At 43.3% G+C, this 72,089-nt stretch overlaps 3 protein-coding genes across 3 annotated transcripts in view; 2 read left to right on the forward strand and 1 right to left on the reverse strand.

The window, feature by feature from the left end:
• Positions 1-9,625: 9,625 nt before the first annotated feature.
• On the reverse strand, positions 9,626-17,120 carry LOC143287946 (mitochondrial fission process protein 1-like). Its single transcript, XM_076596188.1, has 3 exons — positions 16,727-17,120; positions 13,736-13,863; positions 9,626-12,142 (listed from the first exon to the last, which is right to left on the reverse strand). Exons 2-3 carry the CDS (start codon positions 13,775-13,777, stop codon positions 11,822-11,824), a joined length of 363 nt encoding a protein of 120 aa, XP_076452303.1. The 5' UTR covers positions 13,778-13,863; positions 16,727-17,120; the 3' UTR covers positions 9,626-11,821.
• A 68-nt stretch (positions 17,121-17,188) lies between these two features.
• LOC143287947 (uncharacterized) lies at positions 17,189-31,760 on the forward strand. Its single transcript, XM_076596189.1, has 2 exons — positions 17,189-17,401; positions 31,307-31,760. Exons 1-2 carry the CDS (start codon positions 17,195-17,197, stop codon positions 31,529-31,531), a joined length of 432 nt encoding a protein of 143 aa, XP_076452304.1. The 5' UTR covers positions 17,189-17,194; the 3' UTR covers positions 31,532-31,760.
• Positions 31,761-46,393: 14,633 nt separating this feature from the next.
• Positions 46,394-72,089, forward strand: part of LOC143288286 (cilia- and flagella-associated protein 251-like) — a 128,393-nt gene continuing 102,697 nt past the window's right edge. The window contains 4 exon segments of the mRNA XM_076596633.1: positions 46,394-46,582; positions 58,639-58,758; positions 62,919-63,173; positions 69,466-69,686. Of these exon segments, the coding sequence (XP_076452748.1) occupies positions 46,528-46,582; positions 58,639-58,758; positions 62,919-63,173; positions 69,466-69,686 (651 nt within the window). The 5' untranslated portion in view covers positions 46,394-46,527.

The raw sequence follows: 72,089 nt of genomic DNA on the forward strand, positions 1-72,089 counted from the left end.
CTTTGCTGCACGGACTTTTTGCTTCGTGGACTGTCAGCGTGTTATCAGACCTTGTGTCTTCCTTGCTCTTCACTGTATCCGTTCTGTGGTCTGTGAGTTCCCATCATCGCTGTTGACAAAAACCATTGTTTAACTTTAAACAGATTAGTGGAAACTGTCAAAAGAAATAGAAGTCTGGAAAATACAATATATGTGCTTCAAAGCGGTATTGCATTACAATGTTTTGATGGACTCTTGTAACAATGTAATCACACACACACACACACACACACACACACACACACACACACACACACACACACACACACACACACACACACACGTGTGTTGTTTGAATTTTATTTGGAGCTGCACAGTCTTTGGTTTTCTCATTCTGCCTTATACGCTTTTCAAAGTATAGGTTAACGACCATGTTATAAGTCCATCAGGCAAAATACAAAACAGCCATCACTGTTAGCCACGAGAATAAACTTGCATGACATACAATCTTTATTTACAGAAAAGTATCTGGGGAAAAACCCAATATGCGTGGGGAAATGATCAAAGCTGATATTAACTTCGTGTTACAATTTCACAACCATAAATGACTGTCTTTAATTCTGGGTTTTATAATAAATAAATAAATAAATAAAATAAAAATCCATATACACTCGGATACAACACAATTATGCTTACAGGTTAACTCTACAACACATGACCACAGGAACAGGACAGTGTATGGCCACAGGAAAGGATGATGACCACAGAAACAGGACAGTGTATGACCTGACAGGAAAGAATGATGAACACAGGAACAGGACAGTGTATGACCACAGGAAAGAATGATGACCATAGGAACAGGACAGTGTATGGCCACAGGAAAGGATGATGACCACAGGAACAGGACAGTGTATGACCTGACAGGAAAGGATGATGACCACAGGAACAGGACAGTGTATGACCTGACAGGAAAGAATGATGACCACAGGAACAGGACAGTGTATGACCACAGGAAAGGATGATGACCACAGGAACAGGACAGTGTATGACCTGACAGGAAAGAATGATGACCACAGGAACAGGCCAGTGTATGACCTGACAGGAAAGGATGATGACCACAGGAACAGGACAGTGTATGGCCTGACAGGAAAGAATGATGACCACAGGAACAGGACAGTGTATGGCCTGACAGGAAAGAATGATGACCACAGGAACAGGACAGTGTATGACCTGACAGGAAAGAATGATGACCACAGGAACAGGACAGTGTATGACCTGACAGGAAAGGATGATGACCACAGGAACAGGACAGTGTATGACCACAGGAAAGGATGATGACCACAGGAACAGGACAGTGTATGACCTGACAGGAAAGGATGATGACCACAGGAACAGGACAGTGTATGACCTGACAGGAAAGGATGATGACCACAGGAACAGGACAGTGTATGACCACAGGAAAGGATGATGACCACAGGAACAGGACAGTGTATGACCTGATAGGGAAGAATGATGACCACAGGAACAGGACAGTGTATGACCTGACAGGAAAGGATGATGACCACAGGAACAGGACAGTGTATGACCACAGGAAAGGATGATGACCACAGGAACAGGACAGTGTATGACCTGACAGGAAAGAATGATGACCACAGGAACAGGCCAGTGTATGACCTGACAGGAAAGGATGATGACCACAGGAACAGGACAGTGTATGGCCTGACAGGAAAGAATGATGACCACAGGAACAGGACAGTGTATGACCTGACAGGAAAGGATGATGACCACAGGAACAGGACAGTGTATGACCTGACAGGAAAGGATGATGACCACAGGAACAGGACAGTGTATGACCACAGGAAAGAATGATGACCACAGGAACAGGACAGTGTATGACCTGACAGGAAAGGATGATGACCACAGGAACAGGACAGTGTATGACTACAGGAAAGGATGATGACCACAGGAACAGGACAGTGTATGACCACAGGAAAGGATGATGACCACAGGAACAGGACAGTGTATGACCTGACAGGAAAGGATGATGACCACAGGAACAGGCCAGTGTATGACCACAGGAAAGAATGATGACCACAGGAACAGGACAGTGTATGACCACAGGAAGAGGACACCATGGACAGGACACGTTGGGAGAGAGGTCGTGGTGTCTCTGTACTGGTCTGTCCAGGAGGAGTCAGAAACACAAGCAAGCAGGCAGACGCACATGCAGAAAAACACATACACAGACAGACACACAGACGCAAAAAAAAAAAAAAAAGAGTAGAAAACACACACACACACACACACACACACACACAGTCACACAGACAGATCCTGAGATGTCAAGCATGCTGCATGGGATGAGGACAAAGGAAAGCAGAGCCCACAGTGTTCAGGGACATATGGAAGACAATGACCACACTACTGACCATCAGCCACATCACACCACTGACCATCAGCCACATCACACCACTAAACATCACCCACATCACACCACTGACCATCAGCACACCACTGACCATCACCCACACCACACTACTGACCATCACCCACATCACACCACTAAACATCACCTACGTCACACCACTGACCATCATCCACATTACACCACTGATCATACCACTGACCATCACCCACACCACACTACTGACCATCACCCACACCACACACCATCACCCACATCACACCACTGATTACACCACTGACCATCACCCACATCACACCACTGACCATCACCCACATCACACCACTGACCATCACCCATGTCACACCAATGACCACATCACTGACCACACCACTGACCATCACCCATGTCACACCAATGACCACATCACTGACCACACCACTGACCATCACCCATGTCACACCAATGACCACACCACTGACCACACCACTGACCATCACCCATGTCACACCAATGACCACACCACTGACCATCACCCATGTCACACCAATGACCACACCACTGACCATCACTCACGGCATACCAATGACCATATCACTGACCACACCACTGACCATCACCCACGTCACAAAGAGAAAGGAGACCAAGACCACACCACTGACCGTTACCCACAAAATGGTGGTCATTTTGCATGGAAAAGGTCATTTGTAACAGGCCTGTCAACAAAACAAACATTACAACTGGGGTATCAACGCTCTTTAATAGCCCTGTCAGAACGGTCTGAAGCCTTTAGTTCCTCCACACAGTCTGAAGCCATTTGTGTCTCAACACACAGTCTGAAGCCTTTAGTTTAGTGTCTCCACACAGTCTGAAGCCATTTGTGTCTCAACACACAGTCTGAAGCCTTTAGTTTAGTGTCTCCACACAGTCTGAAGCCATTTGTGTCTCAACACAGTCTGAAACCATTTGTGTCTCAACACTCAGTCTGAAACCTTTAGTTTAATGTCTCCACACAGTCTGAAGCCATTTGTGTCTCAACACAGTCTGAAACCATTTGTGTCTCAACACACAGTCTGAATCCTTTAGTTTAGTGTCTCCACACAGTCTGAAGCCATTTGTATCTCAACACACAGTCTGAATCCTTTAATTTAGTGTCTCCATACAGTCTGAAGCCATCAGTATCTCCACACAGTCTGAAGCCATCAGTATCTCCACACAGTCTGAAGCCATCAGTGTATCCACACACAGTCTGAAGCCATCAGTATCTCCATACACAGTCTGAAGCCATTAGTGTCTCCACACACAGTCTGAAGCCATCAGTGTATCCACACACAGTCTGGAGCCATTAGTATCTCCACACAAGGTTTGAAGCTTTTAGTGTCTCAACACAGTATGAAGCCATTAGTTTAGTGTCTCCATACACAGTCTGAAGCCATCAGTGTCTCCACACAGTCTGAAGCCAGCAGTGTCTCCACACACAGTGTGAAGCCAGCAGTGTCTCCACATACAGTCTGAAACCATTAGTGTCTCAGTGTCTCCACCCACACAATCAGAAGCCATTAGTGTCATCACACACAGTCTGAAGCAATTAGTGTCATCACACACAGTCTGAAGCCATTAGTGTCTCCACACAGTCTGAAGCCTTTAGCACCTCAACACAGCCTTAAGCAATTAGTGTCTCCACACACAGTCTTAAGCCTTCTGTGTCTCCACACAATCTGAAGCCATTTGTGTCTCCACACAGTCTAAAGTCATTAGTGTCTCAGCGCACAGTCTGAAGCCTTTAGTTTAGTGCCTTCACACATATATATATTCACCTAACTAAAAATGTATACATCTATCCACCCAATCAAATTAAAAACAACTCAGACAATGGCTGCAATATTAGGAAAGTCATCAAAGTCCGTGCTGACATATGTTTGTATAGCAATCTGACCAGCTTAAAATATCCACAAAAGGTGGCAATATTCCTGAATGTGTATGCTGCACGCACACAAACACAAATTCACCATACTTTTCTTGAGCAATGATCATTGCTTTCAAAGCAACAGCTAAGCTGTGTTCTTTCAGTCAATATAATTGTGTGTGAAACCATCATGTATGTGTAATATTATGTTGCATGATGATCTTGTAAGTGTTCGAACATTTCACTGGGAAGAACTTGAAGACAAATAAAAAATATGAAAAAAAAGAACATGAATAAAAAAGACAAAAAAAGACAACAGACCAATATTTCAACCTCTGTCATGTTAGAATATGAAAGTGATTAAAATTGAAACAAAAAGAAAATAGCTTAAGGGGGAAAAAAAAGAAAGAATAGAAAACAACAACAAAACAGATTATAATAACAGGTCAAAAAAACAAAACACAACAAAAACAAATGCATATCTTAAAACACAAGTATATAAAAGTATCCATCCAACTATAAAAAAAAGAAAAGAAAAAGAAAACTCAGACAATGGTTGCAATATTCTACATATAAGTTATCAATGTCCTTGCTGACATATGTTTGTCAAAACACAGGTGTATAGCTATTCATATAACCAGTTAGAAATATCCACAAAAAGGCTGTGATATTCCTGGAAGCACACACACACACACACACACACACACACACACACACACACACACACACACACGCACCTCTATTGCATATTCTTTTGTCTCAACAATGAACGTTTCTTTCAGACAAAGCACAAAACAAGACCATGCAACATTGTAAAACGCCAACAGGTATAGGGTACCACAAAACCAAGCCTGGTGTCAACCAACACCCAACAGAGTTACGATGCTACAAAACCTTTATCGCTTGGTATCAACCAACACCCAACAGAATTATGATGCTACAAAACCTACAGCTTGGTATCAACCAACACCCAACAGAATTATGATGCTACAAAACCTACAGCTTGTTATCAACCAACACCCAACAGAATTATGATGCTACAAAACCTACAGCTTGTTATCAACCAACACCCAACAGAATTATGATGCTACAAAACCTACAGCTTGGTATCAACCAACACCCAACAGAATTATGATGCTACAAAACCTACAGCTTGGTATCAACCAACACCCAACAGAATTATGATGCTACAAAACCTACAGCTTGGTATCAACCAACACCCAACAGAATTATGATGCTACAAAACCTACAGCTTGTTATCAACCAACACCCAACAGAATTATGATGCTACAAAACCTACAGCTTGGTATCAACCAACACCCAACAGAATTATGATGCTACAAAACCTTTATAGCTTGGTATCAACCAACACCCAACAGAATTATGATGCTACAAAACCTACAGCTTGGTATCAACCAACACCCAACAGAATTATGATGCTACAAAACCTACAGCTTGGTATCAACCAACACCCAACAGAATTATGATGCTACAAAACCTTTATCGCTTGGTATCAACCAACACCCAACAGAATTATGATGCTACAAAACCTACAGCTTGGTATCAACCAACACCCAACAGAATTATGATGCTACAAAATCTTTATAGCTTGGTATCAACCAACACCCAACAGAATTATGATGCTACAAAATCTTTATAGCTTGGTATCAACCAACACCCAACAGAATTATGATGCTACAAAATCTTTATAGCTTGGTATAAACACAACACCCCACAGAAGTATAGTACAAAACCTTTAGCTTGGTTTCAACCAGTACCCCAACAAAACTATGATACCACAAAACCTTTGGCTGGAAATAAAATGTCTCTAATCATTAACACTCCATGGTGTAATAAATCAAATACATGATATGTTAGAAGCAAATGGAAATAAACTGAAACAAATACACAGTTGCCTTCTAAAAAAAAAAAAAAAGTTTTAAAAGTTTGTTTTTTTTACAAAGTGAACAATAACACCTCAAGTCAATTGATAAACAAAAATGAACAATTAAAAAAAACATCCAACACAACTAAAAACAATCCATTCAACTAAAGGCAAATTAGTCAATCTGAGATTTTTTTTAACTGACTAAAAATATAATAATAATAATAATAATAATAATAATAACAATAACAATAATAATATTATTATTATTATTATTACGAAACAGGGGCCTAGCATGGAGCCCTGAGGTACTCCTGACTCTACAGGCGCAAACTTGGACGTAGCACCGTCAACGACAACTGCCTGCATTCTGTTAGATAGGAAGCTTCGGATCCAGTTGTTAATGTGGCCGGTGATTCCATAGTGCTGCAGTTTGTAGGTCAGGAGTGAGTGGGACATCTTGTCGAAGGCTTTTGCAAAATCCATGACTGACATGTCAACCTGCTTGCCTTTTCCCCTGCTGTTTGTGATTTCGTCCATAAGACCTATCTGCTGGCTGACACAGGATCGTTTCTTTGTGAATCCGTGCTGTTCTCTGCAGAAGATGTTGTTTTTCTCCGCAAACATCATGATAGTGTGCATGATGATGTCCTCCAGGAGTTTCCCAGGTATGCTTGATAGCGAAATGGGTCTGAAAGTCTCTGGCCTGTAGTGTTCACTTTTTTTAAAATAGGTGAGATGTGGGCTGTTCTCCAGTCTTGCGGGACTACCCCGGAGTTCAGAGAGGACTGGAAGGGTAGCATGAGGGACAGAGCGAGTTCGTCAGCCAGCTCCTTGAGGATTCTGGGGCTGATGCCGTCAGGGCCTGGAGCCTTCCTGGTTTTCAGGTCCTTTAGGAGCTTCTTGACGCTCTTCTCCGTGATGGTATGTTGGTGCAGGTTTGTCCACCAGGGTTTAGGCTGAGCCCGGTCCGCGTCGGAAATTCTTCCGGCGAGCAGGGCGAACTCTTACTAAATACTGACTGAAACGGGTTGTTCAGAGCTTCTGCCTGACCCTGGGCATCCGTGATGAGCTGACCATCGACCTTCAAGAGACAGATGTTGGTCGATTCCATCCGTTTTGCCTTCACGTAGGCCCAGAAGTTCTTTGACACCTTACCGCCTTCTTCTTTGTTGTCTTCAACGAGGTGCGATGTGAAGGTCCAATAGTTTCTGCGAAGTTGGGGTTGGACTTGGTGCTTCAGTGCTTTGAGTTCCTGGAGGTGTCCTGGGTCGCCAGATTTCTTCCATCTCTTGTAGGCTCTGTCCCTCTTCTTAGTTTCTTGGAGTTGTTGTCCATCCAGGGCTTTCCATATTTGGCTTTTGGGGTGACATGGGGAATGTGGGTGTAGACAATGGAGTGCAGGCCCTCTTTGAACATGGTCCAGATCACTTCAGTATCGCTGTCAATGCTTAAGGAGCTGACAATGGAGTTTGAGAGATCCTGGGCAGCAGAGCGAAGAGCAGGCCAGTCCGCTTGGTTATAGCGGGGGACTAGTCAGTTGGTGTTGTTTCGTCGCTCTGGCGGGATCTGGAACTCCATGTACACTGCGAAGTGGTCTGAGATTCCCGGCACACCTTCAATCCTTGGGACCAGCGCCGGATGGTTTGTTACAAAGAGGTCAAGGGTATTGGACTCTCTGGTGGGGAAGGTGACCATCTGTTGTAACCCATGGTCGTTCAGGAGGTCCAGGAACTTCGTGTGCAGTCTGGGGTAGACATTTGGGGGTTTTAGGCTGCAGGTGGTCCAGTCCAGAGAGGGCAAGTTGAAATCTCCCCCTATTACCAAGTAGGCATTCAGCGGGCTGACATGCTGGATGGCAGAGGCAAAACATTCTAGGCTAACTTCATCACCATCATCTGGTTTATAGTAAGCACCAACGATGAGATCTTTCTTGCCTTTGAGCTTGATCTTAGCGAACACTAGCTCGCAGCCAGGGGCGGATAGCTCTGGGACTTCATGGTGCTTCAGATGGTTTGCTACTGCAACAATGCAGCTTCTGCCAGCACGATTTCTGTCACATCTATACGACTTGTAGTGTGGTGGCAGGATTTCACTGATGTCTGGGTCAAGTCGTGTCTCAGTTGCAATGATAACATCTGGCTTTGTTGTCTCTATCAGGTTTAACATACCTGGAAGATTTTTCAGGCTGGACCGGGTGTTGACATTGAGGAAGTGGAGCGGGCGGTTCTGCTTGTTTTGACGTGCCTGTTGAGTTGGGGTAGATGTGTGGAGGGGTTGAAAGGTCGTTTCTGTGGGAGACGGTAGGGAGGCATAGAAAAACTGTGTTGTCTTACCGACATCATGCAAGTCAAAGGGTGTCAGGCTATAGTTTGCACATTCACAGATCAAGCATCTCCAGATCACACTCGAGTCTCCAAGCTGGCCAATGCTCTGGCAGTGGGTGTGGAACCATTGTCCACAACCTTCACAGTAGTAGCTCAAGGAGGCGTCACTGCGTTCGGACAAATCCATATACGCTACACCACATCTGCCAAGCAGATGCCTGACCAGCAGCGTAACCCAACGCGCTTAGTCAGACCTTCACAGGCGACCCCTCGGTCGAAGCTTGTAACTAGCACGTCGCAAGTGCCGCAGGCAAAGCCTGATGCTTCAGCTGTTTGGGGCTCGTCTTTGGCAGCTGAGACTGTCTGACCTAGACATAACCACAATGACGAGGGCATAGATGGCACAGCAAGTCAACCAGTGACTTCTCCTATGCTGTATGCTGACAGTTCCATTGTAACATCTGTGGATGAGGGAGGAGGGTGGCAACAGAAAGAGCAAGTGGGTTGGAATGTACTCACTTGTGATCACTCGGAAGAAAATACGCTGGGATGGAAAGACAGCGTTGAGAATGATGCGTGGTGAGATTAACACACAGAGGACGCCATCTTGGAAAATCAAAAGCCAAAAGGACGAGGCTAACTTGATGAATTTAAACATACGCACCTCCGTCTCCAGACAGATGCGGCAGTTTGAGGTTAGATTTCAATCTGACCAGGATGAGGGGGAAAAGGAATTTAGAGCGGGGAGGGGTTTTGGAGGAGGGGAGCTATGAAAAAATCGAAAATGGGATAGCGCTGACTACACCACACAGCCGACTCTCATGACCCGGAACCCAAGCCACTGAACCCAATGATGACCTACTAACTGTTACCATGTGGACGAAGCTCAACTGGTATGGAAACAGAACCCAAGCCACTGAACCCAATGATGACCTACTAACTGTTACCATGAGGAGGAAGCTTAACTGGTATGGAAACAGAACCCAAGCCACTGAACCCAATGATGACCTACTAACTGTTACCATGTGGACGAAGCTCAACTGGTATGGAAACAGAACCCAAGCCACTGAACCCAATGATGACCTACTAACTGTTACCATGTGGACGAAGCTCAAATGGTATGGAAACAGAACCCAAGCCACTGAACCCAATGATGACCTACTAACTGTTACCATGAGGACGAAGCTCAACTGGTATGGAAACAGAACCCAAGCCACTGAACCCAATGATGACCTACTAACTGTTACCATGTGGACGAAGCTCAACTGGTATGGAAACAGAACCCAAGCCACTGAACCCAATGATGACCTACTAACTGTTACCATGAGGACGAAGCTCAACTGCTATGGAAACAGAACCCAAGCCACTGAACCCAATGATGACCTACTAACTGTTACCATGAGGAGGAAGCTCAAAATTGTATGGAAACAGAACCCAAGCCACTGAACCCAATGATGACCTACTAACTGTTACCATGAGGACGAAGCTCAACTGGATGGAAACAGAACCCAAGCCACTGAACCCAATGATGACCTACTAACTGTTACCATGAGGAGGAAGCTCAAAATTGTATGGAAACAGAACCCAAGCCACTGAACCCAATGATGACCTACTAACTGTTACAATGTGGATGAAGCTCAACTGCTATGGAAACAGAACCCAAGCCACTGAACCCAATGATGACCTACTAACTTTTACCATGAGGAGGAAGCTCAAAATTGTATGGAAACGGAACCCAAGCCACTGAACCCAATGATGACCTACTAACTGTTACAATGTGGATGAAGCTCAACTGGTATGGAAACAGAACCCAAGCCACTGAACCCAATGATGACCTACTAACTGTTACCATGAGGACGAAGCTCAAAATTGTATGGAAACAGAACCCAAGCCACTGAACCCAATGATGACCTACTAACTGTTACCATGTGGACGAAGCTCAACTGGTATGGAAACAGAACCCAAGCCGCTGAACCCAATGATGACCTACTAACTGTTACCATGAGGACGAAGCTCAACTGGTATGGAAATAGAACCCAAGCCACTGAACCCAATGATGACCTACTAACTGTTACCATGAGGAGGAAGCTCAAAATTGTATGGAAACAGAACCCAAGCCACTGAACCCAATGATGACCTACTAACTGTTACCATGAGGACGAAGCTCAACTGGTATGGAAACGTCACAAGAACCAACAGGCTCTCAAAGACCATTCTGCAGGGCACTGTACCAGGCAGTAGGAAGAGAGGGAGGCAAAAGAAAATGTGGCAGAACAACATCAAAGAATGGACAGACCTGAATTTCACAGGTTCCCAGAGGGCTGTGAGAGACAGGAACCAACAGACAGAACTGATCTGGAAATCATCTGTGGTGATCTGACCACCCTCCACTGAGTTATGGAACAGGTGAAGGTGAAGGACACTGTCAGAGTACGACAGAAAGTCATGCATATTTCAAGTGACAGCAGCCATTCTGGCAAATTATTATCTTCTTCTACATTCAGGCAAACGCTTCAGAGTCCCTGAACTCAAAACAAACAGAATGAAATACAGTTTTATTCCATGGTCTGTTAAACAATAGTGATTAACAATTAAGTATGCCAAAGTATACATGTGTATCATATGACATTTTACTTTGAATATATCACTGAATAGCACTTTTTTTACATAATGTCTATGTTTAATTATGTTTTATGCCTTTGGCTGTGATTGTTCCACGTGTATGGCTGTCATTAGTGTATGTGTGATTTACTCTAAGTTAACTTTAATATTTTGTATGTCCGCTGTGATTACTGCGTGTGTGTGAATGTGATTATTGTATGTGGGATTTACTTTAAGTCAGTATTCATGTTTTTATGTCTTCTGTGTAATCCAGTGAATGACTTTGATTTCCGTATGTTGTTCATGTTTGACACCCACCACAAGTTAATTTCTCTCTGGAGATAATAAAGTATTCTGTATTCTGTGAATCAATATATAGATAGACTTAGAAACAACAGTGATGTCATATATATAAAAAAAAATATATATATATATATATATATATATATATTTTTTTTTTTTAAGCCTTGTCCCCTTAGGATGGTGTTTTGCTAATCTGTGTGTCTGTGTGTGAGGGCGAGGCCCCCTTGGGATGATGTTTAGCTAATCTGTGTGTGAGGGCGAGGCCCCCTTGGGATGATGTTTAGCTAATCTGTGTGTGAGGGCGAGGCCCCCTTGGGATGATGTTTAGCTAATCTGTGTGTGAGGACGAGGCCCCCTTGGGATGATGTTTAGCTAATCTGTGTGTGAGGGTGAGGCCCCCTTGGGATGATGTTTAGCTAATCTGTGTGTGAGGGCGAGGTCCCCTTGGAATGGTGTTTGTACCAGGAGCGCACAGTGTGGTCCATCAGGAAGTTTACGCTGCGGTCTATGGGGTGGACGATGAAGGGGATACAACCCAGACCCACAGCAGTCGTCCCCCATTTGCGCAGGGGTGGAGGGAGGGAAGTGGATCGGGCCAGGACCCAGCCCGTCAGGAAACAGATGCGGTTGATGGTGAATCCTGGGATGGCTATTGAAGCCAGGCCTTGCCAGATCAGTGTGTCTGTGAAGGCCACCACAGGGGACCCTGGCTTGGCCATTGATGGGGACCGTGCTTTCTGAAAACAGAGGACCGTGCTTTCTGAAAACAGAGGACCGTGCTTTCTGAAAACAGAGGACCGTGCTTTCTGAAAACAGAGGACTGTGCTTTCTTAAAACAGAAGATCTTACTATCTGAAAACAGAAGACTGTGCTTTCTGAAAACAGAGGACCGTGCTTTCTGAAAACAACACTGTGCTTTCTGAAAACAGAGGACCGTGCTTTCTGAAAACAGAAGACCTTGCTTTCTGAAAACAGAGGACTGTGCTTTCTGAAAACAGAGGACTGTGCTTTCTGAAAACAGAGGACTGTGCTTTCTGAAAATAGGGGATTGTGCTTTCCAAAAACAGAGGGCCGTACTTTCTGAAAACAGAGGACTGCTTTCTGAAAACAGAGGACTGTGCTTTCCGAAAATAGGGGATTGTTCTTTCTGAAAACAGTGGACTGTGCTTTCTGAAAACAGAGGACTGTGCTTTCTGAAAATAGGGGATTGTGATTTCTGAAAACAGAGGACTGTGCTTTCTGAAAACAGTTCACACTGAAACATTGAAAGTCAGTCTGCTGCCTTCAACTATATCATGGCAAGAAAACTTCCACATCACCTACCTTTAAAATGCTTTACAGTTCATGCACACATGCAGGCACACACAAACACAAGCTCACACTAACAAAACAAAATAATAACACACCCTAAAAAGTCACTGCAGCACTTTTTTCGGTTTTATAAATGCAACATGTGTCATTGTTATCATAAATATGACAAGCTAAGTTTTGCTACTTAAGGGACAAAACCTATTAAAATTGCACAGCTGCAGCCTACCTGAAGTTATCCCCCTTGGACTGTTGCACACTGCATTTTCCGCCAACATTTGAAGGGTGCACAGACAGCGGGTCTCCTCCAGTTATATCATATATATCATGTGTATTCACAGTGGCTTTTACCATCTAATGCCTTTTTTTCAGAACTTCTTCAGAAGCACAACAGTAAATACTCCACATGACTACCATCAACCAGAGCTTGACATCTGATTCCAGTGTTCTGCTGTACCTGTTTTGCTCCACTGACACCTTGCTGTTTGCCTTGACTGCTGTTTTCATCAGACTGGTTACTGACTTGTGCTGCCAACACTATATCTATACTGACACCTTGCTGTTTGCCTTGACTGCTGTTTTCATCAGACTGGTTACTGACTTGTGCTGCCAACACTATATCTATACTGACACCTTGCTGTTTGCCTTGACTGCTGTTTTCATCAGACTGGTTACTGACTTGTGCTGCCAACACTATATCTATACTGACACCTTGCTGTTTGCCTTGACTGCTGTTTTTGTCAGACTGGTTACTGACTTGTGCTGCCAACACTATATCTATACTGACACCTTGCTGTTTGCCTTGACTGCTGTTTTCATCAGACTGGTTACTGACTTGTGCTGCCAACACTATACCTTTACAGTGTTTTTGCACATACACGGCTATTCCGCTGTGTCCGGAATGAGTGGCATCTCTTCTGAATAAGGGTTTGTTTGGAATCACAACCATATAATGGCCTAGAGCCGTGTGGACAGGACACCAGGTGTGCAGGTACAGCAGCAGGGAGGGAGGGTGTGGTTACCTGACACTCTCGCCATCCTTTGTCAGTAGCATCGGCCAACATGTAGCAGCTGGCTACACCATAGCTCAGCCACACCCACCGAACCCTGACCAGCGCTCGGAACGCCTCACCCACTTCGTTGGCATAGCCTGCAGCAACACACAACACACAGACTGAGGATTGCAGCAACACACAACACACACAGACTGAGGATTGCAGCAACACACAACACAGACAGACTGAGGATTGCAGCAACACACAACATCAACACAGACAAACTGAGGATTGCAGCAACACACAACATCAACACACACAGACTCAGGATTGCAGCAACACACAACATCAACACACACAGACTGAGGATTGCAGCAACACACGACACACACAGACTCAGGATTGCAGCAACACACAACACACACAGACTGAGGACTACAGCAATACACAACATCAACACAGGCAGACTGAGGATTGCAGCAACACACAACATCAACACACACAGACTCAGGATTGCAGCAACACACAACATCAACACACACAGACTCAGGATTGCAGCAATACACAACACACACAGACTGAGGATTGCAGCAACACACAACACACACAGACTGAGGATTGCAGCAACACACAACACACACAGACTGAGGATTGCAGCAACACACAACACACACAGACTGAGGATTGCAGCAACACACAACACAGGAGGACAGACTGAGGATTGCAGCAACACACAACACACACAGACTGAGGATTGCAGCAACACACAACACAGGAGGACAGACTGAGGATTGCAATACACAACATCAACACACACACACTGAGGATTGCAGCAACACACAACACAGGCAGACTGAGGATTGCAGCAACACACAACACAGGCAGACTGAGGATTGCAGCAACACACAACACACAACACAGACAGACTGAGGATTGCAATACACAACATCAACACAGACAGACTGAGGATTGCAGCAATACACAATGTCAACACAGGCAAACTGAGGATTGCAGCAACACACAACACACAACACAGACAGACTGAGGATTGCAGCAACACACAACACAGACAGACTCAGGATTGCAGCAACACACAACACACACACAGACTGAGGATTGCAGCAACACACAACACACACAGACTGAGGATTGCAGCAACACAGAACTGAGGATTGCAGCAACACACCACACAGACAGACTCAGGATTGCAGCAACACATAAGTCATAACATCAACACATGATCACGATGATGACTGAGGATTGAAGAAACACTCAACATCAACACAGACTCACTGAGGATTGCAGCAACACTCAGCATTAACAGTGCCTGAGGATTACAGCAAAACACAGTGCATGGTGACTGAGGACTGCCACAACACACAGCACAGACTGACTGAGGACTGCACTTGCAGCAACACTCAACATCAACACATGGTGATTGAGGATTGCAGCAACACTCAACATCAACACATGGTGATTGAGGATTGCAGCAACACTCAACATCAACACATGGTGATTGAGGATTGCAGCAACACTCAACATCAGCAACACAGTAGTAGCAGTAGTAGTACTAGCAGTAAGTAGTAGTAGTAGTAGTAGCAGTAAGTAGTAGTAGTAGTAGTAGAAGTAGTATTTTCATTATTATCATTCTTCTTGTCATTATTATCAATATTATTATCACTAATTATTATTATTAATTATCAATACTATAATTATGATTAATGTTGTTGCTATTATATGTGTGTGCATGTGCATGTGTGTGCATACTAATGCGTGTTTGCATGTGTATGTGTGTGTGTGTGTGTGTGTGTTAAATGGTGTTGTACAAAAAAATGTGTGTGTGTGTGTGTGTCACGTATGTGTGTGTGTGTGTGTGTGTGTGTTAAATGGTGTTGAGCGAGCCGAGGACACCAAGAGAGTTTGAACTATTTGTGTGTGTGTGTGTGTGTGTGTGTGTGTGTGTGTGTGTGTGTGTGTGTGTGTGTGTATTATTTTATTGATTATATATATACAGATCCAATGGATAAACTCATAAAGAGCTCTCTGAAGGGCCGAAGAAAACTCAGTCCTTTGGAGCTAGATGTAAGATTCCAATGGATGAGTGTCCTCAAGAGCAAAACTAAAACCACAATCCTCATTGCCACCACTCAACAAATTTGATGTGTGAGAAGGCAATGAAATTGAAAGAGAAGGTGGGGGTTAGTATAAATAGTAAATTACATACATACATATGTATATAATATATATATATATATATATATATATATATATATATATATATATATATACTGGGTTAATCCATGTTGCTTCATCATTTTTCTTCAGGTTATATCAGACATCTTTTTCTTCTTTCTTTCTTTGTGGGCTGCAACTCCCAGGTTAACTCAGGTGTGTCACATACCATGATACCAGTGGTGCTTTTAGGTGCAAATACTCACAGGTTAACTCAGGTGTGTCACATACCAGTGGTGTTTTTAGGTGTATGACCGTTTCTACCACACCATGTAGGCAGCCATACTCCATTTTGGAGAGGGGTTATATGCTGGGTATGTTCTTGTTTCCCATAACCCACTGAATGCTGATATCAATTACAAGATTTTTAACATTCATATATTTGATCTTCTGCAAGTCTATACACAAGATGGGCTGTTTAGACACAAGCACTGGGTAACTGGTGTGTATATGTTATGTATGTTGACATGAGATAAGAGATCAGAAAAATCTCCACCCTGGCTTATTTCATTAAGTACTCTGAAACCAGGAAACAAATTTATGAAACTCAGGTGATTATCCAATGCTCTAACTGTTCTGTCATTACACCCATCATCAACTGCTACAGTATGTGTTTTGTACACAATCTGTCTTTATATGTTGGCAAATCCTCTAATTATCTACTAATCTAGTGTGCTATCACAAACTACTACTACTGTTACGCTCTTGAGTCACACACACACACACACAGAGAGAGAGAGAGAGAGAGAGAGAGAGAGAGAGAGAGAGAGAGAACATAATGCCTACCACAATATCTGATGAGGGAATCTTTGAATACGTCATAATGATCGTTTGGTGTCGTGTTGGCAATGATGCTGACAACAGCACGTACACACACAAGCTTGAAAACCGGACTTGAGCTTAAAAATAAAGTGCCAACCCCAAATGGCGCTGTCCAAAGATGCAAAAGCAAACACGTGTTTGAGGTTTGTCCTGTCCAAATCAAACTTCAAGGTGAACTCTCCTCCAAATGTTAATCCTTTCACATGACACAGTGGACAGTGAATGACAGAAGCCTTTTTTCAAACATGCACACACAATTCAGCCGACGCAGCAAATCATGCACACGGTTTTTTTGTTTTGTTTTGTTTTACAGGCAGCAAACTAAAAATCGAAATCCTGTGTCTCTCGGAGACAGTTAGGTGACATGTGTACCAGGGGAAATCACTCGATAAAGAGCTTAGAGAATAACGCCGCATGTAACGAATAAACAACATGGCGGATAGCGGAGCAGGAGATTTCAGCGATTTGGAAATTGAGAAAAATAAGCAATCTGGCGTGGCTTTTCATGTCAGCACTGAAGAAGAGGGTGAAAGGAGACCTCGAAGTGCCGTGCCAGAAAGACTGAAAAGTTACAAGAAGAGAACTGTTACGAGAGAGGAACTGGAACAAAAGCAGTTGGAAGCAGAGAGCAGAAGAAAGGTAGTTACTTACTTTGAGTTACTTTCAGTTGCTTTCCGATACAGGTCCCAAGGGTTCCTCATCATCGGAACCCACTACAAGTTCTGGCTGCTTATGTCCGCCACTCCTGATTATCTGTACTTTTGCCTTAAAATCTTAAAACATAATTTCTTGGTCTGACCAGAATTTGTTGAGCCTGTTCTTGAAAGCGTTCACAGTTTTGGCACTAACGACATGTGTTGGTAGGCTGTTCCAAATGTTCATCATCATCATCCGTAGAGTGTCCACAATCATCAAGTTGATTATTCTGACACTTGTAGGGGTGTGTGTGTGGGGGGGGGGGGGGGGGGGGGTTAAAACACACACACACACATTGCCATAATGATTTTCATAAGAGGCAAATCATTTCTCTAATCTGCAGATGGAAAATGAATTGTTTTAGGACAAAATATGTCAGTAATGTTTCTTGCATCTGTGGTGCTCACATAACAACCGATCATATACCAACTTGCGATATGTTAAAGTCTCAAATCCCTGAACTGAAATCATCTTCAGTGTTGACGATCTTCAGCAGTCCATTGCTAATGTATGACTTTTTCAACTCCTTGTTAAATAGTCCTGTTGGTTCGCTGTTATAGTTGTTAGTTTTTCATTAGAAATATGTTATATTGTTATGTGTTGTGTTTTTTTGTTGTTGTTTTTTAAACAAAACTTAAATCAGTAATTTTCACACACACACACACACACACACACACACACACACACACACACACACACACACACATACACACACACACACTTTCACTTACTCGTATGCGTACACAGTAATTCCCCCCCCCCCCTCCTCCCACTCGATTTTTTTCCTTCCCTCGTCTAATATCACTTTTAGTGAAAAGACGTTAAACTAAAGAACGAACGAAACACACACACACACACACACACTACTGGTGGAGTTTAAGAGCTTCCGATGTGAACACGCCAGGAGACGCAGCTCCAACCACAGCCTCAGTCAATGTATCATTCCACTCAGAGATTGTTCACGGGAGGAACGAGTGAATTTGGTAGTCCCGTAGACACTGAAGTCTAGCAAGCTGCCTTGAATGTCGGTGATGCTGGCGGTTCTTTTGAAGTGATTTAAAACGAAACGTGCTGATCTTCGTTGCACGACCTCAATTTTTGTGATCTGTCCTTTGTACGGGTCCCACACAGTACTTGCATATTCCAGAACAGGCCGTACCAGAACCTTGTAGGCTGTATTTTTTAGTCTGATGTTACTGACTCTAAGGTTTTGATGCAAAAACCCTAACGTTTTGTCAGCTTTGTTCATGATGTTATGAACATGGAGATCCCAATCTAGGTCTTGTGCGATCATGACCCCCAAATAGTTTGCTGAGGTGACATTGGCAAGCGTCTGGTTGCACAGCTGGTACAATGGTGTCAGCAGCTTCTTCTTTCTCTTGGGACTGATAACCGGGAGGGTGATACATTTCCCACGGTGGAATGACATGTCCCATCTTTCCTCCCATTTCTCTAGTTGGAGATCTGTTTGTAGTTGGGTCTGGTCTTGGCCTGCTGTTATTGGCCTGTAGGGGGCGGTGTTGTCTGCAAAAAGTCACGTGGGTGAGAAGACAGTTCCAGGCAAGTCGTTAATGTAAACCAAGAACAAGCTTGGCCCAAGAACGGAGCCCTGAGGTACTCCAGATTTCATGGCGACCGAGTCTGACTTCGCACTGTCAACCACCACAGCCTGCCTCCAGTCTAGTAGAAAACCTCCAATCCATCTGTTAACATGGCCTTGAACTCCATTATGGTGCAGTTTATGCAGGAGGAGGGAATGACTGACCTTGTTGAAGGCAGTTCTTAGTGCAAATGAGGACCATTCACCAGTCCTTTTAGTTTGACTATTTCAATGTGGATGAAGTGCATCGTCTGTTCCCAGTAATTCTACCATCCTAATAACAATAATGATAATGATAATAACAATAATAATAATATTATTAGTGATAATAATGATAATAATAATATTATTACTATTGTTATTAAGTTCCCTGATAACCTCCTTTATTCTGACTCCCTTGCCTCTTTCAAATCTGGTCACAAAACTCACCTCTTCCTTCAGCAATAAGTTTAGTTGTGGCAGGTCCACTTCTTTGTGTGTGGTGTCATTGACTATGTGTGTATACATATGTATGTGTACACAAACACATGCATGTGTATGAATGTGTGTGTGTGTGTGTGTATGTGTGTGTGTGTGTGCATGCGCGTGGCTGTATGCGTGTGTGAGCGCGTCTGTGCACGTGTTTGTGTGTGCCTATGTGCTCGCACATGTGGAGAGCAGTTGCTATGTACATATGTATGTTAAGATGTATGTATGCATGTGTTTGTGTGTGTGTGTGTGTGTGTGTGTGTGTGTGTGTGTGCTTCACTTTATTTTTAGCATCTAAATGCATATTTTAAATATCGGAATTTACATTGTACAGTGCAATCAAGCATGCTTTACACAGAAAAGCACTTAATTAAATCATTATCATTATTACTATTATTTTTATTTTTATTGTCATTATTCTAATATAAATAGTATGAAAGAAACAGAAAGTTTGTTGGCAGCAGCAGTGGAAAGGGAAAACAAATTTCAAATGCCATACTTACATAGCTGACAAGAAAGTTGAGTTCTGCTTGCATAAAGCTTACAGTACATAGGTCTCAGCTTCAAATCATGACAGCATCTACAAGATGAGTGTAGGATGGGTGCTGTTTGGATAAAGTTTGTATAATGGGGAATTTTGATTTTCCTTCAGTAAAATGGGATAGAACTTGGACTTGAACAAAAGATAATGATGTTATTGAACTTTTACTTGATGCCTTTTTCACACAGAAGATAAAGAAGCCAACAAGAAGAAGGTAAAGGCAGACATGATCAGATATACAAGACTTGGTCCATAGTATGTGGAGAAAACTTTATTTCCAATATAATCATCTAGTTCCTCTAGGATAAAGAGGATACCTTATACTTTCACCTGTTTGTTCCTAAACTCAGCGCTGGTACTACCTGGCATTATAAGCATAATCTAAAAACAAAAGGCAGCCACAAAGCAATGCGAGAAGAAATAGTGATAATAGATAGGTCAGCTATAAATTGTCAAGACATAGATAAGGCTTGCAGTCATATTTAATCAGTGATTTACAATATAATGGAGAAACATGTACCACTAAAGATGAACAAAGCAAAAACAGAAAAAAAAGATACAGACCAGTCTGGCTGGATAAAAAAAAAAATTGCACAAAGACTAAGTGAAAGCTATAAAGAAAAAGTACGACTCATTTAAAAGATTCTGAAAAAGTAAATCTGGAAGAGACTTCCAGAAATACATTGAAGTGAGAAATAAATGCAAACAAAAAAAAAAATAAAAAGAGCAAAGAAGAATCATGAGGAACAAATAGCAAAGGACTGTAAAACTAAACCAAAATAATTTTGGAAGTATGTACAAGAAAAGAGTAAAGTAAATACGGGTATTGGTCCTCTAAGATAAGAAAATCGAGAAATGGCAACGCGATGGAAGTATGTACAAGAAAAGAGTAAAGTAAATACGGGTATTGGTCCTCTAAGATAAGAAAATCGAGAAATGGCAACGCGATGTGGTACAATGGTACAATATTTCAAGTAATAGACGGCAGTTACGAAAAAGATTTACATACAATACAGAAATGGTCAGAAACTTGGACTCTTTATTGTTAAAAAATGTAAAGTCCTTCATACTGGAAGAAAAAATCCCAGACATAATTATGCAGTGAATTTCAACAATAGCATAAATCATAAAAATACAAAGATCTGGGAGTTGCTTTTGATGAAACCGTATCTTTTGATGTACATACACAGAAGGCAATTGCCAAAGCAAACCAAATTATAGTTGACTTTTTTTTTTTTTTTAAATAGTCTTTGATTATACTGGTAAAGATACTTTTCAAAATTGTACAAACCCCTATTTCAGACACATATACAGCATGGAAATGCAGTATGGTACCCATACTTAAGACAGTCTATTGCATCTAACACAGAACACAGCACAACACCATGTCACACCACACTGTACACCACAACTAAAAACACAGCACAACACCATGTCACACCACACTGTACACCACAACTAAAAACACAGCACAACACCATGTCACACCACACTGTACACCACAACTAAAAACACAGCACAACACCATGTCACACCACACTGTACACCACAACTGAAAACACAGCACAACACCATGTCACACCACACTGTACACCACAACTGAAAACACAGCACAACACCATGTCACACCACAACTAACGCACAGCAAAGCACAACATCATATCACACCACAACTAATGCACAGCACAGCACAACACCATGTCACACCACCACTAACACACAGCACAGCACAACACCATGTCACACCACCACTAACACACAGCACAGCACAACACCATGTCACACCACCACTAACACACAGCACAGCACAACACCATGTCACACCACAACTAACATACAGCACAGCACAACACCATGTCACACCACAGCTAACATACAGCACAGCACAATGCCATGTCACACCACAACTAAACCATGTCACACCACAACTAACATGGTGGTGTGTGTCCATCGAGATCGATGATGACCATCGTTGTCATCCAGCTGGGGGATGGGGGGAGGGTGGTGGTGGGGTGGGGGGGAGGATGCTCATGAATCTATCTGTGAATGCGCAGATGGCTGAATAGTCCAATCTGCGCACGAAATGTTCGCTGACAGTTGGGGCAGACAAAGACAGGCATACCATTGTCAGGGAGCTTGTTTGCCCGTGACTTTCTGGCCTGCCTCTTCTGAACAGCTGCAGCAGTCCTGTTGGCCTCGCACAACTTGGCGCCTTTGTGCACAGCAGCACGCCATTTGTCACGGTCCACTGCAGATTCCTCCCAGGAGTCAGGGTTGATATCAAACGCTTTCAGAGAGACTTTCAGAGTATATCTGAAGCGCTTCTTCTGACCTCCGTGTGATCTCTTCCCTTGTTGCAGCTCGCCATAGAAGAGCCTTTTGGGCAGCCGATGGTCTGGCATGCGCGCCACGTGTCCAGCCCAGCGAAGCTGGGACTGCATCAGGATGGTGAAGATGCTGGGAAGGGTGGCTTTTGCGAGCACCTCTGTGTCTGGGGTCTTGTCTTGCCACTTGATGTTCAGTAGCTTCCTGAGGCATGTTGTGTGGAAGTGGTTCAGCTTCTTGGCATGTCGTTGGTACACTGTCCAAGTTTCGCAGGCGTACAATAGTGTGGGGAGAACTACTGCTCTGTAGACCTTTAGCTTGGTCTCAAGACTAATGCCTCTTCTGTTCCAGACATTTGCACTGAGTCTACCAAAAGTTGCGCTTGCTCTTGCAATCCTGACGTTCACTTCATCGTCGATGGTCGCATTTCGTGACAGTGTGCTGCCAAGGTATGTGAACCGCTCCACCGCACTGAGTCTCTGACCGTTGACTGTGATGTTGGGCTCAACGTAGGGTTTCCCTGGGGCTGGCTGATGGAGAACTTCAGTTTTCCTCGTGCTGATGGTAAGGCCAAAGTTCCTGCTGGCAGTGGCAAACTTGTCAACGCTGAGTTGCATGTCAGCTTCAGATCCAGCGTTGAGGGCACAATCATCAGCAAACAAAAAGTCTCTGATGATGTCTGTCATGACCTTCGTTTTTGCTTGAAGCCTTCTGAGGTTAAACAACTTACCATCTGTTCGGTACTTTAGGCCGATTCCAACACCGCCATCTCTGAAGGCATCAGTATCAATCAATCAATCAATCAAAAACACTTTATTAATCCACATGGAAATTAAGTTGTGCAATCACAGGCTCATTGTAAACACTGGCATAAAATCATGCGCAACATAAGAAGAGATTAAAACTAGTCAAATAAGAATTCCCAATAGCTGACGATATACTAACCCCCCCACCCCCCACACCCCCACTCACATACTCATGTTAAGACAATAGGGTATTGCACAACAATATTAACAAATGAAAACATCCAACAAAAAAAGGGTATAAGATTACTAAAAATGACATGCGCGCACGCACGCACACACACCCACCCACACACACACGTTAAGACCATAAGGTATTGTACAACAATACATAAATAAAAACATCAAGGGAATAAATCGTATATATAAGTAAAATGCACACACACACACACACACACACACACACACACACACACACACACACACACACACACACACACACTCACTCACACACACACAAACAACGTATGCATGCACATAACATATGTCACGCCAATAAGATTAGAACATTAACATTAAGATACATGAAATCCAAGTAAAATAAGAAAATATTTTAAAATCACTTCCGATCACACACACACACACAAATGCTTGCTTGCCCGTGCTCACCCGCTCAGTCCCACATGCACGCATAATGTCTGCTCCCATACACTCGTCTGCTGGTGAAGTTCAGGTGTTGCTGTGGCGAGGGGGCTTGGGGGGTGGGAGGGTTCACTTAGTGTATTGGATGTTTTGATTGTGTCCGCGAATGGCTGTAGGAATAAATGAATTAATGTATCGAGATGTTCTTGCGCGTGGAGCTCTAAACCTACCACTTATGTCTGACCTTCTGCTATTAATGTCATCATGTAGTGGGTGTCTTACGTCGGTCAAAATTGTTATTAGTCTGTCAGTCAATTTTCTATTGTGCATGTCGCTAAAGGTGTCTTGTCTTATACCCACCACCCCACCCGCTTTCCTAATGACTTTTTCCAACCTGTCTTTGTCATGTTTGGTCAGGTTTCCCCCCCAGCACACGGCTCCGTATGTTAAAACACTACAGACAACAGATGTGTAAAACATTTGGAGCATCTGCTTGCATACATTAAAAGATTTCATTTTTCTAAGACAGTACATGCGACTGTTGCTCTTTTTAATGAGTGCAGTTGAGTTTTCATTCCAAGACAGCTTATTGTCGATTATCACACCGAGATATTTGTATGAGTCTACTTGTTCGACCACTTCATTTTTTGTGATGATTTTACTTAAAGTTGATTTCTTTTTTCTGAAGTCGATTACAAGCTCTTTGGTTTTGCCAACATTCAGCTCAAGGAAATTTTCTTCACACCAGTTCACAAACCTGTCAATTTCTCTTCGGTAGTCAGTGTCATCGTCGTCAGTAATAAGTCCTGTCAGTGCGGAGTCATCTGCAAACTTAACGAGGGGACACGAATTGGTCAGGCTTCTGCATTCAGCCGTATACAAGGTAAAAAGAAAAGGCGAGAGGACTGTACCTTGTGGTGCACCTGTGTTTGTGAAAGAGACAGTAGACATAAAATCATTTAATTTTACAAACTGAGGCCTTTTAGTAAGATAGTCTAAAACCCATAAAATCGTCGGAAAAGCGAGTCCCATGTGCATCAGCTTTTTTGCTAAGAGGTGAGGTTGAATTGTATTAAAAGCACTAGAAAAATCAAAGAACATCAAGCGGACACAGGTATTTGATTTGTCTAGGTGTTCATAGATTTTGTTCAAGACAAACAGTATTGCATCATCCGTACATCTGTTTCTCCTGTATGCAAATTGCAAGGGATCTAAAAATGGTTTGACAGACTCCTGCAAATAGACAAGTATCACTCTCTCAAAAACTTTCATCACAGCAGATGTCAGTGCTACAGGACGGAGGTCATTCATACATGAAACATGTGTTTTCTTAGGTACAGGTATAATGCAGGAAGTTTTCCAGATAGATGGTATTTTGCATTCACTAAGAGACTGATTAAAAATAATTGTTAAAATCTGGTAGAGCTGAGCTGCACAGTATTTCAGTGTATTTGATCGGATCATATCAGGTCCAGGTGCTTTGTTTGGTTTCACTCGTTTTAATTGTGAAAGCACTTCCTCTTCATACACAACAATGCATTCGTCTATCTTAACATTTAAAATATCACTTAAATCTTGTCTTTCTGCGCTAAAATCGTGACAATCAAAACGAGCAAAAAAGTCATTCAGTTTGTTTGCTTCTTCTTCTGATGATGATAAAACCGTTTCTTTCCCCCCCTTTCTACCTTTGTATCCACTCATTAGTTTCATCCCTTCCCACACCCCTTTCATGTTGTTGCTGAGTAATTTGTTTTCTATTTTCCGCTTATAATTTTCTCTGCCCTCTTGCAAGTCTTTCTTAACCTGTCTTTGTGCTTCCCTAATCTCTTCTTTTACCCCTCCCTTAAAAGCATTTTTCTTAGCATTAAGAGTACCTTTGATCCGTTTCGAAATCCAGGGTTTGTTATTGGCAAAAATTTTAACATCTCTAGCTGGAACAACACAATCTTCACAAAACTTAATGTAATCTGTAACTGTATCTGCTAATTCACATACATTGTCCGTGGCCTCAACAAACACATTCCAGTCTGTGCACTCAAAACAGCCTCTTAAGGTGTCAATGGAGTCAGCTGACCAGTCACGCACTGACACTTTCACAGGCGGCTGACGTTTCACTAAAGGTCTGTAACGACTAAAGGTCTGTAACGACTAAAGGTCTGTAACGAACTAAAGGTCTGTAACGACTAAAGGTCTGTAACGACTAAAGGTCTGTAACGATTGCAGAGAACATGAGGCTGAACAGCGTTGGAGCCAGGACGCAGCCTTGCTTGACACCATTTGTGACAGCAAAAGGAGCAGATGTTTCGCCTTTGTCCTGGACTCGAGCCTGCATGCCTTCATGGAATTGGCTGACCAAGGAAATAAATTTCCGAGGGCATCCGTACTTGGCCATGATCTTCCACAGTCCCTCTCTACTCACGGTGTCGAAGGCCTTAGTGAGGTCGACATAGGTGGAGAACAGATCAGCATTTTGCTCCTGACATTTCTCTTGCAGCTGCCTTGCAGCAAACACCATGTCGGTGGTTCCACGCTCTTTCCGGAATCCACATTGGCTCTCAGGCAAATGACCTTGGTCAAGGTGTGCTGTGAGGCGGTTTAGTAGGATCCTGGCAACTATCTTGCCTGCGATGGAGAGCAAGGAAATGCCCCGATGGTTATCACAGGCTTGCCGGTTCCCCTTTCGCTTGTACAAGTGAATGATAGATGCATCTTTGAAATCCTGGGGGATCGTCTCTTCTTTCCACGTGAGTGAGTACAGCTGATGGAGCTTCTCAGTCAGCACAGTGCCTCCATCCTTGTAGACCTCTGCTGGTATGGAGTCTGAGCCAGGTGCTTTGCCACTGGATAGCAGACGAATTGCTTTCTGGGTCTCAAGAGGTGTTGGCGGATCGTCCAGTGCTTCGTTGATGGGGACTTGTGGGAGACGGTCTATGGCTTCATCATTTATGGAGGAAGGGCGATTTAAGACACTGTTGAAGTGCTCAGCCCAGCGTTCGAGAATTTTCTCCTTCTCGGTGATCAAGGTATTCCCATCTGCACTGAGGAGGGGGGATGATCCTGAGGATGTGGGGCCGTAGACTTCTTTTAAGGCATCATAGAACCTCTTCATATCGTGCCTGTCAGCATATCCCTGGATCTCATCAGCTTTGTCACTCAGCCACTTATCCTGCATCTGGCGTAACTTTTGCTGAACAGTCCTGCGGATGGCATCGTACACATCCTTTTTTGATGTGGACTTTGGGTTGCTCAGGTAGGCTTGATGCAGACGGCGTTTCTCATCCAGAAGCTGCTTGATTTCATCACAGTTTTCATCAAACCAGTCTTTGTGCTTTCTGGACATGGGTCCCAGGGTCTCTGAAGCTGTACTATAGATCAGCTCACGCAGGGTCCTCCAGTCAGACTCCACATTCTGGTTGTCCAGAGAGGCGGATTCCAGACGATCTTCCAGCAGCTCCACAAAGGACTGTTTGATGGTGATGTTTTTCAGCTTAGCGATGTTGAGCCGTTTTGGAGCCTTCTGGCCTTGAGGGCGTCTCTTGGGCTGGATTCGAATATTCAGCTTCGAGACTACAAGGCGATGGTCTGTCCAACACTCGGCGCCGCACATGGTCTTTGTTACACGTACATCTTGCCTATCCCTTTTCCTGACGATGACATAATCGATGAGATGCCAATGCTTTGAGCGAGGGTGCATCCATGACGTCCTGTTACGGCTAGGGAGGCAGAAAACTGTGTTGGTTATCAACAGTTCGTGCTCTGCACAGGTCTGAAGCAAAAGCAGTCCATTTGGGTTGCAGTGGCCCACACCGTGCTTTCCAATCACTCCATCCCAGGAGATGTAGTCAGAGCCAACTCTAGCATTGAAGTCCCCAAGAATGATGAGCTTGTCTGCTTTTGGGATAGCAGCAATGACAGAGTGAAGGTCCTCGTAGAACTTCGCCTTCACTTCATCCGGGTTGGTCATGGTTGGGGCGTAGGCACTGACAATGGTGAGGTGCTTCTGGCCAGATGCCAGTGGGAGTTTCATGGTCATAAACCTATCGTTGACTCCCTTTGGGATTCCAGCTAGCTCGCTGACAAGTGCTGTTTTTACTGCAAAACCAACGCCAGCCTCACGTCGCTCTTCGCTTCCTCGTCCACTCCAGAAGAAGCACAGCACAACACCATGTAACACCACAGCTAACACACAGCACAGCACAATGCCATGTCATACCACAACTAAACCATGTCACACCACAACTAACATACAGCACAGCACAACACCATGTAACACCACAGCTAACACACAGCACAGCACAACGCCATGTCACACCACAACTAAACCATGTCACACCACAACTAACATACAGCACAGCACAACACCATGTAACACCACAGCTAACACACAGCACAGCACAATGCCATGTCACACCACAACTAAACCATGTCACACCACAACTAACACACAGCACAGCACAACACCATGTCACACCACAACTAACACACAACACAGCACAACACCATGTCACACCACAGCTAACACACAGCACAGCACAACACCATGTCACACCACAACTAACACACAGCACACCACAACACCATGTCACACCACAGCTAACATACAGCACAACACAACACCATGTCACACCACAACTAACACACAACACAGCACAGCACCATGTCACACCACAACTAACACACAACACAGCACAGCACCATGTCACACCACAACTAACACACAACACAGCACAACACCATGTCACACCACAACTAACACACAACACAGCACAGCACCATGTCACACCACAACTAACACACAACACAGCACAGCACCATGTCACACCACAGCTAACATACAGCACAGCACAACACCATGTCACACCACAGCTAACACACAGCACAGCAAAACAGCATGTAACACCACAACTAGCACACAGCACACCACAACACCATGTCACACCACACCTAACACACAACACCATGTCACACCACAACCAACACACAACACAGCAAAACAGCATGTCACACCACAACTAACACACAGCACACCACAACACCATGTCACACCACAACTTACACACAGCACAACACAACACCATGTCACACCACAACTAACACACAGCACAGCACAACACCATGTCACACCACAACTTACACACAGCACAACACAACACCATGTCACACCACAACTAACACACAACACAACACAACACCATGTCACACCACAACTAACACACAGCACACCACAACACCATGTCACACCACAACAAACACACAACAGCATGTCACACCACAACTAACACACAACACAACACAACACCATGTCACACCACAACTAACACACAGCACAGCAAAACAGCATGTCACACCACAACTAACACACAGCACACCACAACACCATGTCACACCACAACTTACACACAGCACAACACAACACCATGTCACACCACAACTAACACACAGCACAGCACAACACCATGTCACACCACAACTTACACACAGCACAACACAACACCATGTCACACCACAACTTACACACAGCACAACACAACACCATGTCACACCACAACTAACACACAACACAGCACAGCACCATGTCACACCACAACTTACACACAGCACAACACAACACCATGTCACACCACAACTAACACACAACACAACACAACACCATGTCACACCACAACTAACACACAGCACAACACAACACCATGTCACACCACAACTAACACACAGCACAGCAAAACAGCATGTCACACCACAACTAGCACACAACACACCACAACACCATGTCACACCACAATGAACATCACAACTAACACACAGCACAACAGACAGACATACAGCCAGCACAACAACACAGCCAGCCAGCACAACAACACACAACACAGCCAGCCAGCACTACAACACAGCCAGCACAATGACACAACCAGCACAATAACACAGCCAACACAGCAACACAGCCAGCCAACACAACAACACAGCCTGCCTGCACAACAACACAGCCTGCCTGCACAACAACACAACCAGCACAATGACACAACCAGTACAACAACACAGCCTGCCAGCACGACAACACAGCCAGCACGACAACACAGCCAGTACAACAACACTGCCAGCACAACAACACAACCAGCCAGCACAACAACACAGCCAGCCAGCACAACAACACAGCCAGCACAACAACACAACCAGTACAACAACACAGCCAGCACAACAACACAGCCTGCCAGTACAACAACACAGCCAGCACAACAACACAGCCTGCCAGTACGACAACACAGCCAGCACAACAACACAGCCAGCACAACAACACAGCCTGCCAGCACGACAACACAGCCAGCACGGCAACACAGCCAGCACGGCAACACAGCCTGCACAACAACACAGCCTGCCAACACAACAACACAGCCAGCACAACAACACAGACAGCACAACAATACAGCCTGCCAGCACAACAACACAGCCTGCACAACAACACAGCCTGCCAGCACAACAACACAGCCAACACAACAACACAGCCAGCACAACAACACAGCCAGCACAACAACACAGCTAGCACAACAACACTGCCAGCACAACAACACAGCCTGCACAACAACACAGCCTGCCAGCACAACAACACAGCCAGCACAACAACACAGCCAGCACAACAACACAACCTGCCAACACAACAACACAACCTGCCAACACAACAACACAGCCTGCCAGCACAACAACACAGCCAGCACAACAACACAGCCTGCCAACACAACAACAAATCCAGCACAACAACACAGCCTGCACAACAACACAGCCAGCCAACACAACAACACAGCCAGCACAACAACACAGCCAGCACAACAACACAGCCAGCCAGCACGACAACACAGCCAGCACAACAACACAGCCTGCACAACAACACAGCCAGCCAACACAACAACACAGCCAGCACGACAACACAGCCAGCACAACAACACAGCCAACACAACAACACAGCCTGCCAGCAAAACAACACAGCCTGCCAGCACGACAACACAGCCAGCACAACAACACAGCCAGCACAACAACACAGCCAGCCAGCACAACACAGCCAGCCAGCACAACACAGCCAGCCAGCACAACACAGCCAGCCAGCACAACAACACAGCCAGCACAACAACACAGCCAGCACGACAACACAGCCAGCACAACAACACAGCCTGCACCACAACACAGCCAGCCAGCACAACAACACAGCCAGCCAGCACAACACAGCCAGCCAGCACAACAACACAGCCAGCCAGCACACACAGCCAGCACAACAACACAGCCAGCCAGCACACACAGCCAGCACTACCCACGGCCAGCACAACACAGAGCCAGCACAACAACACAGCCAGCACAACAACACAGCCAACACAACAACACAGCCAGCCAGCACAACACGGCCTGCACAACAACACAGCCAGCACAACAACACAGCCAGCACTACCCACGGCCAGCACAACACAGAACCAGCCAGCACAACACAGAGCCAGCCAGCACAAGAGCAGTGGCAGGTGACAGTGTGGTGCCTTGTTCCTCCCCAGGAGAAGGAGCAGGAGATGGTGCGGCGGATCCTGCAGGCCAGAGACGACGTGAGCAAGCTGAACCACAACTTCACAGTCCTGTTGGAGGCGGAGGCAGCCCAACGGGGGGAGGGGGCTTGTGGCACAGTGTCACGCCAACAGCTGAAGGACACCTTCCATGCTGTCAACGCTGACTACAACAAGATGGTGAAATCCATCGGCGCCAAGACCCACTGCTCCAACTAGTCTGATGGCGATGTGATCTGTGTGTGTCAGTGTGTGTGTGTGTGTGTGTGTGTGTGTGTGTGTGGTGTGTGTGTGTGTGTGTGTGTGGTGTGTGTGGTGTGTGTGTGTGTGTGTGTGTGTGTGTGTGTTCATTGTAAGTTTTAACTGTCTGATGATTACCATGGAGAAGGATCGATGTTGTCATGAAATATACAATCACTGAAGCTGCTGTGTCAAAAAAAAACTGGATCATTTCTCTGAAATGTTCACTCCTCGCTGTCTCTGTCTGCCGAGTTCCACTGTTGTGAGTGTCTCTTCTTTGTCTCTCTTTCACTCTATCCCCTACTATCCCCCCTCCCTCCCTCTCTCTCTATCACTGTCCCCCACTACACCCTCTCTCTCTATCACTGTTCCCCACTACACCCTCTCTCTCTCTATCACTGTCCCCAACTACACCCTCTCTCTCTATCACTGTCCCCCACTACACCCTCTCTCTCTCTATCACTGTCCCCCACTACACCCTCTCTCTCTCTATCACTGTTCCCCACTACACCCTCTCTCTCTCTATCACTGTTCCCCACTACACCCTCTCTCTCTCTATCACTGTTCCCCACTACACCCTCTCTCTCTCTATCACTGTTCCCCACTACACCCTCTCTCTCTCTATCAATGTTCCCCACTACACCCTCTCTCTCTCTATCACTGTTCCCCACTACACCCTCTCTCTCTCTATCACTGTTCCCCACTACACCCTCTCTCTCTCTATCACTGTTCCCCACTACACCCTCTCTCTCTCTATCAATGTTCCCCACTACACCCTCTCTCTCTATCACTGTCCCCCACTACACCCTCTCTCTCTCTATCAATGTTCCCCACTACACCCTCTCTCTCTATCACTGTTCCCCACTACACCCTCTCTCTCTCTATCACTGTTCCCCACTACACCCTCTCTCTCTCTATCAATGTTCCCCACTACACCCTCTCTCTCTATCACTGTCCCCCACTACACCCTCTCTCTCTATCACTGTCCCCCACTACACCCTCTCTCTCTCTATCACTGTTCCCCACTACACCCTCTCTCTCTATCACTGTCCCCCACTACACCCTCTCTCTCTCTATCACTGTTCCCCACTACACCCTCTCTCCCTCTCTATCACTGTTCCCCACTACACCCTATCTCTCTATCACTGTCCCCCACTACACCCTCTCTCTCTCTCTCTATCACTGTTCCCCACTACACCCTCTCTATCACTGTTCCCCTACTACACCCTCTCTCTCTATCACTGTCCCCCACTACACCCTCTCTCTCTCTATCACTGTCCCCCACTACACCCTCTCTCTCTCTATCACTGTCCCCCACTACACCCTCTCTCTCTATCACTGTTCCCCACTACACCCTCTCTCTCTATCACTGTTCCCCACTACACCCTCTCTCTCTATCACTGTCCCCCACTACACCCTCTCTCTCTATCACTGTCCCCCACTACACCCTCTCTCTCTATCACTGTTCCCCACTACACCCTCTCTCTCATTCACTGTTCCCCACTACACCCTCTCTTTCTATCACTGTCCCCCACTACACCCTCTCTCTCTCTCTATCACTGTCCCCCACTACACCCTCTCTCCCTCTCTATCACTGTCCCCCACTACACCCTCTCTCTCATTCACTGTCCCCCACTACACCCTCTCTCTCTCTATCACTGTCCCCCACTACACCCTCTCTCTCTCTCTATCACTGTCCCCCACTACACCCTCTCTCTCTCTCTATCACTGTCCCCCACTACACCCTCTCTCTCATTCACTGTCCCCCACTACACCCTCTCTCTCTATCAGTGTTCCCCACTACACCCTCTCTTTCTATCACTGTCCCCCTCTACACCCTCTCTCTCTATCAGTGTTCCCCACTACACCCTCTCTCTATCATTGTCCCCCATTACACCCTCTCTCTCTATCACTGTTCCCCACTACATCCTCTCTATCTATCACTGTTCCCCACTACACCCTCTCTCTCTATCACTGTTCCCCACTACCACCCTCTCTCTATCACTGTCCCCCACTATCTCTCCTCTCTCTCTATCACTGTCCCCCACTAACCCCCTCCCCCCTCACTCTCGCTGTCTCTGTCCCCCACTACCCTCTCTCTCTCTGTGCACTTTTAAGGGATAACTTTCTTGATCTTGATGTGTTGAAAACCAAAGAGCTTGTTCTAGGCAGTGAGGGTGACCCCCACAGGCACAAGCCAGTTATAACAGATACAAAACATGTGGAAATAGTGGACAATTTCAAATATCTACCGTCCATAGCTGATCATACTCTTTTTTTCAGTGAACATGTTGATGCTGTTACCAAGAAAATGCTCCAGACATTCATTTCTGTAAAGATGAAGAAGTTTTAATGTTAGTCCACACATCCTTCAGCTTGTATATAGACGTCCTAAAAAGTGCCATTGCTCTCAGCATTGTGGCTTGGTTTGGAAACCTGTCAAGTTAAAGACAAAATCAGGAGTCCTAACACAGCCCCAGCAACAACTGAACACCCTGTTCCAATCTGCTACACAGCCCCAGCAACAGCTGAACACCCTGTTCCAATCTGCTACACAGCCCCAGCTACAACTGAACACCCTGTTCCAATCTGCTACACAGCCCCAGCAACAACTGAACACCCTGTTCCAATCTGCTACACAGCCTCAGCTACAACTGAACACCCTGTTCCAATCTGCTACACAGCCTCAGCTACAACTGAACACCCTGTTCCAATCTGCTACACAGCCTCAGCTACAACTGAACACCCTGTTCCAATCTGCTACACAGCCCCAGCTACAACTGAACACCCTGTTCCAATCTGCTACACAGCCTCAGCTACAACTGAACACCCTGTTCCAATCTGCTACACAGCCCCAGCAACAGCTGAACACCCTGTTCCAATCTGCTACACAGCCCCAGCTACAACTGAACACCCTGTTCCAATCTGCTACACAGCCCCAGCAACAACTGAACACCCTGTTCCAATCTGCTACACAGCCCCAGCTACAACTGAACACCCTGTTCCAATCTGCTACACAGCCCCAGCTACAACTGAACACCCTGTTCCAATCTGCTACACAGCCCCAGCTACAACTGAACACCCTGTTCCAATCTGCTACACAGCCTCAGCTACAACTGAACACCCTGTTCCAATCTGCTACACAGCCCCAGCTACAACTGAACACCCTGTTCCAATCTGCTACACAGCCTCAGCTACAACTGAACACCCTGTTCCAATCTGCTCTCAGCAAGTATCAGTATCAGTATCAGTAGCTCAAGGAGGCGTCACTGCGTTCGGACAAAACCATATACGCTACACCACATCTGCCAAGCAGATGCCTGACCAGCAGCGTAACCCAACGCGCTTAGTCAGGCCTTGAGGAAAAAAAAAAACACACACAAAAAACACAAAAAAACAAACAAACAAAAACCAAAAAAACGGGGGAATAAATAATAGATAAGCTTGCATAAATAAATAAATAATAATTATAATATAGAAAAAGGTAGTAGTAATAATATTAGTAATACTAATAAAATGATAATAATAAAACATAAATAAATAAATAAGACAATGGTGATAAATAAGCGGATAAATGTAAAACATGAAGACACACATTCACACATACACCCACACATGCATAACAGAAATGCACCAAACATGCAGTTTCACAGATATGAAAACACAGTCAAATACATATAAACGTACATGAGCTCCAACACACACACACACACACACACACACACACATTACCTTGCACCTCCTCTACCCCCCTCCTCCACACACTCATTTCTAGTCTACGTATCGCGGCTTCCACGGCACACACACACACACACACACAAACACACACTCACAGAGATGAACACTTACTTGTACAAGCACATATGAAAGCACAGTCAAATACATATAAACGTACATGACACTCAGTTATGACACAACATTGACAGAGTTCTGGCAATTTTATCTTCGCATGGAAGGGAAAACGTGCACAACAACAACCCCAGACATGTTAGACACTGACGGAACCAAGCTTAAGACAAATGAAGAAAAAGGATCTGCCTTGCTCAAACGTTTCATACAACAGAGTGATCAAAGAAACTTAGATGAGAAAAAGAAATATGTTGAGGAGTTAAACCAAACCCTTATGCAGACTGGACCTGATGATGACTTGACAATGGATGATCTAAACGAGGCAATAGCTAAATGCAAGAAAGAATCGGCTCCTGGCCCAGACAAAGTTCGTTACTCAGACATCAAGGAGCTATCGGAAGAAGACAGAAGCAAACTTTTCAATCTATATCAAAACAGTTTCCACAATGGACAGGTGCCGGAGGACTGGACACACAGCTTCTTAAAACCCATACCAAAACCAGGAAAGGACCATCGTCAGGTAAGCGGCTACCGGATCCTAACCATGCAAAACATTGCTGGAAAACTCATGGAACGCATGATAGCCAGGAAACTTGCAAGGGATCTTGAACACAGGCACATTCTCCCTTCAAATCAAGGTGGTTACAGAACAGGCAAGTCCACATGGGAAAATGCAGCTGCTTTTGCATATGAGGTGTACGAAGGATTTCAAAGAAAAGAAGAAAAACTAGCAGTAGCAATTGACCTTGAAGATGCCTACAATAAAGTCCAGTTTGCGCACCTCATGGAGCTGCTACTAAGGTATGGAGTAAGTTTGACACTGACAAGATGGATAGCAGCAGCGCTTCAGGAAAGAACCGTCGTCCTACGCCTCGGAGATTGGATGTCTGCACCTTCTAAACTATCCATGGGACTGCCACAAGGGTCTCCGCTCTCTCCTGTCCTCTACAATGTCTACACGAAGGGCCTTGCAGACTTAAACAACAATGGAATTGCTCGGGTGCTTACCCTTGCGGATGATGGCCTGGTCTTCAAAACTTCGAAAAATGCTCAGGAAAGAACTAAAGCCGTCCAGAAACAACTAAACAATATTGCTCAATGGTGCAAAGACACAGGATCTTCCATCAATCCAGCGAAAGCCCAAACGTTGCTGTGCACCCTCAACAACAAAACCGCAAGCAAATCACCACCTTCTGTGTCATTCGATGGGATTCAAATTGAGAAAACTGAATGCCTACGCTACCTAGGAATACACTTCGACAGGATGCTGACCTTCAGAAAACATACGGAAAATACTGTTCTCAAATGCAAAAAGGGCCTTTCAGTCTTAAAAGCAATGGCAACCAAAGGAATTGAACAACGCCACCTCTTCCTGCTATACCAATCACTCGTCCTCAGTGTGATCGACTACGGACTTGGGCTAACAACACCGTCTCAAAGCAACCTCCTAAAATTAGAAAGAGTACAAAATGAAGCTATGAGGCTGATCCTTGGAACAACAAAAGACACGCCCACAGAAACCATGCGATACCTGCTTGACCTTCCTTCAGTGCAGGCCAGAAACAAGTTAGAACAGGTCAAGACCTACTTCAAAGCATTAGAAAACCCTCAAAACCCACTGCATGACGCAGTCAAAGAACCAAAAGGCAGCCGTCTAGGACGAGGAAGATCATGGATGGGGCAAGCAGAAGACACAATCCAGCTAGTATGCCGACTACAAGACCTGAAAGAAACAAAAGAATGGGAGAAAAACCCCGAAAACTTCAACCATCTATTCAACACAGTCATTTCACCCACTCTAGGAAGACATTGTCGGGAATGGCCAGAGGGCAAAACTGATGCGGAAGTGAAGCTACTTATAGAAGAAAACAGTAAAGAAGAGGACATCATCATATACACAGATGGCTCAGTCACCAAAGACCAGTCTGGTTGGGGATTCACTGCGAAACAAAATGGAAAAACAATTTGGGAAGAGAATGCTGCCTACAAAGTCACAACCTCCAGCCTAACGATGGAAGTTGAAGCTGTGACACATGCACTCCAGTGGCTATCGTCCATCCATACGCCCGGAAACCAACATGCCATGATTCTAACCGATTCAATGAACCTCATACAGAAAATTGAAAACGGAATGGGAAGCCCAGAGTGGCATAAGGCAATGCGCAACTTTCAGACAAAAAAAAAACTCACATGGTCATACTGCCCGGGACATGCAGGTGTTAAGGGAAATGAGCGAGCTGACAGACTTGCTGGTAACGCAACACCAACGAGCGGCCTACATCTAGGAAAATCGGAAATCCTCAGAAAAGTCAAAGAATACCAAAAAGAACAGGTACAAGGCCATCACACCATCGATCGCCTCAAAGAAATAGAAGCAGAGAGAGGGAGCGGCCGCAAGTCTAACATGAAAGGTAGAGCACGATGCTTTGCAAATCAAACAAATATCGGCATCATTTCCAAACCAACATTGCGCAAATTTCTTCAAAACGGAACAGAGTCTCTGTGGGCCTTTCCAAATACAATAGACTGAGCAACACACTAGACGCCACGTTCTTGGCATCAGAGATCTTTTCCCATCCCTCTTGCGGCCAGTCAGTGGCAGCCTCTGTGCGTGTGTATGTGTGTGTATGTGTGGGTCTGTGTGAGTCTGTGCTTTTGAGTGCGTTTGTGAATGCGCGAGAGTGAAAGTGTACACAAGTGTCAGGAGAGATATGTGTACGTGTGTGTGTGTGTGTGTGTGTGTGTGTGTGTGTGTGTGTGAGGGGAGGTGGGAGTGCGGGGGGAGGTGGGGTAGAGGATGAGGTATGTGAGTGTATGCATGCCTACACTGTGGGAGCAACAGGATATTGGAACGTATATATATATATATATATATATATATATATATATATATATATATATATATATATATATATATATCTTTGTATGTACGTGTGTGGGGTTGGGGGTGGGAGATATGGGCGTATGTGTGTGTGCTTGTACAAGTAAGTGTTCATCTCTGTGAGTGGGTGTTTGTGTGTGTGTGTGTGTGTATGTGCCGTGGAAGCTGCGATACGTAGACTAGAAATGAGTGTGTGGAGGAGGGGGTAGAGGAGGTGCAAGGTAATATGTGTGTGTGTGTGTGTGTGTGTGTGTGTGTGTTGGAGCTCTCAGCAAAAAAGCACACCAATGTTTTGATGATTCCATTCATCTGCTTCACTATGTCTTCCAGAAACTTCCTTCTAGTAGATGATGTAAAATTCAACTTGCAAAGAAGAATGTGTATAAAATGAAATAACGAGAGGCAAGGCCTTCAAGACTCACTTGTGATACACTTAAAAAAAAAAAATCTAAAATTAAAAATTAAAAGTGAAAATGTGTTCTGTATTAGTTATTATAAAGCTTTGAGTTAAAAGAAAAAAGAAAAAAAAAAAAGTCCTAACGGCAGATTCGAACCCCACATGTTCGGGTGAGAAGAAACTGTCTTACCCATTACACTATCGTGGCTCCTTAACTGACGTTCAAAAATATAACATTTAAACATGCTTTTTTAAAGGGCGATAAATCGATTGCGATATTTGCAGTGAGAACGCTGTTTAAATCATATTATTCTGGTGTATATTGGGCATTCAAAAAATCTTTAAGGGCAATTCATAATTCTTTTTTTAAGTCCGCGGTAAAGAAGACGTGGCTATCATACTGCAACATTTTGCCGTTTTCTCTGGATCTAGATAGATGTACAAGTTTAGTTACACCCAATTGACAGGTTGATTCAATTTCTCTTTTATGTTCATTCTAGTTTTATAGTTTTAAAGTTGATATGAAAATTGAGTATTTTGTTAAACTAATAACATGTAGAGCCAAGTACAAATTCTTCTAAACGTCGTATGAAGTGAAAAGGACTTCATTTTGAGAAAAGTCAAGACTGGAAATTTTTACGTACGTTTCATCAATTCAAGGGTATTAACTCTCATGGTTTATTATTTTAAACTGTGAATTCCAACTGATTCTGTGGATATTTTTTATGGCAGTTTGGGGCATAATCCAGTAAGTGATGAGGCGTTCACAAATCTTTCTCTGAATGAATATTTAACGGTCTCCTTCTCCAACTTTCCATCACATGTTATCGTGTATTGTCAATTGAATATAGGATTGAACGGGCAGGTCAACAACTTGAAACAAAATGGCGTCGTTCGCGTTCGCGAAGAATATGAGCACGCGCTTTGAATATGTATAAATATGTGTACGCAATTGATTTTTGCCCATGACCTTCAGGGCTCAGCCAATAGATCTATAAAGTCCACTCGTCATATTGATTTTAATATTTTCCGAAAAAGACCACTTGGGCGAATGAACATAGTGAAAGCCCTGTACACTGAGAGTAAAACACACAAGCTTTTTATGTATTGAGTATAATTTCAAAATGTAATGTTTAAGATGAGAAAGATCAGTTTAAAGCAAATTAAGCCCCCAAGCATTGATTACAGATTAATTTCCCATTTTTACTCTCTGCACCAAAGACATGCAAAATAAATATGACTTCCATGCTTGGCAAAAGAAGTTCCTGTTTGAACAAAAAAAATGATAAAAATGACTGCTCTTGTTGTTGTGTCAGAATATCAGATCAAAGTGCCAAGTTTAGAGAAAAAAAAAGAATATAACAGTAAATTCAGTTTGCATATAATTTGGCTTCTTTTTTTTCTTCTTTTTTTTGTGCCCATCCCAGAGGTGCAGTATTGTTTTAAACAAGATAACTGGAAAGAACTGAATTTTTCCTAATTTTATGCCAAATTTGGTGTCAACCGACAAAGTATTTGCAGAGAAAATGGCAATGTTAAAGTTTACCACGGACACACACACACACACACACACACACACACGCAAATGTGGATGGGTGTCAATCAAAAAAAAAAGTCAACCCCATAAAGAGCACAGATTTACATTCGTCGTTTGTATCAATCTGATCTTGATAGCCTTGGTAACTATAATTATGTTTGTATCAGTCTGATCTTGATAACCTTGGTAACTATAATTACGTTTGTATCAGTCTGATCTTGATAACCTTGGTAACTATAATTATGTTTGTATCAATCTGGTCTTGATAACCATGGTAACTATAATTATGTTTGAAAATGGTCTAGTTTTGTCAACTGAAAAAAACATGTATGATGTTGTTTAATTCAGGTGGTAACCCATCAAGCCTACCCAGTTTTAAATTACTTGGTGTCGTCATTGATTATAAACAGGTGGTGAAAATTTTTGGTGTTTATCTTACTTCAGAACTAACATGGAACATTCACTTTGATTACACCGTAAAAAAGGCAAGGAAAAGTATCAGTTTTATGAAATTTAAAAGCTGCTTGCCCTGGGGAAGAGATACAAAAACATTGATTCATCTTTCCATGGCCCATGTAAGATCTAAGATAGCCTATGCACAAGATTTTTTTTTCAGTGCACCTAAATATCTACTACAAAAGATTCAAAGTATAGACTGTAAGGCTATCAAAATTGCCCTCTGAGTGCCCTCTCATGCATCCACTGAACCAGGAAACATACAAAACAGCCGGAATTATTCCATTAAATGAACATCGTGAGTTAGCAACAGCAAAATTTGCTGTGAGATACACTTAAACGACAAAAAAATTCATTGCTGATGAGCTGACAGTAAGATCTGACAATGATTTTCTTAAAAGAGCTAAAGAAACAGTTGCAACTTACGTTTCAAATTTGTTAAAAGAATCTGATGTTAACATGAAAGAGTTGGCTGCAAAACCACATCATACTCCTTTTCCTTTTTGGGAAATGTTGAAAGCAGATTTTTATATCAGTTATTTGAAACAAAAAAGGAAGAAAACATCGATGATGGAGTCTACCGTCAGACCGACGGATGAGTAGGCAGGCAGGCGTATCTGTCTGTGTGTGTCCTCATATGGGAGAAGAGGCCGATTCTAAATGCACAGCACTTCCCACAGGTGTTTCAAGGGAAAACGTCTCCAGAAGTTGAGCCTTGCTTCCTTCGCCCACACTTCTCCTAATGGCCAACGTAGCCTGGTTGCCTGATCAGCACAGGTGACTTTTTTTTAGTAAAAAGGAGTTGTGCAGTCCCTTTCCCACTCCCTCGCCTACTGACATGATAATTATTGCTTATCAGCCGTGCTTAATCATACCGATTCAAATCTTTAATTGTTGATTAGCCAAGTTCACTTACTCAGTGTTATCATTAGTGTTTCATTCGTTCTAAGGATGTTATATTGTAATCTCATTTTTTACACAAAATTTCACCAGTTATAAGTTATCTAACACACACACACACACACACACACACACACACACACACACACACACACGCACACACACACGGGGAAGTATCGACACACACACTGACACACACAGTCGGACACACGCACACAGACACGAACATACATCAGTTTCATATGGTTATGCACTTACACAATAAACATATGAAACAAATCATGATGACGATATGAAAAATATCAAGACTGATGTGAAACAACACAACAAAGATTTAAACAAAAGACAAAGTAAAAGGCCAGTGACACAGATGAGTGGAGGGGAAGATATGTTGATTTTGCCAACAATTCCCATGGTTATTTGATTTTGCCAACAATTCCCATGGTTATTTGATTTTGCCAACAATTCGCATGGTTATTTGATTCTGCCAACAATTCCCATGGTTATTTCGCCAGCAGAGGAGGGAAGGGGAAGATATGTTGATTTTGCCAACAATTCCCATGGTTATTTCACCAGCAGAGGAGGGAAGGAGAAGATATGTTGATTTTGCCAACGATTCCCATGGTTATTTCGCCAGCATAGGAGGGAAGGGGAAGATATGTTGATTTTGCCAACAGTTCCCATGGTTATTTGATTTTGCCAACAATTCCCATGGTTATTTGATTTTGCCAACAATTCCCATGGTTATTTCGCCAGCAGAGGAGGGAAGGGGAAGATATGTTGATTTTGCCAACAATTCCCATGGTTATTTGATTTGGCCAACAATTTCCATGGTTATTTCGCCAGCAGAGGAGGGAAGGGGAAGATATGTTGATTTTGCCAACAATTCCCATGGTTATTTCGCCAGCATAGGAGGGAAGGGGTAGATATGTTGATTTTGCCAACGATTCCCATGGTTATTTCGCCAGCAGAGGAGGGAAGGGGAAGATATGTTGATTTTGCCAACGATTCCCATGGTTATTTCGCCAGCAGAGGAGGGAAGGGGAAGATATGTTGATTTTGCCAACGATTCCCATGGTTCTTTCGCCAGCAGAGGAGGGAAAAGAAGATATGTTGATTTTGCCAACGATTCCCATGGTTATTTGATTTTGCCAACAATTCCCATGGTTATTTCGCCAGCATAGGAGGGAAGGGGAAGATATGTTGATTTTGCCAACGATTCCCATGGTTATTTCGCCAGCAGAGGAGGGAAGGGGAAGATATGTTGATTTTGCCAACGATTCCCATGGTTATTTCGCCAGCATAGGAGGGAAGGGGAAGATATGTTGATTTTGCCAACAATTCCCATGGTTATTTCGCCAGCAGAGGAGGGAAGGGGAAGATATGTTGATTTTGCCAACGATTCCCATGGTTATTTGATTTTGCCAACAATTCCCATGGTTATTTCGCCAGCATAGGAGGGAAGGGGAAGATATGTTGATTTTGCCAACGATTCCCATGGTTATTTCGCCAGCAGAGGAGGGAAGGGGAAGATATGTTGATTTTGCCAACGATTCCCATGGTTATTTCGCCAGCATAGGAGGGAAGGGGAAGATATGTTGATTTTGCCAACAATTCCCATGGTTATTTCGCCAGCAGAGGAGGGAAGGGGAAGATATGTTGATTTTGCCAACAATTCCCATGGTTATTTGGTTTTGCCAACAATTCCCATGGTTATTTCGCCAGCAGAGGAGGGAAGGGGAAGATATGTTGATTTTGCCAACGATTCCCATGGTTATTTCGCCAGCAGAGGAGGGAAGGGGAAGATATGTTGATTTTGCCAACGATTCCCATGGTTATTTCGCCAGCATAGGAGGGAAGGGGAAGATATGTTGATTTTGCCAACGATTCCCATGGTTATTTCGCCAGCAGAGGAGGGAAGGGGAAGATATGTTGATTTTGCCAACTATTTCCATGGTTATTTGATTTTGCCAACGATTTCCATGGTTATTTCGCCAGCATAGGAGGGAAGGGGAAGATATGTTGATTTTGCCAACAATTCCCATGGTTATTTCGCCAGCAGAGGAGGGAAGGGGAAGATGTCGCGAGATGGATTACATTTTTTGACCTTTTGATCTTTTTCCTATTTCGTGTGCCTGTGTGTGGATGGATTTGTATAATGTATAAACTTCGAACGCCTGTTGTTTTTGTGCTCGAGTTTCATATTGTGTCATTTCATGGGTTTTCACGTGCTGGGTTTTTATTTTTCCATTAATCTGTAATCAGGGCAGCATCAGCTGAATTTTTAAAACTGGTTTTTGGAAGGGAGATGCACGGTAGAGCTCTCAAGAGTAACATCCAAGTGGATGTTCTCTGTGAGGCAGTATGTCTTGCCCAGTTGTGAATAACACCTGTGTGTGTTGAGATCGGGTTTTCCTGACTAGCCAAGTCCACCAGGGGAACAAGTTGTTCCATGCCTGTTCCTGTTCCTGTTCTTGGTATCTCCCTTTCCCGCCGAGTCCGCTGGGACGACAAACTGGCAGCGTCCCTTCGCCAGACTCCAATAGCGTCCTGGGTTGAGCGTGGACGCTACCGCTCAGCTATTCCCTTTCGTCCCTTTTCCCTTGTTTCCCTTTTCCCAGCCCAGTTGCGTCCTTTGACCCTTCCCGAACATCACCCGTTCGTCCATCTTCTCATCGTCGTCCCTCGTCGCAGCATCGTCGTGTATCATCTTGTGTGGAACTTCATCACTCCAGCTCAGTTTTCCGCCAGCCCCCTCAACAGTGCCGCTCACCGTTTGCGGTAGGGGTAGGCGGGAGAGGTCAAGATTTGTGTTTGTCCCCTCCCCTTCTTTCCCTCACGTTCCCAGAAGGGACATCGACTTCTTCAATCTTCAGTCTTCAAATGGGAAGGTCAGCCGTCATTACTGACTATTAATGACCTGTGTGCGCAGAGGCGTAAATACCTAGCTAAAACCTAAGTAGACCTATCTTTTCCTCTGGAGGGGGTGACAATGAGAAAGAGCATGTATCCATACTCCCTCCCACCGTCACTCGCAGCGTCCCTCCGGGGGGAAGGGGGGGGGGGACTAAACTGTGATCTTGTTCAGCTCCCTCTTGAAAGCTGCCAAGGAGAGAGCCTCTGCTGCTGTTGCAGGCAGGGAGTTCCAGACGGGGATGGTTGATGGGAAAAAACTGTATTTATAAGGGTCAGAGGAGGAGCTAAGATGGACAAATTTGTGTCGATGATTTGATCTTGTTCTGCCGGATCCTTTCTTGAGAAATTTATCTGGAGGGATGTCTAAAATGCCGTTGACCATTTTATACATCAGGGTCAGCCTTTGTCTGTTCCGCCGTGATTCGAGGGATTCCCATCCTAGTTCTTGCAGCATGTGTGTTACGCTGCTGGTCCGCCCGTAGTCATTGTGTACATAACGTGCTGCTCTTCTTTGCACCATTTCAATCTTGTTCTTTTGACCTTTGTACGGGCTCCAGACTGATGAACAATACTCCAGGTGCGGGCGTACAAGAGTTTGGTAGGCATTGGCTTTGGTGGTTTTATTGGATGTTTTTAGATTCCTTTTTAGGAAGCCTACCATGCTATTGGCTTTGTTAGTGACTCTTGTAACATGTTCTTTCCAGTTTAGATCATTTCTTATGTCGACGCCGAGATATTTTGCGCTGTCAACATGCTCGAGGGTGTGTCCTTTTAATTTGTAGTTGTAGCTGATGGGGTTCCTTGATGTTGTACAGGTAAGGACATTACATTTTTCTGGGTGGAATTCCATTCCCCAACGCTGTTCCCAGTCAGACAGTGTGTTGAGGTCTCGTTGGAGCATTTTACAGTCTTGGATTGTCTTGATGGTAGAGTAGACTATACAGTCATCAGCAAACAATCTAATATTGGCCTTGATGTTCTGAGGCAGATCGTTGATGTAAATCAGAAATAGGATAGGGCCTAGAACTGTCCCCTGTGGGACTCCGCTGATGACAGGTGCTGGCTCAGATTTTTCGCCGTCAACTACGACGATTTGGGTGCGGTCAGAAAGGAAGGCCTTGATCCAGTCCAACGTCGATCCTCGTATACCATAATGGTCCAGCTTACGGAGGAGGCGTTTGTGGGGGACCTTGTCAAAGGCTTTGGAGAAGTCCAGGATTACCATGTCGGTCTGCTGTCTGACTTTCATCATTAGTCATCACTCGGGATCCAAGTTTGTGTGTGTGTGTGTGTGTGTGTGTGTGTGTGTGTGTGTGTGTGATCATGAGTGTGTGTGTGTGTGTGTGTGTGCGCGCGCGCGCGCGCGCGTGCATGTCAGTGTGTGCTTTGATTGCATGAGGGCTGTATGCCATAGTTTGTGACAGTATACTTTTTGTTTGGGGGTTTTCTTTGTCATTTGTTTGTATTTGCAATTGTTTGTCGTGTAATAAAACTTTATTTAACCTTTCAAGTTCCTGATTCCTTCTGTGTGAGAAGGTAGGTCCCGTCCCAGGAGGGTCGGGGCGCGACAGAAGATATGTTGATTTTGCCAACAATTGCCATGGTTATTTCGCCAGCAGAGGAGGGGAGGGCGGGAAGCCGGATAAGAAAAAAAGAAGAAAAAAAAAGGGAAGAAAAGTGTTTCGTTTACAGTTGTGTTCAGTTAAAAGTGGTAGTCGCAAAATCGTGTCGAAAAGTAAGTCCCAGCAAAAATGTACTTTTAACTATTTTATGTGTACCGATACAAACAAACTCTGTTGATTGTCAAGACAAAAGTTACACACAAAAATATTGATTCCAGTGCTGAAAGCGGAAAGACACAATCTAATGTCGCAAAATATAGTTGACGGCAGTTGCTTGGTGACGGCGTCCATTTTGCCGCTGGTTGAGAAAGAGTTGTTGGTTTGTTTGGCCCAATTTACCGACACGGAGCGGCTGAAACAGTGTTTGAAGTAGCAGAACAGTACAGCAATTACAAGAAATTTCCATACGATACAGGCATGGCGGACCAAGAAGAAGCAGCAGCAGAAGTTCATGGTTCTGCGGGAGGAGAAGGTAGGATTCAACATTTTCGTCTGACCGTGTAGTGATCGGGTACAGCTGCCCGAACAACAAACGTCTAACCGGGTACTGCTGCACAGTTAACGACATTAATCGCAATATTCATACACACATTTTCCCCTTCAGATGGAATGAGTAGTATTCACAGCCAGGGGTTAACGTTAACTCTGCCAGTCATGCAGAGTCATTCTGGAATAATCTGCCCAGTAACATTGTCACTGCAGGAACACTGAACAGTTTTAAGAATTTATTAGATAAACACTGGAAGGATTATGGATTCCAAGTCAATTTCTCCATAGGAAGCTAGCCATAACATTAGTAATTGCACACTCTTATATAAAGTATGATTTTTTTTTTTTAAAGCCCTAATTGATCAGGCAAGAGGCTGATAAAGCCTAAAAGCCATGACACTTGATATAATTGATTGAAGAGGATGAAGGGGAAGAAATGTTGATTTTGCCAACAATTTGTTATTTTGCCTGCAGAGGAGAGGGGAGGGGTAGAGGGTAAAAAAAAAAAAAAAAAAAAAAAAAAAAAAAATATATATATATATATATATAAACAAAAGAAGGAAAAGTGTTTAGTTTCTCTGAAAATATTTATTTCAGTTTTCTTCTTATTTATAATCATCTGTCATTTGTGTAATGTATATTTCATTTATCATAACCACATTGCTGATACTTCTCATTGATTCACTGCCTATTTCATTCACTACAAGGTAATTTTTGACATGAATGCATTCATTTGTTTAATTTATATTTCATGTATCATAACCATTGTTGATACTTCTCATTGATTGTCTATTCTATTCATTACAAGGTAATTTAAACATCTATGCATTCGTACACACACACACACACACACACACACACACACACACACACACACACACACACACACACTGAGTGAGAATTGGTTAAGGATTGGATGAAGGGAGGGTTGGGGTATTGAGAAAACAATGACAACAAAAGAAAAAAAGTAATAATAGTAATAATAATGGACATTTATATAGCGCATTTCTCCAGAAATATTGCTCAAAGCACTTTACATTTCATCCCCCACTCCCCGCCTCCCCATCAATATTCCCCTCCATCCCGTACCCCCACCCACTCACACACACAGAAGCATGTGAAAAACTCATGCAACTGAACGTTGGAAACCACCCAGCCATCTATCCCTGCAACATGCACCCAGGTGCCCCAAACCAGATCACACCAAGATTAAAGCATCCCTGCAACACGCACCCAGGTGCCCCAAACCAGATCACACCAAGATTAAAACATCCCTGCAACATGCACCCAGGTGCCCCAAACCAGATCACACCAAGATTAAAACATCCCTGCAACACGCACCCAGGTGCCCCAAACCAGATCACACCAAGATTAAAACATCCCTGCAACACGCACCCAGGTGCCCCAAACCAGATCACACCAAGATTAAAACATCCCTGGAACACGCACCCAGGTGCCCCAAACCAGATCACACCAAGATTAAAACATCCCTGCAACATGCACCCAGGTGCCCCAAACCAGATCACACCAAGATTAAAGCATCCCTGGAACACGCACCCAGGTGCCCCAAACCAGATCACACCAAGATTAAAACATCCCTGCAACATGCACCCAGGTGCCCCAAACCAGATCACACCAAGATTAAAGCATCCCTGGAACACACACCCAGGTGCCCCAAACCAGATCACACCAAGATTAAAAAAATAACAATGAACAACAACAACAAAAAATGAATAAATAAAAAATAAAACTGTTGTTACTGCTGTTGGAATAGATGTCTTTTCAGAGCAGACTTAAGAGATTTCAGTGAGACAGAATGACACAGTAGCAGTAGACTAGAGTGGTGGGGCATTAGGTGGAGGACCATACTACCAGTAAAAGAAGTGACAGCAAGCTATCAACCATGGAGGGGCATACCTCAGTGAATATATTACAAATTGCTTGGAATCATACAAAATGGCTTGAATACTGCCATATCTTTTACCCAGATCTATCCCACTGTTCTTTTTATTGGGTAGTGAGAGTTGGACAGTCAGTTAAATGAAGTACTGAAACATTGCTGGAAAAAGAACAGGTAACATTTTATGAATATTATAGTATTCTAAATGTTTTATCATAACTTATAGATAAGTAGTTTCTTTATTTCATGGACTTTAGAATGTTTCAGTGACTTTTAAAGAATTTGGATTGTGCTGTACTGAGTCATTTTTGATGAGTTCTTTTTCTTGTCCAAGCTTAGTAGCCCTTTTTGTAAACAAAATTTAGTGTGAATACACTGGTGTGCAGGTGTGTGTGTGTGTGTGTGTGTGTGTGTGTGTGTGTGTGTGTGTGTGTGTGTGTGTGTGTGTGTGTGTTATGATACATTGTATTACTTTTTTTGTCCTGGCTCAACACTTGGCTTAGAGATGGACATAAGTTTACAATTAGGCCAGCAGCAAAGAGAGAGCTGTATGATAAAGAATTTCTCCACTGTTATTGGAAGTCATTTACAGTTTAGTCTTTTGTTAACCTGGGACTATGACTCTCAAGCTGGGATTGCACTGGCGCTTAGTGCTGCAGCCTTTATAATAATAATAATAATAATGGATACTTATACAGCACACTATCCAGAAATCTGCTCTAGGTGCTTTACAAAAACGCTTTTGATAACATAAAACATTATATCTATGTTGCATACACACACCAAAATGTGACCACACACACACACATACGCGCGCGCGCACGCACGCACGCACGCACGCACACACACACACACACTGCATACATACATTTTAACATACATATGTATCTAACAGCTACCCTAACACATAGGCAGGCACAAACTTACATAGACACACGCACACACAATACACATTCATATACATGCATGTAGTTGTGGACCTGCCACAATTGAACTTATTGCTGAGGGAAAAGGTGAGTTTTGAGACGAGATTTAAAAGATGCGAGGGAATCAGAATGACGGAGGTTATCAGGGAGCTTGTTCCACGTCTTTGGCGATTGAAAAGAAAACGATCTGTGTCCATAGGTCTTACTTCTGACGTGAGGTATCCTGAGAAGTCGAGTATCAGAGGAAGAACGGAGCTGGCGAGACGGGGTATAGATATGGATGAGTTCAGAAAGATATTTGGGGCCAGATCCGTTGACTGCAGAAAAGGTCAGAGTGGATAGCTTATAGTCTATTCGATCAGAAACAGGCAACCAGTGGAGAGACTGAAGGAGAGGAGAAACATGGTCAAATTTAGAAGCTCTGCAAATGAGTCTGGCAGCGTTATTCTGAATTCTTTGGAGTCTGTCTAACAGGTATTTGGGAAGGCCGGCCAAAAGAGAGTTGCAGTAATCCAATCTTGAGAGAACCAGAGAGCATACAAGTGTCTTGGTTGCATCGGTTGAGAGATAGTGGCGGATAGAGCTGATTCTACGCAGTTCCAAATAGGCAATTTTACAGATATTTGAAATGTGCTGTTGGAAGGAAAGAGACTGGTCCAGGATTACACCAAGACTGCGAACAGAGGGAGAAAGTGAAACAGGTGTGCTATTGATCAGAACAGAGTCAGGAAAGGAAGGATGCTGACGAAACTTCTTTGGACAGGTTATCATAAATTCAGTCTTATCATCATTTAATTGCAGCTTGTTGAGAGTCATCCAGTCCTTTAGGCCAGCAATGCACTCCTGTGTTTGAGTCACCAGTGCATCAAATTCAGCTATGGAAGCCGACTGATAAAGTTGTGTGTCATCAGCAAAACTCTCATGCGACATCGCATGATGACTGATGACATCCGACACAGGAGCCGCATACAGCACGAAAAGAACAGGACCTAGGACGGACCCTTGTGGGACACCATATTTCAAGGCAGATACTCTAGAGTATGTACCATTTACACACACTTTCTGTGTACGATCTGACAGGTAAGACGTGATCCATGCTAGTGCAGTGTCACGAATACCAAAGGAAGTTTTAAGTCTGTTCAAGAGGATAGAGTGGTCGATAGTGTCAAAAGCTGCTGACAAATCTAAGAGAGCGAGAACAGATATCTTATCCTCATCAAATCCCGAAAGCAAATCATTCACTATTCTAAGAAGGGCTGTTTCGCAACTATGACCACGTCTATAAGCTGACTGGTGGGAATTAAGTAAACCATTCTGCTCCAGATGAGCTAAGAGCTGAGACAATATGATCTTTTCTAGCAGTTTTGATAAAAATGACAGATTAGAGACAGGTCGATAATTTTTCAAACAATTATGATCCAAAGATGGTTTCTTGATGAGTGGACGTACAACAGCAGATTTGAAGCTTTCAGGGAAACAACCAGACAGTAGGGAAGAATTGATGACATGAGTAATATGTGGCAGTAGAACATCAATACATTCAACCAACAAAGAAGACGGGACAGGGTCAAGTTCACAGGATTTCGGACTTTGGGGCTAGTTGGCCTTTAGTTTCAGTTTCAGTTTCAGTAGCTCAAGGAGGCGTCACTGCGTTCAGACAAATCCATATATGCTACACCACATCTGCCAAGCAGATGCCTGACCAGCAGCGTAACCCAACGCGCTTAGTCAGGCCTTTAGAGACGATCCAGTGCTGACTGTCCTAAAAGTAAAACCCTCTTGGGATGTGATTTGGGCAAGACACTCTCCATTATAATCAAATGCAAGCCTGGATAGTTAGGACAGCAGTTGCCTCCTCTGCTGTTATGAGGTGATAAACTGAGTTCAAGTGTGCAGCATGCATTTGGTGACTGGACAAGGAAAAGAACCCATGGCAACAAGACATCCTCTGGTAGAATTCTGTAGAAGAAATCCACTCTGATTGGTACACAGATATATATATATATAAGTGGAGTGATGGCCTAGAGGTAACGCGTCTGCCTAGGAAGTGAGAGAATCTGAGCGTGCTGGTTCGAATCACGGCTCAGCCGCTGATATTTTCTCCCTCTCCACTAGACCTTGAGTGGTGGCCCGTCTGGACGCTAGTCATTCGGATGAGACGATAAACTGAGGTCCCGTGTGCAGCATGCACTTAGGGCATGTAAAAGAACCCACAGCAACAAAAGGGTTGTCCCTGGCAAAATTCTGTAGAAAAATCCACTTCAATAGGAGAAAAAAAGAAAAAAAAGGGTGGCGCTGTAGTGTAGCGACACACTCTCCCTGGGGAGAGCAGCCTGAATTTCACACAGAGAAATCTGTTGTGATAAAAAGAAATACAAATACAAACACAAATACAAAATATATATGTATACACTCAAGGTCTGACTTGTGTTGGGTTATAGTGCTGTTGGCTATCTGTCTAGTAGATGTGGTTTAGCATCTGTGACTTGCATGTTGGGTTGTAGTGCTGTTGGCTATCTGCCTAGTAGATGTGGTTTAGCATCTGTGACTTGCATGTTGGGTTATAGTGCTGTTGGGTATCTGTCTAGTAGATGTGGTTTAGCATCTGTGACTTGCATGTTGGGTTATAGTGCTGTTGGCTATCTGCCTAGTAGATGTGGTTTAGCATCTGTGACTTGCATGTTGGGTTATAGTGCTGTTGGCTATCTGCCTAGTAGATGTGGTTTAGCATCTGTGACTTGCATGTTGGGTTATAGTGCTGTTGGCTATCTGCCTAGTAGATGTGGTTTAGCATCTGTGACTTGCATGTTGGGTTGTAGTGCTGTTGGCTATCTGCCTAGTAGATGTGGTTTAGCATCTGTGACTTGCATGTTGGGTTATAGTGCTGTTGGCTATCTACCTAGTAGATGTGGTTTAGCATCTGTGACTTGCATGTTGGGTTGTAGTGCTGTTGGCTATCTGCCTAGTAGATGTGGTTTAGCATCTGTGACTTGCATGTTGGGTTGTAGTGCTGTTGGCTATCTGCCTAGTAGATGTGCTTTAGCAGCTGTGACTTGCATGTTGGGTTATAGTGCTGTTGGCTATCTGCCTAGTAGATGTGCTTTAGCAGCTGTGACTTGCATGTTGGGTTATAGTGCTGTTGGCTATCTGCCTAGTAGATGTGGTTTAGCAGCTGTGACTTGCATGTTGGGTTATAGTGCTGTTGGCTATCTACCTAGTAGATGTGCTTTAGCAGCTGTGACTTGCATGTTGGGTTATAGTGCTGTTGGCTATCTGCCTAGTAGATGTGGTTTAGCAGCTGTGACTTGCATGTTGGGTTATAGTGCTGTTGGCTATCTACCTAGTAGATGTGCTTTAGCAGCTGTGACTTGCATGTTGGGTTGTAGTGCTGTTGGGTATCTCTCTAGTAGATGTGCTTTAGCATCTGACTTTGTTTGAACACAGTGACATCTCCTTGAGAAACTGAAACTGAAACAGTCACAACAGATTTCTGCATCTGAAATTTAGCCTGCTCTCCTCATGGAGTGTGTTGCCACACTGCAGTGCCACCAATGTTGTTTTTAGTTCTGTGTGTGTGTGTGTGTGTGTGTGTGTGTGTGTGTGAGCATGTGTGTTTGTGTGTGCGTGGGAGAGAGAGAGAGAGAGAGAGAGAGAGAGAGAGAGAATGTGTGTCTGACATTATGACTTGAGGCACCAGATGTGGTAGAGTACACTGGCAGTGACATCTTCTTGAAACAGAAAGTGAAACTACTTTGATTCTTGTTCCTTCTTCTTTAACAATCAGAATCTCAGATTTAAAAAAAAATCATATGATAAATTACATGAATGAAGCTGAAATGTTTGACACTTTATTTAGCGCAGAATTTATTTGATGTTAGATATGTAGTCATTCAGCGTTTTCTTGGCCATTTATTAATTTCAGTAAAATATCTGATAGATTCTGAATCTGTATACACACACACATACAGACACACACAGACACACACAGACACACACACACACACACACACACACACACACACACACACACACACACACACACACACAGAGTACCTCCACCCACACTTCTTCTTCTTTCCGTTACATGACCAACATCGACTTGCTGATGACTCTGTCGTGGTTCATGCATGCTGGGTATTTTCATGTCTCCATAACCCACCGAACACTGACGTGGGTTACAGGATCATTAACATACATATTTGATCTTCTGTGTGCGTATGCACATGAAGGGGGTTCAGGCACTGGCAGGTCTGCACATATGTTGACCTGGGAGATAGGAAAAATCTCCACCCTTTACCCACCAGGCGCCTTTACCGTGATTCGACCCCAGGACCCTCAGATTGAAAGTCCAACGCTTTAACCACTTGGCTGTTGCGTCCACAACACTGGAAAAAGTAGTACATCCCTTAAAAACAGTAAATTAGACGAAACTGTTAATCAAATGCAAGACAAAAAAGATACGTTATCAGGGAAGGGGCCTTTCGCAGGTCAGCAGGCAGTAAGTTTCAGACAGTTGGGACTGAGAAACTAAATGATTAGTGACTGAAGGTTTTCAGATTAGTGTTCAGCACACAAAGTAACCTTTCATCTGAAGATTGAAGTGACCGGGAAGATTGATGAGTTGTAGAGAGATACTGTGGGAGTGTACCATAAAAATGTGGTACATGAGTGTGGCAATTTTGAACTGAATGCAGAATTTAATTGAAAGCCAATGCAGCTCTTTGAGCAAAGGTGTCACATGCTTATGCTTCAATCTCCATGCTACAAGTGTAGCTGCACTGTAATGAACTTTCTGCAAATAACTGATCTGATCAACCCCACAACCCACAAGTACCAAATCACAGTAATCCAGACATGAAGTGACAGTGCAAGAGACACGCCTATCTAGCTGTGGCAGTCTTTGAGAGATTTGAACAGATACCAGCAATTTTCCGAATTTCCAGAAAAGCTGCACAGCAGATGGAGCTTATATGTTGCTGATTGATTGATTGATTGATTGGTTGGTTGATTGATGTGGATACTTATTTAATGCCTATCCTTGGTTGGAGACCAAGCTCTATGCACTTTACAAACATGGGTTCATTTGCACAACAGGCTACCTATGGGTTGAGCCGACTGACAGCTGCCATTGGGCACTCATCATTCGTTTCCTGTGTCATTCAGATTTCAAGCACACACACATACACACTCAGACAGACATATAACATTTTACTTATATGGCCGTTTTGTTTATCTTCCCTGCCATGTAGGCAGCCATTCTCTGTTTTTCGGGGGGTGTGCATGCTGGGTATGTTCTTGTTTCTATAACCCACAGAACGCTGACATGGATTACAGGATCTTTAATGTGCCTATTTCAGTATTTGATCTTGTGCCTGCATATACACATGAAGGGGGTTCAGGCACTAGCAGGTCTGCACATATGTTGACCTGGGAGATTGGAAAAATCTCTACCCTTAACCCACAGGTGCTGTCACAGAGGTTGGAACCTGGGACCCTCAAAATGAAAGTCCAAATTATGTCCTGATTTATCTGTTTTACTCTGTGTCTGACTGTAATTCTTAGTCTCAATATCTAACCACAGAAACCACAAAAACTTTGGTTTGTTCTTTTGTTCTGTCTAGATTAGATTATGGAAATGCTCTTCTTGCTGGCTGCCCCAAACTGTGTTGACAAACTTCAAAAAGTTCAAAACTGCAGCACGACTCACACTCGCGGCAAGGAAACGTCAGCACATCACTCCCCTACTTGCATCCCTTCACTGGCTCCCCATTCAAGCACAGATACAGGACAAACTCTCAGTCCTTTGTCACAATTTTTTCACTGATTCTTGTCCTATCTTTCAGATCTACTTTCTGTCTATTCACCATCCAGACAACTCCATTCTTGAGATGAAAAGCACACACTGTCTATTCCAAAGATTCATGCAAAAACTTAAGGTGAATGTTCCTTTTCTACCTAAACAGTGGAATTCATTACCTTCACACCTCCGTTACACCCCATCACCTGCATTCAAAAGAGCACTCAAAATATATCTTTTTAAACTACTTTTCTCACTGAAACTTTTTCCATCTGCATTTGCTTGCTGTGATCTTACTGCTGTGTGTGCTCTTTGTGTTGATTTGTATATATTTGGTGATTTTAATGCATGTGATGCCTGGTTCCTTGGTGTTTATTTTTGACTATGGTAAATATGTATGTGATGTTCTTTGTTTTGCTGTGATTTAGGCCTGTGTGATTTGAGACTGTGATGGTGCCTGTGTTGATTTACATATTTTTATATCACTTAGTCTTAAATTTACATGTATATTTTAGCCAATGTCATGTGAGACTGTATTGACTTTGCAATATTTTACATCATTGAATCTTAAATTAGTATATTTTACTGTAGAGCGCGGTGAACCCCATCTGAGATGGGTGTACTGCATTACATAAGCCTGCATATTATTATTATTATTATTATTATTATTGTTGTTATTGTTGTTGTTGTTGTTAAGAATCAATCACATCAGAGAGAGGCTGAACGTACAAAGTAAAAAGTACTGGCACCAACACCGAACCCTGAGGTACTCTATAGACAAGTGGGTGGGGAGAAGACGTAAAACCATTAACAATGACAGACTGTCCATGGTCAGTCCAGGCGCTTATCATTCTTACAAGGTGGGATCATCCTTTTTAGATATTCTTAAGGGGTTTTCACCCTCCGTTCACAAACTTCAAAATGTGGATGTTGGTGGATTTAGAACAGATTGAATATTCATGAAATAAAAACAAATGTATATTGCACAGTTAATTTGCTAATGAATAAGTAACAGATTGGATATTGCATTGTTTGTGTCAATGTGGATGAATGAAGGACAAACTGAAGGTTAAATTGTTTGGTAATTAGTACAATGAACCTTTCATAGAGCTGATACAAACCTTCATCTGGGTGTGTCTGTTCCAGAAATTATGAACAGTAAAATCAGTGTTCTTCTGATCACCACAGTCAAAAAGCAGAATCCTATATTCTGATATGGTCAGTGTTTATGTACTTCAATCATCACAGTCAAAAAGCAGAATCCTGTATTCTGATATGGACAGTGTTTATGTACTTCAATCATCACAGTCAAAAAGCAGAATCCTATATTCTGATATGGACAGTGTTTATGTACTTCAATCATCACAGTCAAAAAGCAGAATCCTATATTCTGATATGGACAGTGTTTATGTACTTCAACCATCACAGTCAAAAAGCAGAATCCTTTCTTCCTATATAGACAGTGTTTATGTAGTTCAATCATCACACTCAAAAAAGCAGAATCCTTTCTCCTGATATGGACAGTGTTTATGTACTTCAATCACCACAGTCAAAAAGCAGACTCCTTTCTTCCTATATGGACAGTGTTTATGTACTTCAATCATTACAGTCAAAAAACAGAATCCTTTCTCCTGATATGGACAGTGTTCATGTACTTCAATCATCACACTCAAAAAGCAGAATCGTTTTTTCAGATATGGACAGTGTTTATGTACTTCAATCACCACAGTCATTTAAAAAAAAGTTATTATGGACAGTTTCTGCTCATGAAGGACAATGTTTATGTTCTTTTGATCCTCACAGTAAATGGACAATGTTTATGTTCTTGTGATCCTCACGGTAAAAAACAGCAGAACCCTTTCTACTCATGATGGACAATGTTTATGTTCTTTTGATCCTCACAGTAAAAAACAGCAGAACCCTTTCTACTCATGATGGACAATGTTTATATTCTTTTGATCTTTACAGTAAAAAACAGCAGAACCCTTTCTACTCATGATGGACAATGTTTATATTCTTTTGATCTTTACAGTAAAAAACAGCAGAACCCTTTCTACTCATGATGGACAATGTTTATATTCTTTTGATCTTTACAGTAAAAAACAGCAGAACCCGTTCTACTCATGATGGACAATGTTTATGTTCTTTTGATCTTTACAGTAAAAAAAACAGCAGAACCCTTTCTACTCATGATGGACAATATTTATATTCTTTTGATCTTTACAGTAAAAAACAGCAGAACCCGTTCTACTCATGATGGACAATGTTTATGTTCTTTTGATCTTTACAGTAAAAAAAAAAAAGCAGAACCCTTTCTACTCATGATGGACAATGTTTATGTTGATGTTCTTTTGATCCTTACAGTAAAAAACAGCAGAACCCTTTCTACTCATGATGGACAATGTTTATGTTCTTTTGATCCTTACAGTAAAAAACAGCAGAGCCCTTTCTACTCATGATGGACAATGTTTATGTTTTTTTGATCTTTACAGTAAAAAAAACAGCAGAACCCTTTCTACTCATGATGGACAATGTTTATATTCTTTTGATCTTTACAGTAAAAAAACAGCAGAACCCTTTCTACTCATGATGGACAATGTTTATGTTCTTTTGATCTTTACAGTAAAAAAACAGCAGAACCCTTTCTACTCATGATGGACAATGTTTATGTTCTTTTGATCTTTACAGTAAAAAAACAGCAGAACCCTTTCTACTCATGATGGACAATGTTTATGTTCTTTTGATCTTTACAGTAAAAAAACAGCAGAACCCTTTCTACTCATGATGGACAATGTTTATGTTCTTTTGATCTTTACAGTAAAAAACAGCAGAACCCTTTCTACTCATGATGGACAATGTTTATGTTCTTTTGATCTTTACAGTAAAAAACACAGCAGAACCCTTTCTACTCATGATGGACAATGTTTATGTTCTTTTGATCTTTACAGTAAAAAAAACAGCAGAACCCTTTCTACTCATGATGGACAATGTTTATATTCTTTTGATCCTTACAGTAAAAAACAGCAGAACCCTTTCTACTCATGATGGACAATGTTTATGTTGATGTTCTTTTGATCCTTACAGTAAAAAACAACAGAACCCTTTCTACTCATGATGGACAATGTTTATGTTCTTTTGATCCTTACAGTAAAAAAACAGCAGAACCCTTTGTACTCATGATGGACAATGTTTATGTTGATGTTCTTTTGATCCTTACAGTAAAAAACAACAGAACCCTTTCTACTCATGATGGACAATGTTTATGTTCTTTTGACCCATACAGTAGAAAAACAATCCTACCTTGTATTATTGGCAGTGCTTATGTTCTTGTGATCCTTACAATACAGAAAAGTATACCTATAAAATAATCTTTTTTTCTGATGATGGTCAGTCAGTGTCACTGATTTGTTGTGAAGCAGTAGAGGGGCAGGAGCAGACAACTGCTGCAGGTGAAGAGACAACTGGAGCCACAGCAGACAATGACCAGGAGGCCACCACACAAGAGGAGACAACTCCTGCAACAGAAGAAGCTACAGGTTGGTATTTTTCTCTCCAGGAACATCAGTGTGTTTGTTGGTGTTGTTGCTGAATGAGCTGCTCCTCCTCTTCTTCCTCTTTGTCCTCCTATCATGATTGTATGTCCTCCTCCTATCATGATTGTACCTCCTCCTCCTCCTATCATGATTGTACCTCCTCCTCCTATCATGATTGTACCTCCTCCTCCTCCTATCATGATTGTACCTCCTCCTCCTATCATGATTGTACCTCCTCCTCCTCCTGTCATGATTGTACCTCCTCCTCCTCCTATCATGATTGTATGTCCTCCTCCTATCATGATTGTACCTCCTCCTCCTCCTATCATGATTGTACCTCCTCCTCCTATCATGATTGTATGTCCTCCTCCTATCATGATTGTACCTCCTCCTCCTCCTATCATGATTGTACCTCCTCCTCCTCCTATCATGATTGTACCTCCTCCTCCTATCATGATTGTACCTCCTCCTCCTCCTGTCATGATTGTACCTCCTCCTCCTCCTATCATGATTGTATGTCCTCCTCCTCCTGTCATGATTGTACCTCCTCCTCCTCCTATCATGATTGTACCTCCTCCTCCTCCTCCTGTCATGATTGTACCTCCTCCTCCTCCTATCATGATTGTACCTCCTCCTCCTCCTGTCATGATTGTACCTCCTCCTCCTCCTATCATGATTGTACCTCCTCCTCCTCCTGTCATGATTGTACCTCCGCCTCCTGTCATGATTGTACCTCCTCCTCCTCCTATCATGATTGTACCTCCTCCTCCTCCTCCTCCAATCATGATTGTACCTCCTCCTCCTCCTGTCATGATTGTACCTCCGCCTCCTGTCATGATTGTACCTCCTCCTCCTCCTATCATGATTGTACCTCCTCCTCCTCCTGTCATGATTGTACCTCCTCCTCCTCCTATCATGATTGTATGTCCTCCTCCTCCTGTCATGATTGTGCCTCCTCCTCCTCCTGTCATGATTGTACCTCCGCCTCCTGTCATGATTGTACCTCCTCCTCCTCCTATCATGATTGTACCTCCTCCTCCTCCTCCTCCTATCATGACTGTACCTCCTCCTATCATGATTGTACCTTGTCCTCCTATTGACAAGCCTTTCTTCTAGTCAGCTAAACACTGTGTGTGACTGACAAGCCTTTCTTCTAGTCAGCTAAGCACAGTGTGTGTGACGGACAAGCCTTTCATCTAGTCAGCTAAGCACAGTGTGTGTGACTGACAAGCCTTTCTTCTAGTCAGCTAAACACAGTGTGTGTGACGGACAAGCCTTTCATACAGTCAGCTAAACACAGTGTGTGTGTGATGGACAAGCCTTTCTTCTAGTCAGCTGAACACAGTGTGTGTGACTGACAAGCCTTTCTTCTAGTCAGCGAAGCACAGTGTGTGTGACGGACAAGCCTTTCATACAGTCAGCAAAACACAGTGTGTATGACGGACAAGCCTTTCTTCTAGTCAGCTATGCACTGTGTGTGACGGACAAGCCTTTCACACAGTCAGCTAAGCACAGTGTGTGTGATGGACAAGCCTTTCTTCTAGTCAGCTAAACACAGTGTGTGTGACGGACAAGCCTTTCACACAGTCAGCTAAGCACAGTGTGTGTGATGGACAAGCCTTTCTTCTAGTCAGCTAAACACAGTGTGTGTGACGGACAAGTCTTTCTTATAGTCAGCTAAACACAGTGTGACTGACACACTGTTTTCCAATGCTATGTGCTACAGAAAACACCCTTACTGACACACTGTTTTCCAATGCTATGTGCTACAGAAAACACCCTTACTGACACACTGTTTTCCAATGCTATGTGCTACAGGAAATACCCCTACTGACACACTGTTTTCCAATGCTGTGTGCTACAGAAAACACCCATACTGACACACTGTTTTCCAATGCTATGTGCTACAGAAAACACCCCTGCTGACACACTGTTTCCCAATGCTATGTGCTACTCAAAACACCCCTGCTGACACACTGTTTTCCAATGCTATGTGCTACAGAAAACACCCTTACTGACACACTGTTTTCCAATGCTATGTGCTACAGAAAACACCCTTACTGACACACTGTTTTCCAATGCTGTGTGCTACAGAAAACACCCTTACTGACACACTGTTTTCCAATGCTATGTGCTACAGAAAACACCCTTACTGACACACTGTTTTCCAATGCTATGTGCTACAGAAAACACCCCTACTGACACACTGTTTTCCAATGCTATGTGCTACAGAAAACACCCCTGCTGACACACTGTTTTCCAATGCTATGTGCTACAGAAAACACCCTTACTGACACACTGTTTTCCAATGCTATGTGCTACAGGAAACACCCCTACTGACACACTGTTTCCCAATGCTATGTGCTACAGAAAACACCCTTACTGACACACTGTTTCCCAATGCTGTGTGCTACAGAAAACACCCTTACTGACACACTGTTTCCCAATGCTGTGTGCTACAGAAACACCCTTACTGACACACTGTTTCCCAATGCTATGTGCTACAGAAAACACCCCTACTGACACACTGTTTCCCAATGCTATGTGCTACAGAAAACACCCCTACTGCCACACTGTTTCCCAATGCTATGTGCTACAGAAAACACCCTTACTGACACACTGTTTTCCAATGCTATGTGCTACAGGAAACACCCTTACTGACACACTGTTTTCCAATGCTATGTGCTACAGAAAACACCACTACTGACACACTGTTTTCCAATGCTATGTGCTACAGAAAACACCCTTACTGACACACTGTTTTCCAATGCTATGTGCTACAGAAAACACCCTTACTGACACACTGTTTCCCAATGCTATGTGCTACAGAAAACACCCCTGCTGACACACTGTTTTCCAATGCTATGTGCTACAGAAAACACCCTTACTGACACACTGTTTTCCAATGCTATGTGCTACAGAAAACACCCCTACTGACACACTGTTTCCCAATGCTATGTGCTACAGAAAACACCCCTACTGACACACTGTTTCCCAATGCTGTGTGCTACAGAAAACACCCCTACTGACACACTGTTTTCCAATGCTATGTGCTACAGAAAACACCCCTACTGACACACTGTTTCCCAATGCTATGTGCTACAGAAAACACCCCTACTGACACACTGTTTTCCAATGCTATGTGCTACAGAAAACACCCCTACTGACACACTGTTTCCCAATGCTGTGTGCTACAGAAAACACCCTTACTGACACACTGTTTCCCAATGCTATGTGCTACAGAAAACACCCTTACTGACACACTGTTTTCCAATGCTATGTGCTACAGGAAACACCCTTACTGACACACTGTTTTCCAATGCTATGTGCTACAGGAAATACCCCTACTGACACACTGTTTTCCAATGCTATGTGCTACAGAAAACACCCTTACTGACACACTGTTTTCCAATGCTATGTGCTACAGGAAACACCCTTACTGACACACTGTTTTCCAATGCTATGTGCTACAGAAAACACCCTTACTGACACACTGTTTTCCAATGCTATGTGCTACAGGAAACACCCTTACTGACACACTGTTTCCCAATGCTATGTGCTACAGAAAACACCCCTACTGACACACTGTTTCCCAATGCTATGTGCTACAGAAAACACCCCTACTGCCACACTGTTTCCCAATGCTGTGTGCTACAGAAAACACCCTTACTGACACACTGTTTCCCAATGCTATGTGCTACAGGAAACACCCTTACTGACACACTGTTTTCCAATGCTATGTGCTACAGAAAACACCCTTACTGACACACTGTTTCCCAATGCTGTGTGCTACAGAAAACACCCTTACTGACACACTGTTTCCCAATGCTATGTGCTACAGAAAACACCCTTACTGACACACTGTTTCCCAATGCTATGTGCTACAGGAAACACCCTTACTGACACACTGTTTTCCAATGCTATGTGCTACAGGAAATACCCCTACTGACACACTGTTTTCCAATGCTATGTGCTACAGAAAACACCCTTACTGACACACTGTTTTCCAATGCTATGTGCTACAGGAAACACCTCTGCTGACACACTGTTTTCCAATGCTATGTGCTACAGGAAACACCCTTACTGACACACTGTTTTCCAATGCTATGTGCTACAGGAAACACCCTTACTGACACACTGTTTTCCAATGCTATGTGCAACAGAGGACACCCCCACTGGTGAAGGGCAGACAACCAATGCTGAAGAAACTGCAACAGGGGAGGAAACCACTGCAGGGGAGACCACGGCTACTGAGGACCCCACCACAGCAGGGGAGACCACCACTGCTGAGGACACCACTACAGCAGGGGAGACGACTGCTGGGGAGACTCCAGCTGGAGAGACAGCCCGGGAAGGTGTTGAAGAGGAGGCAGAGCTGAAAGAGACCCAGGAAATAGAGAAGGAAGCTAAGCCTGGTGGTGTGTGTGTGTGTGGAGGGGGGGGATGTGTGTTGTGCTGTGTTGTACTGTGCTGTGTTGTGTTGTGCTGTGCTATGTTGTGCTGTGTTGTGTGTGCTGTTCTGTTCTGTGCTGTGCTGTGCTGTCATGTGATGTGTTGTGCTGTGTTGTCATGTTTTCTATTGTGTTGTGCTGTATTGTGTTGTGCTGTACTGTGCTATATTGGGTTATGATATGTTGTCTTGAATTGTGCTGTATTGTGTTGCGTTGTATTGTGTTGTGTTGTATTGTGTTGTGCTGTATTGTGTTGTGTTGTACTGTATTGTGTTGTGTTGTATTGTGTTGTGCTGTATTGTGTTGTGCTGTACTGTGCTATATTGGGTTATGATATGCTGTCTTGAAATGTGCTGTATTGTGTTGCGTTGTATTGTGTTGTGTTGTATTGTGTTGTGCTGTATTGTGTTGTGTTGTACTGTGTTGTGTTGTGTTGTATTGTGTTGTGTTGTATTGTGTTGTGCTGTATTGTGTTGTGCTGTACTGTGCTGTATTGGGTTATGATATGTTGTCTTGAATTGTGCTGTATTTTGTTGTGTTGTATTGTGTTATACTGTATTGTGTTGTGCTGTATTGTGTTGTGTTGTACTGTATTGTGTTGTGTTGTATTGTGTTGTGCTGTGTTGTGTTGTGTTGTGCTGTGTTGTGTTGTGCTGTATTGTGGTGTCTTGTATTGTGTTGTGCTGTATTGTGTTGTGTTGTATTGTGTTATGCTGTGTTGTGTTGTGCTGTATTGGGTTGTGTTGTACTGTATTGTGTTGTGTTGTATTGTGTTGTGTTGTATTGTGTTATGCTGTGTTCTGTTGTGCTGTATTGGGTTGTGTTGTATTGTGTTGTGCTGTATTGTGTTGTGCTGTATTGGGTTGTGTTGTATTGTGCCATGTTTGGTTGTGATATATTGTCTTGAATTGTGCTGTATTGTGTTGTGTTGTATTGTGTTATGCTGTGTTGTGTTGTGCTGTATTGTGTTGTGTTGTATTGTGTTATGCTGTATTGTGTTGTGCTGTATTTGGTTGTGTTGTATTGTGTTGTGCTGTATTGTGTTATGCTGTATTGGGTTGTGTTGTATTGTGCTATGTTTGGTTGTGATATATTGTCTTGAATTGTGCTGTGTTGTGTTGTTTTGTGTTGTGTTATATTATGTTGTTTTGTAAGGTATTGAATTTTGTTGCATTGTGTTGTGTTGTGTTGTGTTGAATTGTTCCATATTGTATTGTGTTGTGTGTATTGCATTATGTTGTGTTGTGTTGAATTGTTCCATATTGTATTGTGTTGTGTGTATCGCATTATGTTGTGTTGTGTTGTGTTGTTCCATATTGTATTGTGTTGTGTGTATTGCATTATGTTGTGTTGTGTTGAATTGTTCCATATTGTATTGTGTTGTGTGTATTGCATCATGTTGTGTTGTGTTGAATTGTTCCATATTGTATTGTGTTGTGTGTATTGCATCATGTTGTGTTGTGTTGAATTGTTCCATATTGTATTGTGTTGTGTTGAATTGTTCCATATTGTATTGTGTTGTGTGTATTGCATCATGTTGTGTTGTGTTGAATTGTTCCGTATTGTGTTGTGTTGCGTGTATTGCATTATGTTGTGTTGTGTTGAATTGTTCCATATTGTATTGTGTTGTGTTGAATTGTTCCATATTGTATTGTGTTGTGTGTATTGCATCATGTTGTGTTGAATTGTTCCATATTGTATTGTGTTGTGTGTATTGCATTATGTTGTGTTGTGTTGAATTGTTCCATATTGTATTGCGTTGTGTTGAATTGTTCCATATTGCATTCTGTTGTGTGTATTGCATCATGTTGTGTTGAATTGTTCCATATTGTATTGTGTTGTGTGTATTGCATTATGTTGTGTTGTGTTGAATTGTTCCATATTGTATTGTGTTGTGTGTATTGCATTATGTTGTGTTGTGTTGAATTGTTCCATATTGTATTGTGTTGTGTGTATTGCATTATGTTGTGTTGTGTTGAATTGTTCCATATTGTGTTGTGTGTATTGCATTACATTGTGTTGTATCATATTGTACTTTTTATCGCCCTCTTTTGTCACAGCAGATTTCTTGGTATGAAATTTGGGCTGCTCTCACAATGAGGGTATGTCACTGCAGTGCAGCGCCTGCTGGTGTACTTGTTTTCCTGTCAAAATGGATTTTTCTACACGTTTGCCAGGAATAACCCTTTTGTTGCTGTGGGTTCTTTTATGTGCACTAAATGGATGCTATGCATGGGACCTCGGTTATTGTCTCTTCTGTATGACCAGCATTCATCCCACCACTCAAGGTCCAGTGGAGGGGGAGAAAATAATTCCCAGTGTGAGATTCAATCTCCTGTGTTCAGATTCTCTGGCTTCCTAGGTGGACGCTTTGTCTCTGGGCCAGCCCTCCACAAGGTTGACTTCATTTCTTGATTCAGTGCCTCAATGTTGGGGTCACCATTGTTCACTTCATTCCTTCATTCAGTGCCTCAATGTTGGGGTCACCATTGTTCACTTCATTCCTTCATTCAGTGCCTCAATGTTGGGGTCACCATTGTTCACTTCATTCCTTGATTAAGTGCCTCAATGTTAAGATAAGATAAGATAAGATAAGATAAGAATAACTTTATTATCTCCAACTGGAGAAATTTGGTCAGGTGCATTATCACAACATAGATAAGTAAACAACATGGGGACCATAACTGTAAAAGCCAACAACATCCCCTACAAATATTACGAAGATACAAATGTAAAAGAAAAAAAAAATCACATACATCGTTTCATACATATATCCACACACTGCAGGTAATAACTAGTATTCTTAATGTAAAAACAGAAAGAATTAAGAAACATTATTTGAATATAATTATAAACATAGCCTACTATACTGCACATTGATTATAATAGACAGATAAGATAAGAATAAAGATGAATTGCGGAAAACCACAACCAGATAATCAGCACACACCCGCACCACCACCCCCCCCTCCACACACACACACACACACACACACCCACCCTCGGATAACTTGATTAAACAAGAGTATTTGCTTTTAAAAACATTGCAATTAATTATTACATCGTAATTATTAAACAGAAATATATTTAGAATATGGACGTTAGCAATGGACGTTGGGGTCACCATTGTTCAGTGCCTCAGTGTTGGGGTCACCATTGTTCACTTCATTCCTTGATTCAGTGCCTCAGTGTTGGGGTCACCATTGTTCACTTCATTTCTTGATTCAGTGCCTCAATGTTGGGGTCACCATTGTTCACTTCATTTCTTGATTCAGTGCCTCAATGTTGGGGTCACCATTGTTCACTTCATTTCTTGATTCAGTGCCTCAATGTTGGGGTCACCATTGTTCACTTCATTCCTTCATTCAGTGCCTCAGTGTTGGGGTCACCATTGTTCAGTGCCTCAGTGTTGGGGTCACCATTGTTCAGTGCCTCAGTGTTGGGGTCACCATTGTTCACTCCATTCCTTCATTCAGTGCCTCAGTGTTGGGGTCACCATTGTTCAGTGCCTCAGTGTTGGGGTCACCATTGTTCACTCCATTCCTTCATTCAGTGCCTCAGTGTTGGGGTCACCATTGTTCACTCCATTCCTTCATTCAGTGCCTCAGTGTTGGGGTCACCATTGTTCAGTGCCTCAGTGTTGGGGTCACCATTGTTCACTCCATTCCTTCATTCAGTGCCTCAGTGTTTGGGTCACCATTGTTCACTTCATTCCTTCATTCAGTGCCTCAGTGTTTGGGTCACCATTGTTCACTCCATTCCTTCATTCAGTGCCTCAGTGTTGGGGTCACCATTGTTCACTCCATTCCTTCATTCAGTGCCTCAGTGTTGGGGTCACCATTGTTCAGTGCCTCAGTGTTGGGGTCACCATTGTTCACTCCATTCCTTCATTCAGTGCCTCAGTGTTGGGGTCACCATTGTTCACTCCATTCCTTCATTCAGTGCCTCAGTGTTGGGGTCACCATTGTTCACTCCATTCCTTCATTCAGTGCCTCAGTGTTTGGGTCACCATTGTTCAGTGCCTCAGTGTTGGGGTCACCATTGTTCACTCCATTCCTTCATTCAGTGCCTCAGTATTGGGGTCACCATTGTTCAGTGCCTCAATGTTGGTGTCATCATTGTTCTGTGAAGTCACCATTGTTCAGTGCCTCAGTGTTGGGGTCACCATTGTTCAGTGCCTCAGTGTTGGGGTCACCATTGTTCTGTGAGGTCACCATTGTTCAGTGCCTCAGTGTTGGGGTCACCATTGTTCAGTGCCTCAGTGTTGGTGTCACTATTGTTCTGTGAGGTCACAATTGTTCAGTGCCTCAGTGTTGGTGTCACTATTGTTCTGTGAGGTCACCATTGTTCAGTGCATCAGTGTTGGGGTCACCATTGTTCAGTGCCTCAGTGTTGGTGTCACTATTGTTCTGTGAGGTCACCATTGTTCAGTGCATCAGTGTTGGGGTCACCATTGTTCAGTGCCTCAGTGTTGGTGTCACTGTTGTTCTGTGAGGTCACCATTGTTCAGTGCCTCAGTGTTGGGGTCACCCTTGTTCTGTGAGGTCACCATTGTTCAGTGCCTCAGTGTTGGGGTCACCATTGTTCTGTGAGGTCACCATTGTTCAGTGCCTCAGTGTTGGGGTCAGTGTTGTTGTGATCACCCCTGCAGTGTTTGTGGTCTTGGTCCTTTCATACCAAGGGATACAGACAGCTTCCTCCTGTGAGTGTTCAGACAGCTTCCTTATGGCAACATGATTACCATGACTGTTCAGACAGCTGCCTTATGGCAACATGATTACCATGACTGTTCAGACAGCTTCCTTATGGCAACATGATTACCATGACTGTTCAGACAGCTTCCTTATGGCAACATGATTACCATGACTGTTCAGACAGCTTCCTTATGGCAACATGATTTCTGTGACTGTTCAGACAGCTTCCTTATGGCAACATGATTACCATGACTGTTCAGACAGCGTCCTTATGGCAACATGATTTCTGTGACTGTTCAGACAGCTGCCTTATGGCAACATGATTACCATGACTGTTCAGACAGCTGCCTTATGGCAACATTATTTCTGTGACTGTTCAGACAGCTTCCTTATGGCAACATGATTACCATGACTGTTCAGACAGCTTCCTTATGGCAACATGATTACCATGACTGTTCAGACAGCTGCCTTATGGCAACATGATTTCTGTGACTGTTCAGACAGCTTCCTTATGGCAACATGATTTCTGTGACTGTTCAGACAGCTTCCTTATGGCAACATGATTACCATGACTGTTCAGACAGCTTCCTTATGGCAACATGATTTCTGTGACTGTTCAGACAGCTTCCTTATGGCAACATGATTTCTGTGACTGTTCAGACAGCTTCCTTATGGCAACATGATTTCTGTGACTGTTCAGACATCTTCCTTATGGCAACATGATTTCCATGACTGTTCAGACAGCTTCCTTATGGCAACATGATTTCTGTGACTGTTCAGACATCTTCCTTATGGCAACATGATTACCATGTCTGTTCAGACAGCTTCCTTACGGCAACATGATTTCTGTGACTGTTCAGACACCTTCCTTATGGCAACATGATTTCTGTGACTGTTCAGACAGCCATATGTTGTCAGCATTAGGTAAGCTTGGAATGGGATCTTGATGCCAGAACTGTGGATTGTAGGTGTGTCATGTGACTTGTGACTTCCTGTGTCATGTGGCTGCATGTATGTCAGGTGACCTTGTGTCACGTGACAGTGTCATGTAAGTGAAAATGTGTATACGACAGTGTCATGTTATTGTATGTGTGTCATGTAAGTGAAGTGTGTTATATGACAGATTCATGTGACTGTGTAAGTCATATGACTATGTGTGTCATTTAAGTGAAGTATGTCATGTGACAGTGTCATGTGACCATTGTAGTGTGTCATGTGACAATGTCATGTGATCATGTATGTCATGTGAGTGTAGTTTGTCACATGACAATGCCATGTGACCATGTGTATCATGTGAGTGAAATGTGCCATGTGACAATGTCAAGTGACCATGTGTGTCATGTGAGTCAAGTGTGTCACATGACAATGTCATGTGGCCACGTGTGTCATTTGAGTCAAGTGTGTCACATGACAATGTCATGTGACCATGTGTGTCATGTGAGTCAAGTGTGTCACATGGCAATGTCATGTGACCATGTGTTATATGAGTCAAGTGTGTCATGTGACAATGTCATGTGACCATGTGTATCATGTGAGTCAAGTATTTCCCATGGTGCACTGTCCAGTCGGAGCGGAGGAAGGTGTGGAGGTTGGTGTGGAGCGAGCGTCATCGCGGGTGAGCCATGACTCGCAGGGCGGTCCCTTCGCCCCACAGGCTGCACGCAGCTCCCCCACGCTGGAAGGAGAGGGGGAGGAGAAGGAGGGGAGGGTACCCACCGCTCCACACCTCCCCTCCCCTGAACGCACTGCAACCATGATGGAGGGAACCATGTCCAACAGTGCTCTGGTCAGTGGTTGTTACATGGTCATTATGCTGATGGTCAGTGGTCGTTACATGGTCATTATGTGCTCTGGTCAGTGGTCGTTACATGGTCATTATGCTGATGGTCAGTGGTCATTACATGGTAATTATGCTGATGGTCAGTGGTCGTTACATGGTCATTATGTGCTCTGGTCAGTGGTCGTTACATGGTCATTATGCTGATGGTCAGTGGTCATTACATGGTAATTATGCTGATGGTCAGTGGTCGTTACATGGTCATTATGTGCTCTGGTCAGTGGTCGTTACATGGTCATTATGCTGATGGTCAGTGGTCGTTACATGGTCATTATGCTGATGGTCAGTGGTCGTTACATGGTCATTATGCTGATGGTCAGTGGTCTTTACATCGTCATTATGCTGATGGTCAGTGGTCATTACATGGTCATTATGCTGATGGTCAGTGGTCGTTACATGGTCATTATGCTGATGGTCAGTGGTCATTACATGGTCATTATGCTGATGGTCAGTGGTCGTTACTGAGTCATTATGGTGATGGTCAGTGGTGATTACAGGCCTTGTTTCACTGAGTCATTATGGTGATGGTCAGTGATGATTACAGGCCTTGTTTCATTGTCATTATGGTGATGGTCAGTGGTGATTACAGGCCTTGTTTCATTGTCATTATGGTGATGGTCAGTGGTGATTACAGGCCTTGTTTCACTGAGTCATTATGGTGATGGTCAGTGGTGATTACAGGCCTTGTTTCATTGTCATTATGGTGATGGTCAGTGGTGATTACAGGCCTTGTTTCATTGTCATTATGGTGATGGTCAGTGGTGATTACAGGCCTTGTTTCACTGAGTCATTATGGTGATGGTCAGTGGTAATTACAGGCCTTGTTTCACTGAGTCATTATGGTGATGGTCAGTGGTGATTACAGGTCTTGTTTCACTGAGTCATTATGGTGATGGTCAGTGGTGATTACAGGCCTTGTTTCACTGAGTCATTATGGTGATGGTCAGTGGTGATTACAGGCCTTGTTTCACTGAGTCATTATTGTGATGGTCAGTGATAATTACAGGCCTTGTTTCATTGTCATTATGGTGATGGTCAGTGGTGATTACAGGCCTTGTTTCATTGTCATTATGGTGATGGTCAGTGGTGATTACAGGCCTTGTTTCACTGAGTCATTATGGTGATGGTCAGTGGTGATTACAGGCCTTGTTTCACTGAGTCATTATGGTGATGGTCAGTGGTCATTACAGGCCTTGTTTCACTGAGTCATTATGGTGATGGTCAGTGGTCATTACAGGCCTTGTTTCATTGTCATTATGGTGATGGTCAGTGGTGATTACAGGCCTTGTTTCACTGAGTCATTATGGTGATGGTCAGTGGTGATTACAGGCCTTGTTTCACTGAGTCATTATGGTGATGGTCAGTGGTGATTACAGGCCTTGTTTCACTGAGTCATTATGGTGATGGTCAGTGGTGATTACAGGCCTTGTTTCATTGTCATTATGGTGATGGTCAGTGGTAATTACAGGCCTTGTTTCACTGAGTCATTATCATGATTTTCATAGTTAAGTGTTGAATACCGCCCTTATTGTGATGATCAGTGGTGATATATTTTGCCCTTAGTTCACTTAGTCATTGTTGTGTTCAGTGGTGATACATCATTATTTCACTGACTCATTATGGTTATGGTCAGTGATGATATCTACCTGATATATTGTGGTAAGTGATATCTGCCTGATATATTGTGGTAAGTGATATCTGCCTGATATGGCTGTTGATGATATCTGCCTGATATATTGTGTTAATTAATATCTACCCAATATATTGTGTTCAGTGATACCTACCTGTTATATTGTGGTCAGTGATATCTACCCAATATATTGGCTCAGTGGTGATATCTACATGATGTGGTCAGTAGTGATATCTACATTGTATATTGTGGTCAGTGATATCTACCCAATATATTGTGTTCAGTGATACCTACCTGTTATATTGTGTTCAGTGATATCTACCCAATATATTGGCTCAGTAGTTATATCCACATGATGTAGTCAGTAGTGATATCTACATTATATATTGTGGTCAGTAGTGATAGCTACCTGGTATGTTGTGGTCAGTGGTGATATCTACCTAATATATTGTGGTCAGTGGTGATATGTACCTGATGTGGTCAGTGCTGATATCTTCATGATATATTGTGGTCAGTGGTGATATCTTCATGATATATTGTGGTCAGTGGTATCTTCATGATATATTGTGGTCAGTGCTGATATCTTCATGATATATTGTGGTCAGTGGTATCTTCATGATATATTGTGGTCAGTGGTATCTTCATGATATATTGTGATCAGTGCTGATATCTTCATGATGTATTGTGGTCAGTGATATCTTCATGATATATTGTGGTCAGTG

This window comes from Babylonia areolata, chromosome 12 (genome assembly GCF_041734735.1).
Source record: "Babylonia areolata isolate BAREFJ2019XMU chromosome 12, ASM4173473v1, whole genome shotgun sequence".
NCBI classification, from domain to species: domain Eukaryota; kingdom Metazoa; phylum Mollusca; class Gastropoda; order Neogastropoda; family Buccinidae; genus Babylonia; species Babylonia areolata.

Bases quoted from the DNA above. Each gene is read 5' to 3' on its own strand.
- LOC143287946 (XM_076596188.1), bottom strand. From the start codon at position 13,777: ATGTTGGCCGATGCTACTGACAAAGGATGGCGAGAGTGTCAG. The intron at 12,143-13,735 runs GTAACCACACCC...CTCTGTTTTCAG, and splicing joins AAGGATGGCGAGAGTGTCAG to AAAGCACGGTCCCCATCAAT.
- LOC143287947 (XM_076596189.1), top strand. From the start codon at position 17,195: ATGGCGGATAGCGGAGCAGGAGATTTCAGCGATTTGGAAATTGAGAAA. The intron at 17,402-31,306 runs GTAGTTACTTAC...GTTCCTCCCCAG, and splicing joins AAGCAGAGAGCAGAAGAAAG to GAGAAGGAGCAGGAGATGGT.